The sequence below is a fragment of the Pholis gunnellus genome, assembly GCF_910591455.1.
Source record: "Pholis gunnellus genome assembly, chromosome: 1".
Classification (NCBI taxonomy): domain Eukaryota; kingdom Metazoa; phylum Chordata; class Actinopteri; order Perciformes; family Pholidae; genus Pholis; species Pholis gunnellus.
In genome coordinates, this window is record NC_136528.1 from 3,432,709 (window position 1) to 3,504,797 (window position 72,089).

The 72,089-nt window shown below is 39.8% G+C and overlaps 2 protein-coding genes across 2 annotated transcripts; both read left to right on the forward strand.

The window, feature by feature from the left end:
- Window positions 1-11,958: 11,958 nt before the first annotated feature.
- Window positions 11,959-44,613, forward strand: tmc3 (transmembrane channel like 3; the record flags this gene model as incomplete). Its single annotated transcript, XM_079166331.1, has 22 exons — window positions 11,959-12,080; window positions 13,960-14,106; window positions 16,973-17,048; window positions 18,956-19,037; window positions 19,278-19,384; window positions 21,276-21,374; window positions 23,278-23,420; window positions 24,095-24,242; window positions 24,481-24,524; window positions 25,324-25,471; window positions 26,728-26,837; window positions 26,936-27,014; window positions 29,132-29,395; window positions 31,095-31,223; window positions 34,778-34,845; window positions 35,230-35,358; window positions 39,389-39,499; window positions 40,078-40,203; window positions 40,293-40,371; window positions 41,259-41,301; window positions 41,397-41,670; window positions 43,725-44,613. The coding sequence occupies 22 exons, from the start codon at window positions 11,959-11,961 to the stop codon at window positions 44,611-44,613; spliced, it is 3,417 nt and encodes a 1,138-aa protein (XP_079022457.1).
- Window positions 44,614-45,727: 1,114 nt separating this feature from the next.
- stard5 (StAR related lipid transfer domain containing 5) lies at window positions 45,728-56,276 on the forward strand (the record flags this gene model as incomplete). Its single annotated transcript, XM_079165657.1, has 6 exons — window positions 45,728-45,817; window positions 46,679-46,728; window positions 51,163-51,295; window positions 53,035-53,152; window positions 53,997-54,090; window positions 56,126-56,276. The coding sequence occupies 6 exons, from the start codon at window positions 45,728-45,730 to the stop codon at window positions 56,274-56,276; spliced, it is 636 nt and encodes a 211-aa protein (XP_079021783.1).
- Between the last annotated feature and the right edge of the window lie 15,813 nt (window positions 56,277-72,089).

Here is a 72,089-nt window from a genome sequence, read left to right on the forward strand (position 1 = left end):
CAGCCTTAGAGAGGATTCTGGCCCTCAAAATGATGCCAAACAACACCAGGTTACTCCCACTGAATTCTTGAGACTCTGGAGCGTCGAAGGAGGGCTCATTGACTGAAATTGACCAACCATAGGCTGAGATAGCTTCATATACACACATGAAGACTGGAATTCAGACAAGAATCATCCACAGTTTACAGGCTTAGAGAGGGCTCAGGCTCTCAAAATGATGCCAAACTGCTGTATTTGGATAGATTGAACACTATTAGTGATAAAACAAGTGAAATATATAGTAAATGATGACCTCGCCTGACCTCTCTGATACTGAAACCTCTCTAACTTTTTTTTATTCTTCACTTTAGTCAAAATGTGCATAGACGCTGTTGACATGTTGTGCTATGATTTGGGAGGTTTAAACTTTCGTTAGCATCATTAAAAAAAGTTTCAGCGCATTTTTTTTCAGGCGAACCTGAAAATATTAAATTTGAGCTGTGTGCCATCTTCATTTACTATTAACCAGTAACATATACACAATATTTACACATCTGAACAAATCTCACAAGTGTTCCCTTTAAAGACGTTTAAAAGTGGTTCAAAAGTGAACGTTTTTTTAACGACTATTCGAAGACGTTGATTAAACGTTCACGTTTATACCATATTTTACCGGGATTTGCAATATCGCTTGTAAACATGGACATCTGGCTTTTTATTAAGCTTCTAAAATGACAATCTACTATTATTAGCACAATTTATAGGATGAGAAATGTTAGTATCGCGAATCCTGTTGAAATATGGTCGAAACATGAATTTTCAATCACCTTCAAATAGTAAGTGAAAAAACGTTTACTTTTGAAGCAATTTGAAACGTCTTTTCAACGGAAAAATGCTCTCTGGGTAGCATCTCAAGCAGGCTAGCGCTCCCATGGGTGCTGTCACCCATATCTCCCATTCTAAGTGGGTCAGTGGGTTCAGTACACTCACCAGTTAAGTGCCGTTGCTGCAGCAAATGTAAGAAGATAATGAGCTGCAATTAGCAGGGCTGCCTTATCAGCTCCCAGCTAATAGATCTGCACTCTAACCTACCCTGACAGAGCGGGCCCTGGAGTGCCACAGTGTTTACCTTTACAACTCCTTCTTCCCTCCAGTAGAACAGTAGAATATGAATGCTTGTGTATGCCGTCAGTGCTGCTCGGCACATTGCAGCAGCATGCGTCGCACAGACGGACAGAGTAGGAGGGTTAAACTGAGGCCACAGTGAGGACAGCGGAGTGCACTGTCAACATGGTTTGAATGTAAGATTAAAGAATAGTTTTAAACACATCTTTGTCAATATTTCCTATAAAAATGTATATTCTGCATGTCTGAACCACACCTGTCTGGCATTGCTCCTCTGATCTGGGATGTGTGCTTCATTCTTGCACTGTAGAGCTGCTGCCATAGAAATAGAATAGGAGTAGAAAGGACATTCCCATTCAAATAAACGTAAGCTGGATGGTCAGAAAAGCGCCCCTTTTTAAGTGTACGGTTGCCATTGCGACCGTTGTAGCAGGCTAACTTCTGTACAAACTAAACTGACATACGTCAAGTCACCGACTCACTGAGGTGCAGTAACACTTGAAAATCTTAAAATATTGTTACTAAGCATAAAGAGACAGAGTAAATGAGTAATACTTAACAACGTAATGCTTCATCCACACACTCTTGTCACAGCATAGAAAAGCACATTGCTATCAACAGATGAGTGAAAACTTTGTTCATGCTTTGGTGCTACACTGGTTAGAGAAAATGAGCCGCACAACATCCCTCCGCCACACTGTTTGAGAGATGGACAAGCTACCTAGCTAACAAGCCAGGCATCAATTTCTGGAGCTGTGTGCTCCCCAGGGGGCAACCTCCAGGTCTGAAAAGAGAAGCCACTGCAAAACTGTCCCAAAGCTGCGTTCTCTCTAATGTCCACTAGGGGGCGACTCCTCTGGTTGTATAGAAGTCTATGAGAAAATGACTCTACTTCTCTCTTGATTTATTACCTCAGTAAACATTGTAAACATGAGTTTATGGTCTCAATCTCTAGTTTCAAGTCTTCTTCAATACAGCATGATGTTCATTTAGTAAATGATGGTCCATTTAGAGTCAAACAGACCATAAAGCAGGGGATGCTTTAGGGCGGGGTTTACTTGTGTACTTTCTTATTCAGGGTCTGGTTGTACTTAGCTCCACCCTCTAGTGTCACTTCTGGTTGCAAAAAAACAGAATGACGATGGCTAAAATATTGAGCAACGCTCCTTCTACTCCAGTTCTATTTCTATGACTTCTCCTGTGTGTGTGTGTGTGTGTGTGTGTGTGTGTGTGTGTGTGTGTGTGTGTGTGTGTGTGTTTGTGTGTGTGTGTGTGTGTGTGTGTGTGTGTGTGTGTGTCCGTTTCATTCACGATGAGCATCAGCATCAGATGTCAGCAGAAGAGCCATCAGAAGAGCCAAACATGACATGAATAATAACACGGTTTAGAGGTAGACTCAAAAGGTTTTTTTGAATAGTTTGCACACCTGCATACTTAATGTTTTAAAGCCATTGATTGCATGTCATTCACCTGTGTGTGTGTGTGTGTGTGTATTCATATTTCATTCATGATTTACATTTGTAAACATTTTTCTTTGGAATAAGCAATCCTGACAATAAATGAAGAGAAATGAGGGAGAAAACAGACAGAAAGAGATACCCCGCCCTAGAAAAGTCGAGAGCACAGGACTGCTGCAGTAAGACAAAAAAAAAAAACACACACACACATGCGCTCTCTCACATATCCATGCACACACACACACACACATGGAGGAAACACGGAGCAGTGAGGAGAAGGTCCCCACCCCTGTCTATCTCCATTGCAGCAGTGCTGCAGTCAGACAAAGGGGAACAAAGGTTTCATAACAGGGTGGCAGCCGATGTTACAGCAGCCCCTAGTGGTCCAACACTGAACACCAGAATAGTGCTTCAGACCGCCACCAACAACAACTGGGAGGCAGCATTATGTCATCATTTCGCTATTTGATCAGAGTATTATGATGAAAAGCAAAGCTGGACATGATATTTATTATTATTAAATGCAGGGACTTTGACAAGTTTAGAGTCAAATGAATCAAGCAGATATGTCCAAAAGAATTGTAAAGATGAAAAACAAAGAGCACCATGGGTAATCATAGTGGTAGGAAGGCCACAGGGGCTTTCAAGCTCATTTAAAATAGTGGACAAACTGTGGAATTACAACTTCCGGGTCCATGCGTGATGCCAGTGGGCCAAGAAATATTTGTTTATTATTAAAATGTTTGTCTATATTAATTTTCAGCAGCAGAATTCAGTTATTTATTTTGTGTGTGTGTTTTCATATTGCATTGCATTAGGCTGTGTTAAAGAGATACCTTACAACTAATCAATGCTGACACTGCATGCTAATAGATAGAGGAGTGATGATGATACAGTAGCCTACATGCTTTGAACTCTTCACATGGTGTTCTAAACAGATGGTGAAAGAACATTCATTACAGCCACAAGAAGAGACTTGAGACTTGAACAAAATGACTAGTAAGTATCTCTGGATCTGGGTAATATTATACTCGGGAAGTCAAACTTTGATATGAACAGGGCTCTGCATCAACGCTGTCCTTTTCTTCTGTAAAGCTAACATCTTTGGGCTGACGTTCATAGGTACCTGATGGACAGTGAGAACTCTTCAGAATAATGACGTTATTGCAATTGTACCACATTGAATGCACACAGACGTTGAGGACCCGTACACACATGCATCTCTGTTTAGTGTTGCAGTCAGTAACACATGTCACATATTGTGCATGTATGCACACTTATCCATATTCAACACATTCAATAAAAAAAAGCCAGAAAAAAAGGACAATGTTCTCACATACTGCGTATCATGGTGGATTGATTTGCAGTTCATCATGGATCCAGACCTTGGCTCAGGCTTTAAGCCCCATTTAAAAACTTCCCCTATTTAACAGCTCTCCACCCAAAACCCACTGCAGGCGCTTCTCATTGTTTGTGAATGCTTTGACAACACCAAATGAAAGATAGGCATGAAAGTGCATTCCAGACCTTGGAAATAGCTGGTAGGTGGACCTTGAATTGTGAAGATATTTACTTTTTGTTTACATTTTGATAGGACTTTAGTTTGGGCTCCAAGATATTGTTTGCTTGTTGAGGGCCTGAATGGAATAGACACAGCTATCAAACCAACATTACTCACTTCACAGACGGGCCTTGAGATAATCTAAAATTAGCATTTTTCAAGGCGACTGACAGGCAAGCACAGCATGAAAGGTAAAACATCTAAAACACCAGCCACAACACCAAATCAGTCCAGGGGCGTAAAGTGGCGCCATAAAGCCCGGTAACACACTGGAGAAGTCATAAAGATGGCGAACTGTGCTCTTGTCAATCCATCTGGCAAAGGTCCGCTCTCTGGCCAACAAGATGATCTGCCAGTCAAGCCCTGTGCTTCACTGAAACCTGGCTTGGTGAGCACATCACGGACAGCACGCGCTACATCTGCCGGGCTTCCAACTCCACCGAGCGGGCCGCGTAACGGCGCTATCAGGAAAAACGAGGGGAGGCAGAATCTGCTTCTACATTAACGAAGGTTGGTGTACGGATGTCACAGTGTTCAAGGAATCATGCAGCCCTTAGAAACACTCTTCATAGACTGCAAACCATTTTATTCACCGCAGGAGTTTTCCTCATTCATTCGGGCCGGTGTCTACATCCCACCACAGGCCTGTGTGAGTGAGGCGCTCCAACACCTGCTGAGCACTGAACACCCAGACTCCCTGCTCACTGTTCTTGGGGACTTTAAGAGACAATGTAAAACAAATCAGAAAACTGCCTCAATCATAGAATTTTCATTCAGTGTCGGAACAAGTACATCCGGAGCCTTAATGATCCTTAATCCTGTGTTAAAATCTCGCAAGTTTATAAAATAATGTAGTTTGAAATGTTTCTGTAGCTCACAACAAGATGAGGGTCAAATACATTTAAAAGAGCTTTTCACCAAAAGCATGTTCTTGTCAAGAGAGTTCTGGACAGGACTCAATAGCAAGACCACGAGGCGGAATGGCAGGATCGATGGTGTGTTGTTGCACTTTTGTTCATATAACAGTACTTTTAAAATAAAAGTGCGAAATACACTGCTTTTGAATTCATTATTGAATTTTGCGCATAACAATGCGATTAATCGCAAAGAAATCATGCGATTAATCGCGATTAAAAAGGTTAATCGTTGCCCAGCACTAGTTTACAGTTAAACAGTTAAATGGTTGCAGTAAATAACAGCACCGTGGCCCCCGCACCACGGAGTTCAAATAACTGCAGTCAGCAGGGCAGAATTCGATTAAATGACAGCGGTCCCCAGTCTTTAGCCAGGTCTCAATCAGGAGAAACTCTATTTGTTATAATGGTCTTAATGGGAGAGATGGACTGGTGAAGGTGTTGGGGACAGAGAGGGACAGTAGGGGAGCTAATACCCAGGTAGATTTAGGTGGAACCATAGAAGAATAAGACGGGATCACTGCGTAACTATGAATCACTGCTCTTCTTGGCAACACCCATCCTGCACAGTTGGTTGAGGTGGAGACAATTGGTTAAGGTTAGGCATTGACCTTGAGTAGTTAAGGTCAGGAGAGCCCCTTGGTCAGGACATGGGGTGTAATGGTCAATTTCTACTTAGTATATATTTCTACTTACTTAGTATATATTTCTACTTAGTACATTTTTAAGTACTGAACTCAGTAGACCTTCACCCTTTGTGTTAGCGTGCATGCCCACAAAGAGAATAATAATAAATGTCAAATAATATGTATGAGAATGTTCCAGCGCCAAGGCCGTTTGTTTTGGTTGTTTGGTTCCCAGCAGTCTCATATCACATGTCTATAACCTGGCCATTGGCCCCCAGCCTTGCTCTCTTTCTGGATAAAGAAAGCAGTTCTCCCGGTGTAGGGCTGCTCTTCCTCACTGAGACTGTTCTGTGTTTCGATACTCTTTATCGTTTAGCACTAAAAGACTCACCAAAGTGGGGATAAGATTTTCAACCACAAGGGTTAGGGTTAGACACCAACACATCAGGTTACCATTACCTTGGCAAGCATGGACGACCTGGCCAATCCTAGCGCTTGAATGCTGTACAGGGCGGGTCTTGCAAAGTTGCAAAGAACAGCAGTGGGAATCATAACAACGCAGGATTGGATGTGCACGAGTGAGATGTGCACCATCAATAAAGTGGATGTGATCGCAGTATGTGCTCATTTTAACGACCAACCTTCAGTTGACAAACAGTGGTGTAGAACATCATTATCACCATACTACTTATTTGCTGTTTGGCATAGTTCATCAATACTGTGTGCAAGTGACAGCTCAAGTATTATAAATCTGAGAGATGAGTTACATAGCCAGTCAAGAACGATGTCATCAGTTCCTGCTCAAACTGCATACATTGTATGAAGAGAGAAAACACACAAATCTGCAGAGAATTGATAATATTCAATGTTAGCTTTGAGGTGTTTAATGAGATTAAGTGGCATTAATCACAGAGCCGGTACCTCACTCATCACCCGAATTCAGCAGGATCGTCATTTTGAAAGGACGAACCTTCTGCTCGAACAGATATATCTGGCTGCAGGGCTTTGACTTTAAGCTTGTCATGCTGGAACAGCAGCGTCTTGGCGGCTGGCACACACTCTTTCAGGGCCTTAATCCACATTAGAGTTGGCTGGTGTTGTCGTTCCTCTGCTCTTTGATCAGAGCATGACAGACAGAAACACAGAGGGGGTGAGGAGACCTTGCTTCATCCCTGCATCTAAAGTGTTGTTAATTATGTGAACAAACAAAACAGGAAGCAACTTCACCAAATTTCTATTTTTATTCCAATCTATATTCACAGTTGACGGCTGGGGTTCCGGGCAAAAACTATTATTTAGCGTTTTTGTCTTTGTTGGCTGAATGAATTGTTTTTCATTGTGTCATGAATGCCATATTAAAGCAAAAAGAAATGGCTGTAAATGAGGTAACATGTTTAAAAAGGCTCACCATAACCAGTTGACCTTTATTTTGGAACAACATGGCAAAAGGACACATTCTGAGTGAGTGCATGTGTGGTATACCAGTGAGAACAGTACAGTGAACACTTGGAGCCGTTATATGTAATGTATTCTTTTTTAGACATTTCTCTACATCATGTATCTTTGAGGTCAGAGGTTCAGTTTATCTCACTAAAGCTGAATAACACAGTTTAATCCACTGAAATATAAACTGATCCGTCCAGGAAGTGTCTTCACTGACAGTTGAACCACCAGTGAGCCACTAGAGTGTGCCATAAAACTACATTACATGTTACCATGTTAAATCCTCACTGTGGATGATGCAGTGTGGTCTAGTGTGTGCACAGAAGGACAGAGAGGACATAGTGTTATCACAAACAGGAGGCAGCACTATAATGTTCCAATGCCTCACTGATTAATATCTTCTGCAAAATAATATACACGCAGGGCTGTGTAAGACTGTTAAAATGTTTAGGTTGAAGCACTGTGGACAAAAGATAAAGTTAAACTGTTAGCTCATGCCCAGAATAGCATTACAGCAGTAAGCTAGGTTGTATTTTCATGTACATAAAGAAATCTAGTGTAGTGTGTGTATTGCTCTTTGTTTGTTTTGGTTAACTGAGCCAAAGACTGTGTTAAGTGGAAAAATGGACAACATTTTGTATTGAGTTGTGTTGAGTTTTTATGGAGATCTTTATCAAATGATGTACTATAACAATGTATAACGGACTTCAGATAGATATGTTTTGCATATGGTATGCAGCAATATTTGAGTTTTGTGCTTTTGTTTCTTAATTTCCAGCACAAGCAGCACATCACATGTATGCATGGTATGTTAAATACGTTACCGGTACATACATGTACAAATCTGTACATTTTCATTGTCAAATGTATAAAATATGATCGGTTTTCATGTATTGGTCACATTTCCTCAAACAGGAGAGAGAGTGGCAGCAGCTACAATCTCATTTCCACTGGTCAATATGATGCGGCCATACTATTTTAGACATTCAGAGTGCACTCACTGATCTCAAATCTCTCATCACTTTCACAAGCAAAATGCACTTTAAAATGATTGTTCTTCTCTCAGGGGGATGGAGGGCAGGTTGTGTTTACATACAACTGTAGGATTTACCGCAAACGTGGTTAATAATCCATTTTTAACCGTAATGGCTGATGATCACCACACTGATGGATACACAAATATCTGCAGAGTGAAAAAAACATATCACTGTTTCATATAAATCAAAATGTGGCTCTTTTACAATAATACCCAAAGTCAAAAAAATAAAAAATCAGCTGACAGGACTGTTGAGTGTGATTGGTTGAATAACCTCTACTTCTCAGCAAGGTCAAAGATGTTGGTCCCCAGAACTCTACAGAGACAGATGTGGTCATCTGTAGCTCGAGGCTTAGCTTACATGTGTGGTTTAGAACTGTAACTCTGAGACCCAATCATGCAAAACCAAACTGAATCATAAAGCCGAGGAAAATGACTGGAAACTCAGCACGGTTTAGTATTGTTGAGACTTTGAGGATATGACACAACAAGGAAAGTTGCTTTTTAAATAAATATTGTTTTAAAGTAAGATCATAGATTACAGTGAGATTCATAGATATGTTCCTCACATCTGTTATTCGTCAAAACTGTGTGGTAATTGTCTTTCCCGGAAGGTTTCTTTGACTGGAAGACTTTGTCGGACTTTTATGGATGGGGGAAATACTATGAAGCATAATTGGTGAGTTGCGTCAATATTTTAGCTGCTTGTTGGTTGACTTGTTGACTTGTTGGGTTGGTGATCTGACAGAGGCATTGATTGTACCTGCTGTTGTGATTGTATCTCGAAATGGTTTGCACAAATCGAATTACAAGAATCTTTACTTTCTAAAGAGATATCACATTAATACCTACCTTTTACATAGCAGTTGTGTACATGACACAGATGTACTGCGGGCCGTCGGAGTGGTAACAGGTTTTAATGTTGAGGTTTGTACACAGAACCATCTGAGAAGTCGTCATAGAAAAGTGTTTGGAAAAGGGAAGGCACTTTCAAAAAAGGTCAAAAATCTGTCAAACTCTTACCAAAGCCAGTCGGTAGAGGAGGAAACACATCTTTTTCATGTAGAAAGGTCTTCAGTGTTGCTCTTTGCTTATCTTTCAATTAAAAAATATGCAGCCTCTACGCTAACCTCTTCAGGAGCCGCTATTGTTTAGATCAAATAGTTGAATGTCTGTATCGTGACACACACCTAAATCCAGTGGCGGGCCGTGCATGTTATACCTGGGTCTTCACTGCTGTCCTGCAGCTGAAACACAGCTACGGTTATTATTTGTTTCGTGTAAAAATGAAGCTCAACACCTATTGATACACCATCTGCAGAGAATACGCCGAGAGTGCGTCTCCTCTCTGCTCTGACTGCAGCTGCTGCGCGAGGCTTCTGTGAGAGTACCGGCCTGTGACTGAGTGCTTTGGGGCGGCGGAGCGGCTCACGGCAGCACCCGCTGCTCGTTCACACAGTGCAGAACGTACGAGCTTTCACGTCAGAGTCAAAACACCAGAAACGTCTCCAACAACACCAGAACAAGTCGCTAGATTTGTCGCTAGTAGCTTTTGACAAAAAAAGTCACCACGAGGGTTTGGAAAAGTCACCAGATTTAGCGAGAAAGTCGGAAAGTTGCCAACACTGGCACCGGCTAAATATGTCCCCAGAGCAACATTGGACGTAACAATGGTTCCTATCACATATTAAACCAAACAAAAATCCATCTTCATAAAAACAAGTTGTACAAATATTAATATATAGACAAGCATATTAAAGGTACTTTTACTATGTAAAAAAGAAACCCGCATTTAGAGCGAGCCCCATTTGGGGTTCAGAGCGAGACATTTTTTTGTTGAAAAAGTCTCAGCAACTTAATCATGTAAACCACTTTACACACTGCAAACACCATTATAAACTATTATACTAACTAACTAAGAAGATCTAAGCCACAATATCATGTATTTTACGCCGCGACCGGCAATCTAAGTAATCAGAAAATGCTTCCGAAATGCGGCCATTGCATCCCCCCCCCGGTCGTATCACACACCAAGAAGCATCAGAATTCCCCACAGATTCTAGCCATAACATCCAAATTCCTCTCCACTCCTGCTACCCTTTACAGCAGGGGTGTCAAACTCATTTTCACTCTGGGCCACATCAGCATTAAAGGGACGGTTGTAAATGTAAGACTGTATAAATGTAACTACTCCCTAACATATTGTTAAATAGCTGTCTCTGCATTGGATTATCGTTTATTCAAGTATAAAAAGATTGTACATGCATTTATATAAATGTCAAAATACATGTAAGCACATTTCTCTGTTATTATAACATAAATCCTTTTAATTTAGGGTTAAGAAACAAAGACAAATATCATCAAACAAGTTATTACATTAACTTTGTTCAAAGCTTTTTTTTCACCTCCCTGCATCACTATAATGTCCCGCCCCATCGTCGTCTCGTGCATGGCAGCTACATCCAAGAGCTCCTCACTGACAGTCAGGTCTGCCTTCAGCCTCTCATAAACACTGATAGATGCGCTGTGTCTGTGTTGTCTGTGCTTTCATCAACAGCTAATGAAGAAGACAAGTAACTGCTCGTCTCTTCGGCTGGCTGTGTTCCTGAACTCGGTCTGCGGTTGTGTTTCTTGACAAACTGACATTTTTAAAAGTCTGTATCTGGTCGGAGCTCACCTGCTCACATTCCTTTAGCATGCACTGCTTAAAAAATGCACCCTCTGAAAAACACTTGGAAGCTCGGGCGATTTCTTCAGCCACACTAACGCTAGCTTTCACAGCATTTTGGGCTGCAGCTTTTGTAAATAAATTCTGCTGCGATTGCAGTCTGCCTTTTTAATTCTTGGACAAATTTTATGTTTTTCTTGGAGGCTAAATTTAGCATACTTGGCTCCGTGTTTGGTGTCAAAATGCCGACGTAAATTGTATTCCTTCATTACCGACACTTCCTATGACATACAATGACGTGGTGGACCGGATTCGGCCCGCGGGCCTTGTGTTTGACACATGTGCTTTACAGGATAAAGGCGTTGTAAAAATGTTTTTCAGAGCTAAAGATCCTAACAACGATGTGGAGACAACACTGGCAGTAAAAGGCAATACCCCACATCAGTTGTTAATGTCAATTCCTCAGGCTTTGAGCTCCAACAAGCTTTATGCCTAAATTCTCTGCAGGTTCACTCAAGGGCCTGACTGAGTTGAACATCCAGGTTTTTCATCTGAAGTTACAGGTTGTGACTGGTCCCCGTGGACAAAGACACGTTGGTCAGAAGTACTCCTCTGAGTAGAGTCACGCAGCCACCAATTACAAGAGACATCTGTCAGTCCTTCACTCAGCTCTATGATAGCCCTGCTCCTCAGAGCAGGAGCCAAGTGAACATAAGGTACATTAAGTTATTATTGTTGCCAAAAAAGGCCTCATGCTGACTTAAATTCGTTGAATAAAAGCGTGTGACACTTTCCCAGTATCGATTTTCATTTTTACATTGGACTAATATATATGTATATGTTTTTTTTTGTTGAATCGTATTGTAAGAGCTCCTTGTAATACACACCCATACCTTGTGAGTTAAACTGAAGTAGTAGTTAGAGAATGATGCCTGGGCTCTTTGGTGCTGTCCCTTTAAGCAGTCAGTATTGCTGTGATTGGCCTGATGAGTGAGTGTGTTTCAGCCTGGACTGCCGTAGTATGTGATGCTCCAGTGGGGTTCCAGAGCAGCAGGTAGCTCCACTACAGTCACCCCCGTCCAGCCAGCTGAGCAGCATGCAGTGTCTGCTCCCACACTGACCTGTACACACACTCTGAGCAGAGACAGCATGAGTACAGTGTCTGAGCCTCTGGTGGGCAGCAGCAGGTCTCTGTCTGCAGCCAAGAGGCACAAAAGTATCAGAAAGAACTCCAGAAGGATTTATTCAGCCTACCAGGACCAACAGCAGGGGTGAGTTTGCTCTGCTTCACTCTTCTTTTTTTATTTGATTGATCTTATTTCTATCAGGATTTCTCCCAGCGTTATGACTGTCATCCCTTTGAGCCTTAAATGACTTCCTGTAGCTTATACAATTAGTCTTGTTCTAAATCTAATCATCAGAGAAAATACAAAGAGTTTCCTGTGTGCTGTGTTACCATCGACTGCCATCCAGGCACATTCTGACCTGTTGGTTGTCTAACGTTATGCGTATTTAGTTTATTAATCACACGAGATTATCAAAGAGTTTGATTCTGTGAATTATTCATATGATAGATGTATTGATCAGTTATGAATTAATTAATGTAACATCAACCATTTGGTTTAATTCTGATAATAACTTGGTGATGGTGGAGCTCATGTGTTATTCAGGTTCTTCCAGTGATTGTAAACCTTGTTTGGATGTGGAGATACTCACAACCAGCCAAAATCCTGTTTCTCTATTTGTATTTAAATGATGGCTCGCTACGGAGGTTATTGTTACATCTCGTTTATTTGGAGATTGCAATCTTTTATTATTTGCTTAGATATTTTCATCAGATTACCTCAATACTCAGCGGACACTAAAACAGCTGTCTTCATCTCCAGAGACTGTTTCCAAAATCTACACAACGTGTATTACAAAAGGAGGGACAATGCAGAATAAACACAAATTAATATACAATTTAATTATTGTGAGATGCTGCACAGGATGTATTATACCTTTTGAAGAAGATGATACACAAGATGAGAGGTGGTGAAATGTTATTTCCCATAAAATAAAAATATACAGACTGATACAAAAATTCTTCTGACCCACTGAGTGTGTGTGGGGGTGTCTGTATCTGCAGGAACCCTGCCCTCAGCCTGTTTCTTCTGATTTACTTTGTTATTTTGTTATTATTATTATTCGGGAAATTTCAGCACGCACAAGCACGCATTCAAGAGGAAGCTACGAAAATGGCGGCCACAGGACCGAGGTGAAGCTGGGGTTTGGTGGTACACTGGGCTCTCCTCTGGCCACCGCGGTCAGGGGACGCTCGCTGTTTTCAGACAGCTAGAGACGGATGCATCTGCAGTCCAGAGGCTAAATGACACAGCCACTACTTTCCTATGAGACCCCCCCCATCTTTGTTCACTAGCCACTAGACAAGGACAAGGGGACACAGTATTGATCAGCACTGATGGTAGTTATCCCATTCACCAGAGATCTAGGAACTTGCCAGCAATTGGAGCATGGATCAGGATTTTTGACAGAATAGAAATCAGGGATGTGGTTATGATTAATGAAACAGTATTTGATGAATGTGCATCAATTAGGCTGAAAGCAGACCTACAGTAATATTAAAGTTATCTAATTAACTAATTGGCCAAATGATATGAAACACATTGAAAAGTCACGTTTTTTTTTCTGAAATGTTTCTAATATGATCCCTTGAAGCACACACACACGTTCTTCAGTCCACGAGCGGTGTGAGGACACTTTGACTTTTCTGTTTCCACCGTAAACTAAGACACTCGTGACTTTGTCACAAACCAAATCAGTGGTGCATAAAAGAAGTTTACCGGCAGCCTAGAGTTTAACAGACAGAACTGTTTACTGTTTACTGCACTGTTTGGGATAGCTGTCTGAAGGAAACTGTCCCCAGACGATTCAGGCTACAACATCATCCTTCTAATTCTGATTTATTTTTCTTTGTTGGAAGAGGTGGACAAACTGTCAGTAATAATAGTAACTTAATCCTCTTTTATTTGGTGAAACATGAGGGTCAGCCCACAGCAGTCGCTGAGATGACATTCTTTATTGGTTTTTCTTTCAAATATTGGCAGACCGGCCCCTTTTTCATCGCGCCCCTGTGTCTTTTTTTTGCAGCTCCTCCGATGATGAAGATAAAGAGGATGAGCGGGTGGACAGCAACGACCCAGAGGAGATGTTCCAGAACATTCAGTACCAGAAGGAGATCATCGCCAACATCCGGACCAGACCCTGGCCAATGAGACGCAAGCTCAAAGTCTTAAAGTACCTCCAAGTGTGATTGTTCCCTCTGTACCTGTGATAGTTCACTCTGTCCCTCCTCTTCTGCTCTTAACACACATAAACACACTCACAAGGCTACTTTTCTCAATGAAAGTGCTGTATATATGTTAATGTCACTGAATTTAAAGCAAGTATGACTCAGCAGCTCACTCACCAAAACCTCTGGAGGAATGAAGACTGTGTCTCCTGCTGTGTTACTGGAATACATCCAAAGATCAACAGCTAACTGATACTAAGCTCAAACTGGTCTCTTCCTTATTAGTTTGCCTCTTGTGCTGCACGAGTGTGACAAGACAACAGCATCAATTACCCTGACAGCAACCCTGTCTCCTACAAATATATACTTTAACACTAAATGCTTTGCCAAATGCGTTTTGGACAGAAAGCAATTGCCGTGTGTATTATGTTCCCTGGCAGCAGTTCTTCCACTGCACAAAGTGCTGTGTGGGCTGAATGGGGGGGGGGGTGTACCAAGAGCTGGATTGTAACACCACAGAACAAGGTTTACATCCACAGGAGCGTGTGATTAAGTTTAGGCTACTGAGGCACTTTGGTTCGGGACATATGGTCATTTGGATTAAATCGATTGTTTATTGGATTAAATCCAGGGGCTAGCTGGTTAGCATGCTAGATATCTCTGCAACACAATACACAGATGTCTTTGACACAACGTCAACACTGTAAACACTTCACATTCTGTCCGTAATATTTGTACATTTTTTTTGTTTTAAACTAAAATTATGACCAGATCTAACACGTTGCACCCACAAGTCATTGTTGACTTTCTAAGGACTAAGACACGTCTGGGATTTGAACGGAACACTTTACTTCTCTCTGCAGTACAACAACTGTTCAAGTGAACAGAAACTCCACATATACATTTTTCCACACTATCATTCTCGTCATTAGCGTCGAGAAGCCACGTATCATTCAACTTCCTGGCTTCAAAGTAAAAGCACTTCCTGTTTTTATACAATCACAGTCAAAGTAAATCACATCAATTAAACAATTTACAACACCTTGAGTTGCCTCAACGTAACTATAATGATGTTCATCATGCCTTAGTTGCTACATGCGTATATTGAAGGAAAGCACAATTAATTATGCTGTTAGTAAATATGTTGCAGATATATTCATTAACACAGAGTCCTCATTATGTTAATAAAAAAACTATTATTTGCTGTTGCAGATTAATAGTACATGGATGTCATTCTGAGGAGACAGGGTTGGTTCTAGAGGCTCAACTGTTTACATCTCAGAGGCCCACTGAAGAATGGTTTTTGGACATATTGACTGGCTCATTGTTCCTCCTTTAACTGCTCAGTCCGACTGGCAGTCACAGACCTTAATTAGATATTAGGCTGAAGACAAATACGCATGTTCCTGAATGGTCATTTGTAGAAGACATCTGTATGAAATGATTTTTGTAAATGTTGTACAGCAGCATTTGAACTGAACATCCTTTTTAAATATATATAAAAACACTGTACTTACCACCTTGTTAACATTGGCAGCAGACATCTCCAAATGGTTCAACATGTGTGAACATTCTGCCAGGTGTCCAAATGCTATATGAACCTTGTGAACGTCCACATGTCTAGAGAAGCTCCTCCAGCAGCGCTGTGTGATCAGACACCAAACTGTGAAGGCTGGTCGAACAGTTGACTGAATGTAATTAGACCAGCAGATAGAGAACAGGCTGAGCCGGAGAAAACCAGAGAAGATAGAGAGCTCAAGATGTGCTGAGTATGTGCCATGGATAACAGCTTTTATATGGGCAGTTTGTTATTACTGCAGAGGTTTTATTACCATCATCAGGGATGGGATGCAAGTCTGCGCTTTTACACCCTCTTTAATCTCAGGCTGAATGTCTGCGATTACTCCCACTGCAATGACTGCTCATATATATCACATCTTATTTTTTTTAACTTAGATTTTCTGACAACCCTCACCGTAACAATAAAATATAAAAATACAATATGACAAAATAAAACCCATATATGCCACAATTGTAAAAACTGCAGTTGCTTTCCCGAGGAGAGTGTGCAGGGCAACAACAAGGTAATTCAAAGTGCTTCACATAAAACCATTGAAAGCATCAAAACATGACTCGAAAGAAAAGGAGATTCAAAAACAATTAAGAACATTCGTTGAAACATTAAAAACAGTCATTAAAACACTAAAAAGCAGTGTAAGAAATAAAGTACAGTAGTAAAACGCAGAAATGCAGGAAATTGATTAATATCCTTGAATGTGCTTCAATTAAAGGCAGCAAACAGAAACGTCTCGTTGAGTGTCCTTTGATTGGTGCATGGCTCATAGCCCTCCTAGATGTCCCCAGTGCTGGATAAGCTGTTTCTTTGTCTAATGGACTGTAAAGCGACACAATCATTTTAGACAGTTTATTTCAAAGGAACCAGTCTGCTGCTCTACTGCTTTTAGAAGGATCTTGGTTTTAGTACTGGTGGCAGACAAGTGCAACACATTTCCACTGGGACAAGTTTGCATCGTTTCTGTATTTGCTGCATGTCCCCGATGCGTTTTTGAAATGGCAAACATTCACTTTCACTTTGAGGTTGTCCTGAACTCTCACTCATCCACTATCATCTTTATCGGGACATGTGCAATCACCGCTGATCATTCATTTTAAAAAACCTCTTTCTAACAGTTCATAATCCCTCAGATGGAGGTTTTGGATCAGAAAGTACAATATTTCCCTCACAAAATCTAGTGGAGTAGTACTAGAAGTGTAAATGTACACACAATGGAAGTATTTGAGTAAAGAATACAACAAGTCCATTCAGTTTGTGAGTACTTGCACTACCACCTGTGTGTCTTTGTGTCCCAGGCAGGCCAGAGAGATCGTTCTGAAATACGAGGGCCGACTCACCAGAACCAGAGGTTACCAGACTGCAGGAGCTGATGTATGTATGTCATTCATACTCGCCGTGTGTTTTTGATCCCATAGCATTAAATGCAGTTTGTAGAGAATTAAAAACAGTTTGTAGTTCTTCACCACTAATTGGTTAAATTATTATACTAGCAAGTCTGAGGATGACTCCAAATTGTTCTTTCAATGCTTCTGGTTTAGAATATTGTATTCTCAAGGATCCTTTTGGTCAGGTTGTTCTCATACATGTATGTAACCCATTAATCCATCTGATGTGGTCCATGTAATGTAAAGAAATGGAGGAGGTCGGGGTGGACGGATGGGTCTCATGACCCTGGAGAGCGATCCGTGTGTCCCATGTGAAACCAGAAGTCCACTTTGACATGTGTCACCTAACTAAACCTAAACAAGTCGTTTTGTTTCCTAGACTCTTGGGGCTTGTGCAGGTGCAATGATCGCTCATGCTGCTGGACATTTGCAGGCGAACGCACAGAAAATAACAAAATAACTTTTCTTAAGATGTCCTGTGAAGCGTTGTATGAGGATACATTGTTTTTGTAGATCCATGGTTATAATCGTCAAGGGGTTGACCGAGGCCTCCACATCTCAAGCAGCCACAGAGACAGATTGTTAGAAGGACTTGTTTGTTTATTCACGATGTTGTGAAGGTGGATGAGCATCGGTCAGATCTGGTCCTTAACACACACAAAACACAAAAGACATCGTAACAACAGGTCTGCAGGAATATGAAATACAAAGGTGGCTCTGCTTTGGCTGACCTAACGTCCTCTTATATCCAGTTTGTCACTCAGTAAAATATGTGCTCGACACACAACTGCATTTATTTTGTCTGACTGTCTGCTGAGAGGAGCTTCTTTCTGTTATTTTACTGCACTGCAGTAACTAGATGATTATAAAACATGCTGGATTTCCATTGTGCAGGCTGCCTCCCGTGAGCTGAACACACACACACATACTGTGGATAACTGTATATACTGTGTCTGTCTCTGTATTTCATGCACTCATATCAAGAGAGCTTTGCAGCTGTAGCACAGCAGCATGAGTGAATTTATAGCCCGTTGTAAAAGCTCTGTTTAATTAAAATGTTCAGGCCCCATTAAAATAAATTGAGTTTTAGTGAGCAGTCTGATGATGACTTATTTATTTTACAGTTTGGCTTCCAGATAATGAAAATGAGAATTATTGGTCCAGCTAATAATTATCATCTCAGTTCTGATTTGACTTTTCATCACATGAGGTGAAGAGCTTCACAGAGTCTTATGTGGACAACATGGATACATACGTGCAACAAGATGACATCCTATAATATCCTAACTATGTGAGAATGTGTGAACACTTGTCATCGATCTGAGACAGCTGTTACACTAAAGACTGTCCTCTCCAGGAACAGAAAACAGCTGGTTTCAATGCTCAAACACCTGAAACACATATGACTCACATTCACTTGCCAAATGTTGTGCTGCAGAAGCAAAGGCAGAAGTAGTTCATTAGTACCTCTTCAAAACCTTTTTCCATCCAGGGTCTTTTGCTTCACCCCAACCACAGCGGTGTGAGATCACAAAACACTTTGATCGATACACGTCTGAAAACAAATGCCAGATTAAGAGAGCCGGCTACAATGATCCATAACAACAGATCTGACGATTTGTCATGAAAAACACAACAATTAGAAGACCAAAAAAAATGTTTTTTTAGGATAGTCTCCTGCAGGGACACACCTGCAGGAGATCTGCACCTGTCTAGTTTTTCATGTCGAGGAACCTCTCTATAAATACAAAGTATAATCATATTAATATAAAGCAAAAGAGTTTATCTCCAATCCTTGCTGGATGGTCAAATCATTTTGCAGTCACCACTGCCCACTGTGTTACTCAGAGGTGTCTCTAAAATGCTCCTCACAGCTGGTTTCTCCTCCCGCAGCTGCTGAAGAAACTTTCACGTGTACTTTACAACATTGTGGTTCTGTTCATTCCCTGGGAAGTGAGGATCAAGAAAATTGAAAGTGAGTCATCTGTTCTTTCTTCAGAATGAATAACAGTAATGATCTCTTTTCCTTTGTTCTATTTCAAAGGATGTAATGACCGCTGACAGAACATTTTAGTCCTTGACTCACCTAGACCGAAATTCCTTTTTTTCAGGACAGTCTTCTGTCAGTATGGTCATACTTTCTGGTGTTAGTAGAGTGTGTGACTGTGCAACAAGTCAACATGTCTCAGTCAGATGTTTCCTGTGTCTTGTTGAGGTCACTTTGGGTCGGGCGTGGCCTCCTACTTTATCTTCCTCCGCTGGTTGTTTGGGATCAACATCGTCCTCACCATCATGACCGGAGCCTTCATCGTCTTACCAGAGGTCAGCAAGGCTCTTTCACTCTACAAGTTTCATACATTGCACGATACTCCGTATCATATATGAGTCATAGGCTTCAAGCTATACTGTGCCGAAATTTCCTAAAAACGCAATTTATGAACAAAAACAGCCTCTGATGACTCATTAGAAGTGTGTGTTGCTCTGCTGATGGATACTCCACCCACCGATTCTAAATAAGAAGAATCGATATAAATTACATGGGTTGATACTTCAAATGTATCGGTAACACTTTATAATAACTACACGCTATGAAGCATTAGTTAAGTATGAATAAACACTTAATTCATCCTTTATAAAGCATTGTTCCTACATTAACACTCATTAGTATGCAATTCATAACAACAGTTATAAATGTTTTATTCTTGATTAATAAGCTCGTCTATTATGTGTTTCATGATTGTTTTCATACTTAATAAATGATGGATTCCCCATTTGTAAATTAAGTATTATATATATTACGAACCAATTATTAAGGAGTTGTAGATGATTAATAAGATCATTTATAAAGTGTAAGTAAATGATTAAGAACCTATTTAGATGTACATTATTCATGCATTTATACACCACCTAATTATTATATATATATATATATATATATATATATAATAATTAGGTGGTTAGGGACTATGTTAATATGCTTTATAAACGCATATTAATACTGAAATTCATGATTAATTCCGATAGTTAGTCGTTGGTAAAGTATTTTGTGTGACCTCATCTAAAGTCAGGCTGGTGATTCTCCAGCAGCTACAGCTCAACCAGTTAAAGTACCAAACTGTGGACGAGATCTAATGACAGAGGAACAAAATGCTGCTGATTTATGTTTGTCGCTGACATCCAGACACAAGCAATTTCCCCCACACATTACTCATCCTATCATTCCCAATGCCCGTTTATTTCATCTGCCTCTCCTTGTTGGAGCTAAGCTACCACTGTCTGCTCAGACACATCCGTCCTTTGTCTCACCTCTGCTTAGTGAGTCATATCGTCCAACGTCACACATCATGGATGATCTGTCACATTGATGTGTGTGCTATATGATGTGTCCACGGACGGAATGGAGAGTCGCCGCAGTTATTACTCACTTTTTATTTCTGAAGTTTGCCTCTAAAGTGTAACACTAAAGACACATGACGCTCTTTGATTTTGCTGAAGCACACAGGACATAGAAGTCAGAGGTTCTATGTCACTAAGTTCTTTTCAGGATGCATTATGTGTCTATATGCAAGTTCTCGCTCCAAAAATGGACAGACCCAGATCCGGCTTCTCTCCAAGACTGAGATGAGAACATTAATATCAATGTCATGTCGGTGTGTTAAATACAGAGCTGGAGTAGCTGCACTACACATTGTTGGTTTAATCAGAAATGTAAAAACAACAGGTCGTGGTCTTTGGATGAGTTACGTGCTTCGGCTGTTATTAATAAATGACAGTTTATCCTTCAGCAGCTCTGTGTAGCATACCATTGGTTGCCAGATACAGTCAGTTAGGTTTTTAGAAGTGTTGGTAGAACAGAGCCAAGCTAGCTGTTTCCCCCTGCCTCCAGTTTTTATGCTAAGCTAAGCTAACCACGTCCTGACTCCAGCTCTGTACTTAAAGCATAGACATGACATTGATATCAATCCTCTCATCTCAGTCTCAGAAAAAAGGAAGGTGTGGAATGATTCCTTTCAACTACTGACCTAACTATCAGTCATCACAATGAACTGCAAATATATTTTGCCCCACTCTTGCCAGCTTATAACCAAATGTTTTACAAGGTGAAACATTTAACTAACTACAATAAGACATGAGCGTGTTATCACTGTATATACAGTATTTCAAACGTCTGTATTAATATCATATTGTATTGGTCTGTGTTTGTTTGTACTAGCTGCTGGCTGGAGCTCCTTTTGGAACAACGAGGAGTAAAACTATACCCAAGGAGCATCTGGCTTCAGCCCAGGACCTGGACACCATCTGGTCTCTTGGGGTGAGCCTCTCTTTCCTTTTACTGTTCTGTCGATAGCACATTACAGATACAATAGACCATTGTTCAAACATTACTTTACTGCCTCCCTGACCTCTACTCCAAGGCCACCCCGCCTTTTATGTTAGTAGACTGAGCTGGTAAAGACCTGTTAGCATTATTATATACATTTCATTTGAAGGCAACAATGACTCAAGGCTCCCCGTGCATTAAGCTGTTGTGATCAGTCACCTTTTTTGAAAGAGTTTCCTACCGGGGCAACTATGTCTCAGTGGTAGTATCACTCCATCCAGGAAATACTCGACACCTTCATCTCAGTCAACACCACCGTCATCAATCCACCGTCGAACTGTTCAAATACATTTCAACATACAAAATAAGCTGGCGTTAACATTGCACAAAAAAACTGTTTGCACGCAAATATGCACGACGAACAGTTAACATAACTAACAAACCTCGCTGGCTGCACACAACCGAGAGGGAAATGAGTCCACTTGAAAAATGTGAATCATCAAAAACAAACACTTTAACACTTAAACTTAAATCTTTGAGCGGAGTATATCAACGTCTGCCGCTTCACATGTTGCAACAACTAAATGTGTCCCAGCGCAACATAGGACGGAAAAATAGTTCCTATCAAGTATAAAACCAAACAAAAATCCATATTCATGAAAAGAAGTTGTACAAATAATAATATGTAAACAAACATATTAGATAATTGTTATGGCAGTTAAAGGTAGAGCAGGGTCGATCCCCGGCTCCACTAGTCCATGTGTCCTTGTGTCCATGTGTCCTTGTGTCCTTGTGTCCTTGTGTCCTTGGGCAAGACACTTAACCCCAAGTTGCTCCAGTAGCTGTTCCTACGGTGTGTGAACGGTACGCTCTGCCATCAGTGTATGAACTGGTGTTAATGGGTGAATGAGAACATGTAGTGTTAAAGCACTTTGAGTGGTCGAGAGACTAGAAAAGAAGTAAACAACTCCAGTCCATTTACCATTTAACCCTAAAAGCTTTATTTGTTTTCTCCTGTTTGTCTAGACCTAAATAAGGATCTCCCTAAAATTAGAAATCATATGAAGTTGCTTCACAATTGTCCCTCGTGCTTTTAAAACTCACAACTGCTGAACGGGGAAAAACAATAAATGTATAAATGTCAAACGACGAATTTAATTGATAGACATCAATTAATAATATGAGTCACTGAGTCTACCTGGTCACATGCAAACCTTTTCATTTATATTTGGATCATCGTAATTCATTGTACTCTTCATCATATTCTTTATTCATTCCATGTATTTTGTTTATTTCATTGTTTATTAATTCATTTTCTGTTTAGTTGTTTAATTATGTAGTTAGTTCAATAAATATTTCATTTATAAAGAACTTGATCATTTGATTCTTGTGTATATGAAATAATAGGTCCTCGTAAACCATGACAAGAACTCCTTATCAACCCTGAGTTTGAGATTTAATTTATTCATATCAAATGTTTCAAAGTTTTCTCTATTTTTCCAAAATTGAATCTAATGTTGAATTATATTACTTACACTATTGGTGTCTCATGGCAAAAGCTGAGTATAATCATTCTTTTTTTATATAAATGAATTGGTTTATGATTCATAATTGAGTTATTGTTAACCTTTACATATTTGATATTAATTCATTATTATTTATAAATAGGTTTTAAGCAATAAAACTATATATATATCTGACGAGATTCATCAGATTTAGCATTCATGATGATCTCTAATGCTGTTAATAATTAATAATTAATAACTGTTAATGTTGTTAGACTGCATACTTCATACTCTAGATGTACTTGTACACTGTAGATGTAGATGTGCTGTACTGTCTTGTTGTTTTCTTGTCAACATGTGTTGTGTGTGTGTGTGTTTGATCTCCACAGGGCTACCTGCAGTACTCTGTGTTATTCTATGGTTACTATGGCAGGCTGAGGAAGATTGGCAGTGCAGGGTACCGGTTGCCCCTCGCCTACTTCCTGGTTGGGATGGCTGTCTTTGCCTACAGTTTCATCATCCTTTTAAGAAAGTAATCATTAAGCTCTTTACGACTCACACTGACATGATAATGATTTGATCACAGAAATGGTCGGGTCACACCAGCATTTAAAACTGCAAAGTTAAGGAGCTAATGGCCGCTCTTTATACCTCGTGACTTCCTTAGAAGCCACCCTGCGCGCCCTGGCTCAAGATAACGGGTTATATATGGACTGTAGTGCATTCCTTTTTGTAGGTGTAAGTACTAAGACTGAATGAGAAGGGCAATGTTCATTACACCCCACACTAAAAATGTAGTGGACAAGACTGACCAACCTATCTAAGAATGATACATTCATAATATTATCATTTTTAGAGCTTTAACAATTGTGGAAATAGGGTCCAGGTTGAAAAATAGCAAAGTAACCCTTTAAGAGTAGTTGGTTAGACCTGACCCCATAAGAACGGGCATTAGAATTCTGGGTGGTATGACACATTTTGGGAAGGTCACAAATGTAAATATATCCTGAGGGTGGCGCCAGAGGAAAGGTTCACAAAATCATTTATTCTCTAGGAATCAAAAAATATCCAAATATTTATGTAAATCTGGACAGAGTTTGTCGAGAATCTCACTGTGAACCAAAGTGTTGGACCGGACGACTGACCGATCGATCACCCGACTAGCATTGTATGGTTTGATAACATGCTTTGGATAAACTCCTGCAGAATGGCCAAGAACTCTCGTCTGAGCCTGGCCAGTGCCTCCGATGAGAACTTCACGTTCTGCTGGAGAGTTTTCTGTGCCTGGGATTACCTGATCGGAAACCCAGAGGCCGCAGAGAGCAAAGGGGCTGCCATCGTCAACAACATCAGGGTCAGAGGCACACTTGAACACACTGCACACTCAGATTGTACATATCCAGTAACACGTACATATACGCCCAAGCAACAACAACCCTGTCCCCTTCTTGTGTTTCTGTGTTGATGCATCTCACAACACTTTTCCTGCACAGAACACTTAGAATCAGAAAATTGTGACTCACGGTGATTTACCGTTAAACTGATAACAGCAAGGGTCATCACAACATGTTATCAGATGTTTCTCTGCACAGGAAGCCATCGTTGAGGAGCAGGAAAAGAAGAAGGACATCAGTCTGTAGGTGTCTGTTATTTGTTTCTTGTTTTTGCATGTTGTCTGTCATGTTGATTACTCAATGAAATACACTTAGCGGAGGTGATTTCCAAATAGGCTTTGGTCTCTTACTTTATTACGCTCAAATATTACTGTAATAAATTAGTATTAACTCTTACAGCGAGGAAATACATTCACAGTGGAAGAACACACCCAGGTCAAGGTCACAGCAGTGAAATACACTCTTGGTCGATTCTGCTTTCAGTTGGCTTTCTACTCAATTTGACTTGAGAGAAGTGAAGAAGAGTCTGGTTGTAAAGTGAACTTACGTCAATAAGCTGCTGGACTCAGTCTGCAGCGCCATGAAGCCCCTACTGCTGCATAAAGTGCTGTGTGTGTGTGTGTGCGTGTGTTTATCAAAGGTTATTCATATTTAACGTCTTGCTTGTCCAAATTGAACCAAATTCTAGAAAAGCACTCCATGAATTCAACACACCCACCAAGTTTGAAGCAGATCGGATGAGCAATTCTTGAGCTATGTGAAGGACACACACACAGATAGACAGACAGAGAGACAGAGAAACAGACAGACAGACAGACAGACAGACAGAGAAACAGACGACAGACAGAGAAACAGACAGACAGGCAGACAGACGACAGACAGACAGACAGACAGAGAGACAGACAGACAGACAGACAGACAGACAGACAGACAGACAGACAGACAGACAGACAGACAGACAGAAAGATGGCCAGAGAGAGAATTTGAGCTTGAGCTCTTCCACCGATCCATGTATTTCTCTGTATTTGTGTATTTCTTCAGGGCAGTTCTGATCAGTCTGCGTATCTTAGCCAACATCCTGGTGCTGCTGTCTCTGGCTGGCAGCATCTACATCATCTACTTTGTGGTGGACCGTTCTCAGAAGCTGGAGCAGGAGAAGCCGGAGCTGACGCTTTGGGAGAAGAACGAGGTACAGACATCATTAGTTTGATTAGATTATTCAACATACAATACTGTTCCAAGGAATCAATGGCAGTGGAGAACCGAGACTGATTGAGTACAGCTCATCATCTCATTCCCTTCAGAGAGCTGCTGTTCGACCAGCAGCCAAATAATGATATGATCAGTTCGTCAGATCAGCACGGAAGCTCTGAGAGGCATGCGAGGAGAAGATTCTGGTGATCCAATTTCTACGTCTTGTGTTTTCTTTCCTGTGTTCATGACTTAAGAACAGTTTAAACGAAAGGATCATTTTTGTAAGCGTTTGTTGTTGTGATAATTCCTCCGATCACTTTAAACACAAGAGTATGTAAATTAAAGGTCACCTTGAAGAAAACATGAAGGCTTTGCATCCTATTGAGAGTGTAGTGCTCTTCAGCCTCTTCGGGCTGAAATGAAGAACAAACGCTTACTGTCTGTTTGTACATTTTTTTAAACTTAGAAAGATTAAACTTGGATGGATCACCACAGGTTTTTGTTTCTCTCACTTGCCTCACAGGACTTCTCCAGATCAGTGTTCAGCTCTGCATGGAGATGTAGTCTACAAGTATTGTTACCATGATGGCAAAAAATCCACTTCTGATCTAATTTAACCTTCAAATACCAAACACGTGATCTTTTGAAATATACTTATTATGGCCACATAAGTTCACATTTAGAGAACCGTTGCAACTAACAAATATTGTTATTTGTGATTTATCAACTATTTATATTCTGTTTCATCATTGCATATTTTATCTCAACTAAGGTCAAAACCCCAAAGATATGCAATTGCCGATGATACTGCAATGACTTAGTTTGTGGTAGAGTATGAAACCGTAGAAAAGCAACACATTCTCACACTTGTAGAGCTTAATGTGTCCAGCACATGAGGATGTGTATGGTTGATTTGTGATTTTGGCTATACAAAATAAATTGAATTCCACCAAATAAAAATATTAGAAATATTTTATTCTGTCTCCCAAATTTAGCCTCACATATTTGTAACTCCACTTAAAATAATGGGAGTTCCTGTTAAGTTCACTGTAACTTAGTTGTGTGCTTGGATCAAACATTTGTCAATGTTTTTGTCGTACTGGACGAAGCCTAATTCTACATCTCTGCTGTTAAAGTCAGAGGCAGAGTAGAGTGTCTATCTGCATATATATGTATAATCAGTTTTAAGGTGAAATCTTAATTCTCAAAAGGAGCAATACAACATAGTCTCCGTGTTCTTCCTCTCTCCAGGTGAGTGTGGTGGTTTCTCTCATCACCATGATTGCTCCGTCTGCCTTTGAGCTGGTGTCTCAGCTGGAGATGTACCACCCACGAACCTCGCTGCGTTTCCAGCTGGCCAGGTAACTCCGTCACTACATTACTGCTTCCGAATGCAGCACTAATTACATCCCAGGTCTTACAGCACACTAACATTGGTCATGTGTCTATGTGTTTACAGAGTGCTTGTTTTGTACCTGGGGAATCTCTACAGCCTAATTATTGCCCTCCTTGATAAGGTCAACATTATGAGCTCTGCTGTGAGTATAGAAAATATAGAACTTTTTATTTTCATAGCCATCATTCCCAATGTTACACCTGACCACATACGTTGCATTTCACCTCTACTGGGTACATACAAGTTACAGAAAGCCAACTACTAACTAACAGCAGAGCAAGAATACGCAAGATTCAACCAAACTGCTGAAAACTCTGAGAGACGGTCAAATTAGCACGCTGCCTTAGAATCTGCAGGTGAGGCGTCGGCCCATCTGTGTGTTTACAGTCTGTGTTCACTTTGATAGTTAGTTAATTGGATCCAATCCAAAGAAATTAGAAAACGACCCACACCTTCAGGAGAAATCGTACTCACCGCTGCCAGGAGACCACCCTGCTGGGGGTTCCGGGATCGGACATCCCAGTCAACAGCCGCAGCAGCTCAAATACAGCCAGCTGGGTCTAACCTGTGTAACGGAGGCAACAGAAAGTTTGGTGATCTGGCGGGGAGTCGGGCAGTCCCTCAGGATCAGTCCCCTCCTGCTTCAAACGCTCCACGATCATCCCGGTCCCCAAGAAATCCTCCATCACAGGATTAAATGACTACAGGCCCGTCGCCCTGACGTCTGTGGTCATGAAATCCTTTGAGAGACTGGTGTTGATCCATCTGAAGAACATCACAGGGCCCCTGCTGGACCCCCTGCAGTTTGCCTACCGTGCAAACAGGTCGGTGGATGATGCAGTCAACATGGGAATGCACTACATGCTGCAACACCTCGACTCCCCAGGGAGATATGCAAGGGTTGTGTTTGTGGACTTCAGCTCAGCGTTCAACACCATCATCCCAGAGATACTTCAACCCAAACTCTCCCAGCTTACTGGGAAAAACCACATCCAGCACCCGGACTATCAGTACTGGCGCCCTCGAGGGATGTGTGCTCTCCCCACTGCTCTCCTCCCTCTACACCAACGACTGCACCTCAGAGGACCCAACTGTTAAACTCCTGAAGTTCACAGACGACACAGCGGTCATCGGCCTCATCAGGGACGGTGATGAGTCTGCGTACAGACGGGAGGTTGAACAGCTGGTCCTCTGGTGTGGTCAGAACAACCTGGAGCTGAACAGGCTCAAAACTGTGGAGATGACAGTGGACTTCAGGAGGAGCCCCCCAACACTGCCCCCCCTCACCATACTCAACATCACTGTGTCTGCTGTGGAGACCTTCAGGTTTCTGGGATCCACAATCTCCCAGGACCTGAAGTGGGCCCCCAACATCGACACCATCAGAAAAAGGCCCAGCAGAGGTTGAACTTCCTGCGCCAGCTCAGGAAGTTCAACCTGCCTCAGGAGCTGCTGATTCTTTTTTACTCCACCATCATCCAGTCTGTTCTCTGCTCCTCCATCACTGTGTGGCCACTAAACAAGACAGAAACAGACTACAACGGATTGTCAGGTCTGCAGAGAGGATCATTGGTTCCAGCCTGCCCTCCATCCTGGACTTGTTCACCTCCAGAGTCAGGAAACGGGCTGGAAAGATCACTGCAGACCTTCACACCCTGGACACAAGCTGTTCAACTCCTCCCCTCTGGTAGGAGCTACAGAGCTCTGTACACCAAAACCATCAGACACAAAAACAGCTTCTTTCCACTGACCGTCACTCTGATGAACACTGATAATCAGACATACTGCACTAATACCTGTCTGCACTATTACCACTACTTGCACTATCACCTCAATTCCATTGCCATTGTTGTTTATAGGTTTATGTTCATATATATGTACTGTATATATATACTTTTTTGGATGTATGTTTGTACTTATACTGTACAAATTGTTAAATGTTTATACCTATATCTGTTGTTGTTTTTTGCTGCCCTTTTTTATTTTTTATATATTTTTATTTTTATTGTTTATTGTAAATGTGTGTATGTACATCGAGAGCGAAGTGGAAACCGGAGTCAAATACATACATGGCCAATAAAGCTGATTCTGATTCTGATTTGTGTTTGGATTTTTCGCTTTGTGCAGTCTTTATGCTAAGTATTAACTATTATGAACTATTACTTTCACACCATTAAGCAGCTATCTCATAATTACTTGCCCATATGAGCGTGAAATAGCATGTAGCTGGTAATGGATCCTACTTTTTTTGTCTTCCAGGTCCCGGTGAGTCCAGTTAACTGGTCTGACTCCAGCTCCTTCCTGGCCACCATCTCTCAGCCTGAGGTAGACAGCTTCTCCACCCTGGTTTCTGAGATCTCTGTCTCTGAGCATCGCAACAGCACCATAGCGACCATTGCCACACTGCTGGACGTTAGGAACACCAGCACAAGCAGCTCAGTGACCATCTTCAACCAGACGGCTCTGTTTGAGAAGAACACCCGCTCCCAGCAGGAGCAATGCTGGGAGACCTATGTTGGACAGGTACTCTCTTCTGATTACCATACGCTACACTCATCTTCATGTGGCATCTTTCTTCTTTTCTACAGTTGAAAGTAGGTCCAGAGAAAACTGTGAGGGAAGTCACACTTTTCTAATGACTGTCTAAAACTAGATTGTGGTCACTTTTACTAGTTATCTGAAGACGTTCCCTTACACTAAAAATGGTTTTAAAACATTGAATAAGGTTTTTATTTATTTAAGGGGAACACTTTTGTTAGAATTAGAGATATAGAAAACTGGCACAAAATATACTGTATAAACATTTGCTAATTTGCAATAAACCCAAATTAGAGCGGAGGCTGAAGGGAATGACGTTAGCATAGCAGGTATTGTAGTAGTCATAAAACCACGTTTGGACAAAGTGACATTTTTATGATTCTTTTGAGGATGGCAGTGGAGGAAATGTCAGGAAGTCACTACAATTCTTCCGAATTCATGCATTTTTAACAATTCCATGGCAATCCATCCATACATTTCTTAAGCATTTCAGTCTGGACCAAAGTAGCCAACATACGAAAAATAAATACAGTTCATGAAGGCTTTCTCAGCTTTCTGTTGATGTACACATCATTAAGCAGTATTACTCTATATGTCATTCTCTTTGTACAGTACCTACGAGATAAGCCCTCATCTTAATGCTCATCTTAATGCAATCTCTAAAAACAGATGTCTACCTTTGAATGCGGAGTCAACGAAACAAGATTTCAGTATCGGAAGTGTTCTTGTTTTTTCTTCCGTTTGTAGTCCACATAGTATTGACCAATCACATTTGAGCAGGTTTTGATGTAATGCTGGTAAACAACCCGTGTGGAGGGCCAAATGTAATCTGGGATCCCACCGGCCATGATTTAGCTTTTTATTAGATGGCTAATTGGCTCCTTGTTACACAATCCGGTCGTAAATGTCGTCTTTAAACTCCAACTCCAGTCGCTCGTTTCAAGTCTCAGACTGTAAACAATGACCTGCGTTTTATGTGATTATTTATTCATTTATTTTACTTCTACTTTAATCGTTTTTATTACTCTTTTATAAATTGACACTTTGTTTTCTTTTTTTTCTCTTCCCTCCTCTTGTCTTGCTCCTTTTATCTTACTTGTATTTTTGTTCACGTGTATATATTTATATATTTATGGAGATATGTGTGTATATGTACAGTATTCGTGTATTTTTTGTTGATATATTTTCATCCTATATTACCACTTACACACAGCGTCATTCAACACCCCTCACTCACCATTAATCGGATCACACAAACGATGAACACACATGCATCCATCTCTATACATTTTGTCGGACCTCTTATACCATCAGTCTAGTTTGCATTCGTCCCCTCTGCTTTTGTTTTTGTCTTTGTCTTACTTTGTGTCATTTCTTTAGTCGTTTATGTGTTCATGTACTTATTTTGTAACCCCAGAAATATAGCCGTTGTCCCCAGAGGCTAAATCGGCGTCAGACTGATAGGCGATTGGCTCCGATTGAGATGCATTATACTGACAAGAAGAATTAAAATGTATTCTCCTCATGCAAGTCCTGACTGTGCAGATGTTCGAGTGCTTAAACTAACAGCAAAAAACAATACTGAGCAGTTTTTGTCTGTTGAGTGGTGGAAAATGTATCGAACTGCACATGTTTGTATATTGGCATAATGTACACACAGTGTGTGTGTGTGGTGTGTCTGCAGGAGATGCTGAAGCTGTCCATCATTGACATGATCTTCACGGTGGCCAGCATCCTGCTCATTGACTTCATCAGAGGTTTGGTGGTTCGCTACCTGAGTGACTGCTGCTGCTGGGATTTAGAGAGCAAGTTTGTAAGTTGTACACAATTTGAGTTTTTGTTATAAAACTTTAAAATGATTTACTTTGACCAATTGCTGGCAACCAGTGAAGACTTCAGGGAGTTACTACTTGTAGCCAACAAATAGTCCAGCACACAAATCCAGAATTGTCATTTTTATACTTTTTGTATGGACGAAGCCAGGGGTCGGCAACCCGCGGCTCTTCGGCTCCTCTGTTGCGGCTCCGAGTCCTCCGTCCACACGGCGTTTAAGCATCGTTTTTGAGAAGATCTCCGTCCAGACTTAAACGCCTGAAAACGAATATCACGTGACTATTCACGTACACTGGGCATGCAGTGGGTGCCGGTGTTACGTCCTACTGGTTTTCAAACCTACTGGTTTCTTTCCGTGCGTGTGTTGTGTTCGCGTAACAGCAGCAGCTGTTTTCTGTCTCTGTTGCCAGATTCGTCAAACATTCACAAACATATTGCTGGAGATCTAAAAGCCACGTCTCATATATATTGCGGGGATTACGATTGTATAAGTGAGCACTACATCACAGCCACGTATGAAGAAATACATTGAAGAAAATATATTTATGGGAAGACCGCATCAACCTGGATTCAAACCCTGTCGAGCAAAATAGTAATATCTTCAAAAACGGGCGCGCTACGCGATCCACCACTTACATCTTACGTAGTTGTCTAGTGATCATGATCTGCAGAGCCCCGCCCTTAGTAAACTATCGATGGATAAATCCAAAAACAGAAAAGTCACGGAGGAAAATAGAGTTTAATTCTGCGTGAACGTATTAATTTGCTTTCATTGCCAACGATGCTGGCTTACCTGTATGCTTGATATGTGGCGAGAAATTTGCAAACAACGAAAAAATGTAATGCTTATTGTTAATAATAATTGCTTATAATGTAGCACAATTTCTTCCAGAGTTCTCTGGTCAAACGCTTCAAATCCAGCCAATTTAATATCTATTTCGGACACGCTGAGGACAGATTGTGGCTGATGAGGAATGGCGATTCAAATTTGATAAATATAGGGGCATCATTCTCACTCTACGAGTCAAAACGGTGATTCGGACAGGATGTGCAGTTGTTAAGCCTGCTCTTTGGCGGTGATGGGGTCTACCATAGGATGCAGTGGGTCCATGCCCAATGGAGGAAAGTAGAGGGACGTTGGGGAGAATAGAGACGGGGCTGGGATCTGGCAGTTATTTGAAATGTGGCAGTGCTGATTAATGGGGGTTGACTGATGAGGAAAACTTTTGGTGACTTTGTTCATCAAGCCCGTCAGCTCGGGCAGGAGAGAGACGTTTTCTCTTTTTGTCATCTTTGTTATCAGCTAGGTTGGTGTCAGAATGTGCTTGGTTGGGGTGGAGGCTGACGATGTGGTGGTGACTGCAGGGTGAATGTAATGACAGCGTTAGCCAGCTTTTCTATTTTATCAGTGAATCCCTAAAGCACTGAGGCAGGTACATGGGGGAGTGAAGGGCGGAGGAATTAGGAGACCGATCCATGAGCTGGTTGTCAGCATGTTGTCAGGCTGTAGTGTTTTGTCTTTGTGTTGCAGAGGCTGCTGTTTATGCTCATCTTTGTCTGTCTGTCAGATGTCCTTGGCTGGAGTTGGCTGAGTTTATGCCGTAAATGTTGCCCCGTGGGAGTACATTCCTGCAATTATCTTTAGGTTTGGCAGCCAGATCCCAGCAGGTAAAAGATACTCGTCACAGCACATCTCTTCACTGCTTTAGCTTCAGTGAAGCTGGGGAGATTTATGGAGTCATTTAAGAGTCAGCTGTCCATTGAAATCACTAACTCACCAGCAGGAGACACCGGCAGAGTGTCATGGAGTTCAGAGTCTTCTCCGGTGCAATTATCCTTTCTCAGAGGCATGTTGTCTAAGGTAGGTCTGTCAGAAGACCAGTAAGTTGCTGTTTGGGAACTAAAGGCAGTCGAATGATTGTGACCCAGAGTTTCCATCATTAAGGAACCTCCCAAAAATCCTTTAGACTAAAACAATTATTAAGTTGATTTTGGCAGAGAGCCACCTTATAAACAGTGTAATTAAAAACAGTAGTAATGCACAAAAAATAATATCGAAATGAAAAGAGAGCAGAGAGCAAGAGCAAAAAGAGCCGCTGCACTGTAGCAAAGCAGGAAGTAAACTTAGATTAGCTTTCGTACAGTTTATTCTGTTCAGCTCGTTCCAATATTTTGTCGAAGCGAAGCCACATGATGTGTTGTTTACTCTGAGTGAAATATGGAAACGTTAAGACTCTTGAGTAGGTGCACGGTTGTATGGTTTCAATGTCATCATCATTAACATAATCGATGCGCCTAAAACTACCAATTGACAAAGTTACCTGTTCAAGTGCTGAAATCAGCAGACAAAAAGATAAGTGAAGCAGTTTCAGTAGTGGTACTAGAGGACACAAAACTATTAGAAATATGAATAACACAGTTGCAAATGATGTGTCATCAGAGCAGAAATAAAGAGGCATTCCATACAAAGTAAAAGAGGTGGTCGAGAGAGATATAACATTGCCTACAGCAGGGGATGGTGCTCCACAAAGGATACTGGACATCTACCTGCACAAAGACCATGAGGCCGCTATAGACCCTTTTACAGCCGACGTCGTCAGAAATACGCGTGCATATGTTCTGCCCCAGCTGTCCAGACGAGTTTCAAGTTTTAAACATTGAATTAAAACTGTTACCATATGGTGAACAGGAAATGAATTTTCTTAGTCATCTAATTATAGTTATATTAATATCATTTTTTTAAAATCCAAATTCATTCAGATCATAGCATTATGATTTCAGTGCGGGCAACCACAATCCTTTCCTAGGCCTACTCTGGTACTTAACCCTTACTAGGTTAACCTAAAGCTAAGTAAACCTTTGTTGGAAGTTTATTTTGACACACCATGCATGTAATGACACGCTGTCTCTAACGCATCAAAAGCTGACACTAGAGCGGTGCCTAGAGCATCATAGTTTAAAGCGTAGCCACTGACCAAGCGTTGGTATTTGAGGAGTTGGGAGTGAGAACATGTTGAGATATTAGGTGAGCACAGAGCAGATGAATGTGAAAACTTAACGTGTTACTTAACAATGAGTAACACATTTTTGAGTGGAGGGAGACTTTAAATACATTTATTGGTGGCACAAATTATTGACATTAAACATGGTGACAGTGTAAAAATATTAGCAAAAACTAAATAAACAGCCTGTTAAAAAAAAAAGTTGAACCTGAAAATTTTCAATTTGAGCTGTGTGTAACATTCGTCCAGCATTTACCAGTAACATATACAATGATATGTACACATCTTAACAAAGCTCACATTTATTTGTGTTATTATGCCATTTAAATTATTCAAATAGACCTTGTAGTTAGCGAGATAAGCCCCTTTGCGTAAGGGTAGGACATTTTCGAGCACAGGGCTAAAAATAGGCCTAGGGTTCAAGAGGTTAAACCTTGAGTTAATGTTGAATGCATCATTTAAGGACTCTATGGTTAAATAATTGAAAGGAAAAAAACACAACACATTAATGATTTTTTCTGTCTTTTTTCAGCCTGAATATGGAGAATTCAAAATAGCAGAGAATGTTTTGCATCTGATTTATAACCAAGGGATGATCTGGTAAGTCCGAAAATGTCTCTAAAATCATCAACAGTAAATGAAATATAGAGGATATCTTTCTTTCATATACCTTGACCCTCACTGTGTGTGTGTAATAGAAGGTGTAATTGAGAGTTAGTAGTCTGGCCGGTGCTGACCAGTCTCCATGACCCTGTTTAAAGGAATGTGGCCCTCTATGATCTCTCCATTACACCTCTGTGTCTGGCTCCACTGTATTTCCTCAACTCATTTCAGAAATGTCGCCTTGCAGCAATAAACATAATGAAGCAAAACCATGAGCCACAGGATGTAATGTGTGCTATATGAGGTGTGACCCCAGTGGTTGTGTGTGTGTGTGTGTGTGTGTGTGTGTGTTATTGACTTTTCTCTTTCTCTCTCCTCCAGGATGGGAGCATTTTTCTCTCCCTGTCTTCCTGCCTTCAACGTGTTGAAGCTGATTGGTCTAATGTATCTGAGGAGCTGGGCCGTCCTCACCTGTAATGTTCCCCATCAGCAGGTGTTCCGAGCCTCCAGGTTTGACATTCACGTATACACACACACACACGTTTGTGCTTGTATGTGGGTGCTGTTAACATGCTGTATATAACTGGGCGTGTCATTTATCTTTGCTGATATCAAGAATAACATTTTGAATAATCAAATGTGTTGATGTCACCACACTGACATCCAATTATTACTAACATCAAACTGCATCTGCAATGATAAGCTTTGCTGATGAATAAGGCATACACACCGAACATAGTATTAGTCTCAACTGATCAGGGACGTGCGGTCAGGGCTGAAGCAGCCTCACCTGTCATCATGAAAAGTAAAAAACAAATAATGATCAAAAAATATATATAATATTTCTCTACTGATCTGTGCTATAAATGTAATTTCTGTATGATTTCAATCATTTTAAGCATTTTTATAGTCAAATTTGCTCATGTCCTGTTCAAACAGAGGGGAGGCAGCGACGAGCTGTGCCTCATCTCAGATTGTGCAATCCCTAACAAACTGGATTGAGCGCGTGCCTTTTGCTTTCTCATTGTTTGTCACCACATAATATTTGTTGACACTTGTATTATAAGTCCTTTCTTTCCATAGAATAGGTCATGTATTTCACATGTGTGTAGAACATATTCAGTCTTGCCGATCTGACATTAAACCGCAGTGAAGAAGCACAGAGGGGAGGCAAACCTAAACAGGTCTGTTTGTGGACTTAAACAGACCCCCTTTGGACAAATTTGATCCAGTGCCTTTCGTGAGAATCTGAATTAAAGCAGATTATCAACAGCAACAAAAAGGAGCAGAGCCAAGGTGTGTGTGTGTGTGTGTGTTGGGTTCGTGTCTGTGCTTGTGTGTCCGGGCCGTCCCTCTTAATCATGGCCCCAGTTCAGAGAAAACCCACAAAATAGAACCTGTAGCCACACTGGTCATAAAAGAGTCCACGCTTCTTACTGATGTTCACGTTTATTATTGTCCTCTCATGGAACACCGGGAAAACTAGAAGACACAGAACAGCTTCATGTACAAACAACAAAGAAACAAATACTCTGTCTCTCATCACCTACAAGTACAACAGTACTTTAATGAGTTAACTGAATAAACTTTATCGCGTTCGTATGGAAGCCCATTCCCGGTAGCGAAATTTAAAAAAAAATCCACCCTGAAAAAAATATAATAAAAAAAAAAATTATATATATATACACCCAGAAAAAAAAAAAGATAGCTTATTTTTTTTGTCGCCGGAAAAAAGTAAAAAAAAAAAAAAAAAAAAAGATTATGATGTTTTTTTTTTTTTGCTAGCAAAAGAGATTGGAAGTGCGCATGCGCTTCAGCGACGATCTCCTCACAGGTCCCATCATCCCCTCGCCAGTCTTTCCATGAAAACGACATGGAATTCTACATATTAATACTTATGATAAATAACATCTAACATTTACAAAAGTCACCAGTAATAGTTACCTTGTGTAGAATTGCATTTCGTTTTTCTTCCGGCAAAAAAAATATAAAACAAAAAATCATAATCTTTTTTTTACTTTTTTCCGGAACAAATACAACATGCAAAAAAAAAAAAAAAAAAAGCTTTTTGGGGTGGATATATATATAATTTTTTTGGGGTGGATTTTATTTTTTCGGGTGGATTTTTTATTTTATTTTGCTGGTGGGAATGGGCTTCCATACATTCGCCTGGTAGACCAGCAGTAGAATAACAGACGGGGAAGAAAAAGTTCGCTGTTTTCACCCGACATTTCTCGTCTTTCTGAGCTCCGCTTAACTTCCGGTTTAATGGTCACGTTACAAAAACAAAAGCTCGTCTATCAAGTAAATATAAGTAAAACAATGGCAACACGGTTACGAGTTTAACACAAGGTACCCAAAATGGCAGTAAATGTAATGTATTATAATTGCAGAAATAATCTAAAAATAATACAAATCGCGTAAATCAACTTCCGGTGTTGTCATGGCAACGTTTATACGCTGGTCAGCGTCAGCTACAAAACCGGAGTTCCATTATTCCTAGCTGCGATATTCAGGCGACCGGGCCTGCTTTGAACACTCAAACATCTCCGCGACTTATTGAGTGGCGTAATAATCGCGCGACACAACAAATCGATAATGAAATTCGTTGCCAACTCTTTTAATAATCGATTTTTATTGCAGCCCTACTGCCACATAACTAATTTGTTTGTTTGTTGGCAGGGAGAACACAAAGGAGCATCTCTTTGTCCCAGCTATGCACGTGGCTCCCAGCATCCACAGTCCTACAATGAATCTATCCAATAACATTGTGTGTGGGCGTTTTCCTTTGTCATCACATCAAATTTCAAATACATTTCAAATACTGTCCACAGCATAGGTAACAGTGGTACGTCGTTACGCATCTATACACATACACACACACACACACACACACACAAACACACACACACACAGGCCTGAGGCGATCAGCCTACTCTGGATTTATGTAACAAGGCTGTCATGGCCTCTTTAAATCCTTATCAGTCACTCCCAGACGTGGTGGAAAATCCAAGTAGACACACACACACACACACACACACACACACAGTCCACCATACAGCTGAGTGAACATCTAATGTAAGCCATTGGATGCAGTTGTGCTGGATGAGAGTGACTGGTAGTGAAACGTTGCTGATAGTAAATGAGGCATTGTACTAACCCTGCTCTTGATTGTGGAGTGCTGGGAACACTGTGTAACACTGACAACATGTCTGTTGGTGATATGGATTTAGTTCTAGCATCCTTGAAGTGGTCTTGTGTTTCTGGCCTCACACAAGAAATGCAGGAACTACAATGGCAATGTGTTTGTCAGTTGGCCTTCACAGGTGCTAATGTATAATCAAATGCTGTCGAAAGTTTATAACACTCAAAGAAGCACCACACCTTGCAGTATATTACTGTGCAAACAATGAATTGTGTTTCCATATCAGTGAAAACATACAGCAACAGGTCTTTATTCACAGAGATAGTTTTGTGAGTGTTTAGAGAACTGGCTTTAAAGAAATGGAAGCGTAATAAAGAAAATGTTTAACGTGCACAGCTAAAATATGCATTTCCCGAAGGTTTTGTGGGTTAAAAATGGAGCTGGAGTGAGGGCGTAATTAGCCTAGCTTAGCATAAAGATTAGAGCCATTGGGAAACGGCTAATCTGGCTCCATCCAGTTCAAAAATCAACGTGATCTACGTGAAATGACTGCGACCTCTTAACAGTGCAATATCATGTATAAGTATGTTTGCTACGTAACTTTAACTAAAGTAAACTCTGACTTTTGGTTACACTGGGACACAAACACAGGTCTCCTCGGTGAAAGTCCTGTGTTGAACCCATCTGTCAACTTGGACCCCCCCCACCTCATAGACTTTGATTAAGACCTTATTCTGTTGGACCTAAACATGTGTGTCTACCTCGACAAAGGATCCTAAATGACTTTCCATTGGTATTGTTTAAGTGGGGCTGGCACATCATTTTAACATATGGTCTGTGTATTTATATCTGTTTAAATTTGTAGCCCCCGACATCAAGTCGACCACAGATGGCAGTGTAGGTTATTGTGGCAGGTGAAATGCTGGTCAGGACAGTTGCTGAAACAATAGAGTCCCATATCATCCTTCAGCTGCTGACAGTGCAGTCAGGAGACATTGTGATCACACTCACTGGCTGTTAAAGGAAGTGGACTCATTTCTATTGTCTTTCAAAGTGTGGACCAGAATGAAGAGCTGAACAGTTATAGTGAGCACAGCTGCTTTGGGTTTAAAATCTGTTCATTTATTTCTGTTCCAAGAGGCAATTGTCAGCTACATGGACCACACTTCTAAAGATTTGCTGTCATTTTGAACCTACATTTGAGTTTCATTATTTGATGCAAGTTAATTCATTATGTTCTGCTCATGCAAACCCAACATGTTTTATATAACTCAAGTCCATGCTACACAAGTACAAAGTATTACCGGTCTTGTAAGAACAATGGTGACCCAGCATGCAGTAGCCTATACTAATTAAAACACTAATGTTGTCTTTGCTTTGCTTTTTTTTGTTCAGATCAAACAATTTCTACTTGGCTATGCTGCTCTTTATGCTGTTTCTGTGTATGCTGCCCACCGTCTTTGCCATAGTGAGATACAGACCGTCACAGCACTGTGGACCATTCAGGTAAAAACATAGTTTATAGCATCAAAAGATGTTTGTTGTTGAAAGGAACTGCTGTGATTTGTATTCCCTATCAATGGAAGGATGGACGTCATGTAAAGGCTGTCTGACTCATCCTATTCTTGAAAAAAATCCACCTAGAAACATATATGTGTATATATTTATTTATTTTTATTTATTTTTTTTGCAGCTAAAGTAATATGTAAGGTCCTTAATGACATTCCACTTTCCTCTGTGTTTTCCAAAGAGTAGCTTCATTACACACAGTAATGTGTAACTGATCTATATAGTCACGAAATGTACAAATCAATGTTATTTGTAGCAAAGTCTGATCAACATAATGTTGCAGGTTGTTTGTTTGTATTCGGCACTCTGGGTTATGTCCACAAGTTGGTGGTAAGGGTGCAGCGGATGACCGGGATGCCAAGCGGGAACAGAAGCTAAAGTACTTGCTAGAGTCTGCTGTGTTTGTGCAATATGAGGAGGTCAATACATCTGCTACCTGAACCCTGAGGTGTGGTATTGTGTTTATATTGTTTCTAAATGTTAACTACATAAAAGTACTTAAATGTGTGTTTCAGTGGTCAAGAGAAGATATATGACATCATCTCTGAGACAGTGGCCAGTGACTTCCCCCTGTGGTTCAGTAAAGTGATGAGTTACGTCACTAGCCCTGTCGTAGTGCTGCCAGCACTGCTGCTGCTGTTGTAAGACTAAACACACACACACGCACGCACGCACACACACACACACATACACACACACACATCTTATCATTTGTCCTTGTGTGTTTCAGCATGCTGATATACTATCTCCAGGCCATTGCCAGATCCCTCAAATTCACCAACAACCAGCTGAGGATGCAGCTCCAGACTGTAAGTTTCTGACGAATCAATTGCTGAGTGGTTTTATGGTAAATGGACTGTACTTGTCGCTTTTCTAGTCTTCCGACCACTCAAAGCGCTTTCACGCTACATGTCAACATTCACCCATTCACACCCATTCATACACTGAATGCAGGGGCTACCATGCTGTATTTATTTTCAACATGTATGCTTTGTAAAACACAATATAATGTCTACATCCCTCTCAATCATAGCACATTTGCATTTAGCAGATTTGGTTGCCCCATATGAAAGGAAGAATACGGCAGAAATATGACCAATCATATTGACGGGTGATAATTCAGCTGTCTTCAAGGAGCTTCTTAAAATTTAGTTTTGTGGGTACAAAACAATAAAGGCAGAACGATACTGGATTTTTGATGGCGGTAGGATATCAATATTTTAGAGAAATCAGACGAAATCAAGCAGATTCACCAGAAACTCTTTCAGCTCAGACTCCGGCAGGGCCTCCAGCAGAGACCAGCCCACTGCCAATCGACCCAAATCCGCCAATGCTGCCGGTAGAGCAGGTCGTCTTTCAATCAGAAGATCGGCTCGACCCCCAGCACTTACAGTCCATGTCGACGTTTCCTTGGGCAAAACACTTAACCCCAAACTGCTCCCGAAGGCCGTGTGGATGCTTAGTTATGGATAGTAATAGATAGTGGCACCTTGCAGAGCCCGTGCCATCAGTGTATGAATAGAAAGACGCTATGAAATGTTTTCTAAAGGGACTCTGGTGCTCGTATAAACACTACCGCTTTTGTCCAAAGGGACCGCCAAAATGAAAAAATGAAAGTGGCTTGTAGTAGCTTTAAGTAATTTTAAGCTAAAATGTAGAAAATATTGAAGGTGAAATTTTCCTTTAATCTCTTTAGGAGCGGACCGAGGACAAGAAGAAAGTCTTCCAGATTGCTGCAGGTATCTCTGGAGTTTTTTTCACGTGTCCTGTGTGTGTTCCGTTATTTCTTGTCGTGACTCGTGACCCTCACCCTGTAACATTTACCCCATCTTAGCGAGATTACAGGCTCCAGAGGCTGCGGCTGACCAAAAGCCGGATCAGCAGGAGAGTGACATCACGAGCCAGGAGGCCTCCATTCACACTCCATCTCCCCGACGGAACGGCAGCGTTACAAATTTTAGTTCTCCCGTTCGTCGTGGAAACAGCATCCGCACGATCACCCAATCAGCTTCTAGGGCGGACCTGAACAGAGGGAGTGTGGCTGGATCAGTCAGAAGTCCAACAGTGACCATACTGCCTAAACACAGGCCGGAGCACATACCCAACAGGTCTGACACACACTGATATTTTGGTTTAGCCAATCAGATTGTCTAAAGACAGCAGGATTATATGATGGATCTATACACTTTCATTGATTAGGTATTTATTGTAGAATTGATAAATGATGAAGATATAGCCAATGGGGATGTCTTAAACTAGATTGTAGTTTTTGGATTCTTTCACAACCTAACCTGTTTGGTTTGGTTGAAACTAACTCTGTTTGCCCGGGTAGTGCGGTTCCTTTGGACTGGTTTGAAAGCTGTTAATTGAACCCTAAGTGGGGCTTGGTCTGTTTTCTTTCCTGCAAATAATTAGCCTGTTAATGTATATTTTATTTTAGTGAGTACTTTCATACAGAATGCAGAAGAAGAAGGAAAAAGCGACGCAATTTCTTTTCCGGAACAAGGCTGATTTTTCTGAGCTTACGTACCTCAAATAAAGGCGTCAATCAATCATGTTGTGCGAAACGTACATATTAAAAATATGCACTATAGCGTGCAACAACACAGAGGCTCCGTACCAAGACAACAACAAACTTTATTAATCCTTTCAACCAAAGGCAGAGCAGACCAGATCCATTCCTTCAGGTCATGCCTTTTACAATAAAAGCTAGACATTTACACTGCGTAACCATTTGTTTTCTATAAGGAGATTCTGCATTCACATGTATAATCTCTAGGCAACGGGACAAGAATTGGCAACGGAAGCATTCTGGCGTCCGATTGTAGTCTGTTTAGTATTGACTAATCACTTTCAGCAGGCTTTGGTTGAATGCAGGTAAATAGACTGTGTGGGGGGAAAAGAGGCAGAACGCTTTGGCAGAAATGTAATCTGTGAACCGGCTACACCAGAACCCAGAAATATAGATCCCCGCCCCCAAGCTTAATGTCGTCACACCGATAACTGATGGGTTCGAAGATTGGTGTTTACCAGAAGGAACTCAAATTCACTCAGCAGGAAGCTCGATACATTAACTTACAGGAGCTTAAACTATACAACGATTCTCCTCAGACTGCTGGAAGCTGCCCTGGGTCAATAGGATCCCGGTTGGTGGTCCTCTGCCTGCCCAAATGTACTAAAAGCTTTTATTGAAACAGTGTCTTATCGCTGCTGTGGTATGAATAGTTTTAATGTTATTTTGCAATTTACTTTTAGCATTACTCGTCAAATCCCGTTTTGTCATCTTGGCCTTATGATGCTTTTGGGAAACAAGGCCCTGGCCAACAGCTGAATATCCAGCTACTGGTCATTGACACTGTAGCTCAAGCTATAGCAGCTTGCTACATCTCTGTAGTTATGTAACATAATGTGGTATTTACTGAAAGACCTACCTCTCGGTTGATCATTTTGAACAGCTTACAGCTTTTCAAACATCAACATGTTAGTGCTTCTTAATTGAGGTTTGTCCAAGTGTTAGTAGTGACAGTCTTAACTATATTAAAATATTACTTTCAAGGCGTGTTAGGATTGTTACAGAACAGGTTTAGGGCAACGAGAAAAATGTATTTGAGTTATACATATTTTATATAAAAACGATTCATTGTTCAGTCCTACCTTCGTAGCAAACCTGGGTTTTCTAAATGCTGCCTCGGCTCCTTCTTTCATTCTGAAGAATAATGTTCTGTGGGAAACGCTGAATACTTGTAAGTTACGGGAATGTCTTTTGGCATGAAAAAGGTCCAATTTAAACCTGCTAAATATTAGCTTTAAAGGAACATTCCAGTGTTTCGTTTAAAAACATTTTGACCAAATAGCATATACATTACATCACTGCTGACCAATATACAAATCATACCAAAGTTGTTTGTTTCAGTGTTTTTGAACCATGTTTAATTATCCATTACAGTGAACAATATGTCCCCTTATATTTTGCCAACATACCAACAATAATATTACATCATAGTTATCTAAGTTCATTCTTATGTGTTGTCCTCTCTTGTAACAGGCCTCCACCCTTTCTTGGTGGCCCTAGTGGCACCTGCAGGTCCAAATCCTACCACCAAGTGGCGCATAATCTACCAGCTCGCTATTCTGACAACATCCACTCTGACCCCCTGTACAGGAAGGCCGTACGCTCCATACATCCAGTCGAGGCTGCCGGGATCATCACTGCACAGAGTTATGGAGGACGGCGCGGTCACACCACCCGCTATGTGATTGTCAATGAGCACGAGCCCAGGAAGAAACTGCTGCGCTCATCCACACGGATCCCACGCCATTACCTCATGGAGGAGCCTGCAGAGATCCTCGAGTTGTACCCACGCAACATCAAACGCTACACACCCCGCAACGCTCACCACCAACCACATCCTCACCGGTCCCACCCATCGCATCAGCATCTGAGTGAAGAGGAAGAGGAGGAGGAAGAGGGAAAAAGCAGGAGAAGGATGGCGTTGGGAAAGGCTCATCGGCCCCGGTCCCTCTCTGACCTTCACCAGCCGCCACACTTCTACATCGGGGACCGCGTAGAGAGCCACGTGGCTGTGGTTAAAGGCGGTCACACTCGAGCTCGGGGCAGATATGGAGTGCAAGGAGAGGATGAAGGGCAGGATGGTGAAGGAGAAATGGACTGGGGAGATTTAGAGTCAAACTCCCGGGCCCAGGCCAATGTGAGAGGAGCAGACTCGCTCCTTGTACGAACCAGGCGTCGCATCCATTCCCCAGGAAGACATTGTCAGTCCCCGGCCAGGACCAGGCACATGGAGTCTTTTGTGAAGCCCAAGACAAGACCAAAGCTAGAGACCCCTCTGACCGAGTCAGACTCGGCTTCCCTGGCCTCCAGCAGCGACCAGCAAAACAGCAGCACTGACCAGTACATTCAGGTGATCCACAACAAGGAGCACCATCTCAAGACCGATGCCGGGCAAGGGAAGCTGGCCAAAAAGAAGTCCAAAACCAGCTTTGATCAAAATGTCATTGAATCAAATGACCTTGTCTGCTCAAATGTATGACATCTTTGCTAAAATTATGTATTCTGTTAAAATGTGTCTCAAAAAATCAAAGATATATACACTACTAGTGGTTGAAAGGGTACAATGATTTGAAAGCACAACAAGAATATTATCATAAATGTGATTTTTTTTCTTTCTTCTCCGATGTGTGTACATGTACATCAGATAATTAAATGGGTTATTGTAGCATTGTGTATAACAATCAAACCATGCTGCACTGAAGGTATAACAACTAGGGAACACACAGTTTACATAACACCTGCTTCCCATCCGATCACAATAGAATCGATAGTGATTTTTCATTGATCCGTCCGGCACATTGAATAAGCAGCATTTCGGATGGAATGACGTGAACACTACAATTCCCAGCTTGCTCTGCTGCAACATACGAGGACTCCAGCTGCAGGTGCGTGATGCAATCAAGATTACGAGAAAGAGTCGGGCACGTTTGCCTTCAAAATAAGATGCTTGGTACCTTTCGCTTACGTAAATGTTTTGCTGTGTTAAAAAACAATACCAACATTCTTGAATAAATCACTGAACACATTGAAAATGTAATGAAAGCTTTGTAATAGCGCATGGTACATTTTCATAAACGCTTAAATATGTGAGATGGCGTTTTATTTTGAAAGCTATACCGGAAGAATTTTTTCTCTGAATGATTTGACACCGCTGCTAACAATTCTTGTATTTCAGGGAATTCATTCAAATAGTTTCGAATTGAAACGTTCTGGCCGAGACAGGTGTGTGCTGTCGCGCGGCCGTAAAGGGTTTACAGTGACCAGCAGCTGGCAGAGTTGTCATATCCATTAGACACGTGAGCGAGTTGCTTGTCAGTGAACGATGCGGGCATTGCATAGCACATTTCATTCATTTTGGCTAACGCTAGCTCTGTAGCAGCGGTTCTATTTGCTCATGTTGAGTAACTTCAATTGTCGCTACTGCATTTGAGTCGCACAGCTCAGCTACAGTGTCTCTTCGAGGTTTCTGTTGAATTAAAAGATAACAGGACATCGTGTATCCACCATTAGCCGCTGTGCCGTCAGCTAACGTCAAGTCTGCAATTTGAATTAACGCTAGGTTAGCAAGGTGACGTTAATTTACACCAACCACTATGGATTATGAACATAAAGCGAAGGAAGTGGGTGACTGCATGATGGGTTACAAGACGGATGAGTCTGGCTGGAAAGTCTGCAAGAAATCGGTAAATGTTTTCTGTTATTAATTAATGTGTGACATGTAACGTTAATATGCACTGTGCACTGACGCATGCTGTTCTCTGGTATGGTCACAGAGCACCAGCGGGTAACTCCATTGTTCGGTTTTAACGTTTCTTGATTCATTGCTCACCGACTCGGTTAGCTTACGTCACGTGACTGAACTTTAGAATCAGCTCTTCACTTCATTCTGCACGTGTCACGTTAAAGGAACTCTTGGTTTGATGTTGGATTTTTGCCTAGCTCTCGGAAATTCCCCACTTTAGTTTCAGTTTTCAGTTTCTCTAAACCGAGGGACAGACTTGAGAGAAGTCATTGGTGTTGGTTCCTACAGATCTGCCAGTGAGTGCTGGTGGCTCAGGGTCTGCTTGAGACAGACTCTTCACCCCCCTTTTCCCAAGTCCCAGTACATGAGATGGTGGAGTAGTGTCAGGTTATCCATACTCAGCATATGCACTGTCAGTTTAACAGAGCTAAAGTAAAGGAGTGATGCTCTCTCTACAGGAGATGACGACACCGTCCTCGACAACAAACAGACATCACGCGTCGTCTGTCCCACCTCTGACTGTTCCAACACTATTTAAAACATCACTACTGCAACATATCATTTAATTCATTCCGGGGTGCACGCTTTGCTGTTTGCTGTCCATGTTCTTTTTACAGTGCCAGCGCCGCTTCACATGGTGCATCACCTCATACCGGCCTGTGTCACACTCGCGCTCCTCAAGACTGCGGAGAGACACGACCTATGACCCTCTTTTGCCTTTTTGAAATATGTTGTGTGTTTACCAGGGCTGTTCATTACACTAAAGCAAATGTAGCTCACTGTAAATTGCTTTCTTTGGCAGAATGACGTGGTTGTGTCTTGGCGTCCCTCGTCGGAGTTCCCAGGGAATGTGTGAGAAACCTCAACTTCTTTTTTTCTTTCTCATGGCGTTTAGATTTCATCAACAGTTGAACACATTTCATCATATCTGTAGATGGAACATTTCAGGTCGTGTGACGGTAAACTCAGGACATCAGTCAGGGCTTGTGTTTACAAAGCTACCGTACCTTCATAGTGTGACGACTAACTGCAGACAGTTTAAAATCACCATGCTACTAATCTTTTACATATTCAAAGTTATTATTAGATGCTACCAGCAGATACTTTAATACCACTTTTCAAGATACTTAAGATTGTCAAATGTGGTTTGAACAAAGTTTTTGTATGAAAGTCAGAAATGTCAAGTTCCAATTGTCGCAGAGTTGTGAGAGAACGTATGAGGGGTGAAAAACATAAATTAATTGGTAGAAATAGAGGTGATACAAATGCAACCATAAATAATGGAGTGATATGAACACAAAGCCATGTTTCATAGTTTCCCCTGTCTTACATTCATCATTCACAACACACATTTGTAATTTATTGGCCTCAAGGGTGGGAGTGATGAAGTGATTAAAATGTTTACCAATTAATAATGGAAGTGATTACAGAAAGTACCAACATTCAAAGCGAAGTTTAACCTTTGATGGAAGGAGTCATTGCCCGGGTATAGATCTCGTTCATCATTCTGAAATTAACTTCTTTTGCCATAAGTGGACTTCTGAAATACAGGGAACTAGTTCTATTCTATTCTATTCGACTCAGTTTGTTTTTGTGTAGCCCAAAATCCCAAATTTGTTTCAGAGGGCTTTACAGTCTACATACGACACCCTCTGTCCCGGGACCCTCACATCGGAACAGGAAGTCCTGTGGGAGAGCAACAGAGTAGCGATCCCTCTATCAGGATGGACAGAAGTGTGATAGATGTCGTGTGTACAGAATGAACACATTCTATGCATCATTTATTTATTAGAATCCCTTCAATAGAATCCCTCATCAGGTGTCGTCTCATGCAAACCTGATGCAACTAATCAAGGGCCTCATTATTTGCATCAGGTGTGCTTGAGATGGAACACATCGAATACCTGGACTGGCAGTGACGTTTGAGTGCATATTAGAAATGTGGGTGAGTCAAGAGAATTGTCCAAAAAGAGATCATTGCTACAAAAAGATAGCAAAGGCACTGAATGTCGCTAGAGACACCGGTGGAAGCTGGCTACTCTACCTCTACCTGGACGTGGCAGAAAGAGGAAGTCATCAACGGCTGCGACCAGATGTCTGAGGAGGCAGGCGGCCAAAAAAAAAACCCTCGAGTGACTGCAAAAGCTTTGGTGGCAGCAGGCACTGAGGTTTCAGTTTCCACAGTAAGGCGCATACTAAACGCTGAAGGTCTCCATGCCCCGACTCCAAGACGTACACCACTACTGACCCAAAAGCACAAGAAAAGTCGGGTCCAATATGCTCATAACCATATTAATAAGCCACAGAAGTATGTCTGGGGGAGGACGAACGAAGCATACGCTGAGAAGAACATCCTGCCTTCAGTGAAGCATGGCGGTGGCTCGGTGATGCTCCGGGGCTGCTTTGCTTCTTCTGGAAACCTGCAGTGTGTGTGTGGAGGGCAAGATGGATTCAATCAAGTATCAGGAAATCCTGGGGGGGAAAAAAGGCTTGGGCGTCATCAAGCATACCTCCAAAGTCCACCAAGGCTTGGTTCCAGAAAAAGTCCTGGAAGATTCTAGAGCGTCGCCTGACTTGAAGCTCACAGAAAATCTCTGGTGGGATTTGGAGAAGAATCTTGGAGCGCTGGAGGCCGTTGCCCATGAGCAATGGGCGAAGATTCCTCAGGAACGCTGACAGAACCTGGAGTCAGGCTTTGCATCAGGTCATAACAGCAAAAGGGTGCTCTACGTACTGAAGACGCTCGTCATGAAGAAGTTGAACCGTTTTGAGACTACGGTGTCATTTTTGTTTTAAATTAGGAGAAACCACTTGTAGTATTGCTTGTGTTGAGCTATTTAAATTGTTCTTGTTTTGAGTTTTTCATTGAAAACAGCTGAGATTTTGTTAATTTTACCGATAAGCCTAATTTGCAATGGGGGCTGAATAACTGAGTGCAACTGTATGGTTCCTCTTCAAGGGTGGAAACAAACTGATGAATAGTCCTTAATCTGTTGTTGCATTATTTAATCTTAAAAGCTACATCCATCTCTAACTGATGGTGTTTTTGTAATAACCTCATGATAACCTGGTTTTCCTTTGATTCAGAAGTATCAGTGCTTGCAGCATTGCCTTAATTACTTTATATTACCTTTTAGTACACACAACATTGTATTTCTCAGTTAAAGTATTATATGTCAAAACCATTATAACTATATAATAAACCAGATACCCTTTTCCCTCCATTCTTTGTCTTTATTAACATGCTTGTATTATTCCATATTGGGAATGCTTTGTGGGGTAAAGTTCTGCTTCTATATGTTCCCATAACCCCCTGACTGACTGCTCTGCTGTGAGCTCCATCATCAGCTCCTGAAAAGTCTTTTTCATTCAGAATGTTATCGATTCTGACTTTTATAAGAAACCTATGAACATATCTCTGGTAAATACTAAATGTAAAGACGGGATTTTGTGATTCTTTACGGAGAAAACCATTTTTACAGATCTGTCTATCAAATCAACTAATCAGTCAGTTGAGTACAGGCTGTAGATCCACTGATCATAAACATTCAAACAGCAGTGTTTGTGCTAAATGAACCATAACTATTCCATAAGCACCTTTTAATCCCAAAAGAGATAAGCCAACTCAAATTCTAACTCCGCCATTAGAAATCCAAGAAAACATCAAATAGCATTAAAGAATGGCACAAAAGAACGAAGGCAGTTTCTATAATATCTTCTGTTGCTGTGCATTTATCAACGAGTAGGATTTCAGTCTTCACAGCGTTCTAGTGTGTAAAAGGGCTGCAGTGAACCCGACTGAACCTCTCCGCTCATCTCGCCACCACAGAGTGCTGTCTTATTGATGGCTGTCACTTCAGTCAGATGCAGACGCTGGGCTTTTTAGTTTTCATCACTTCCCTTGAATTCTTCCCTGTTACTCCCACCCTTGAGGCCACTTTCCTTCAATGATAAATGGCAGTTTTGTGTTCTGAATGATGAATGTGCGACGGGGAAAATTATGAAACATGGCTCTGTTTTTAATATCAAAACTCATCAATTACATTATCAATGGATTTTTCAAAACTTTTCCCCCTCATAAGATCCAACTTGCTCCGGTCCGATAGCGATAGCTGGGCTTTGGGTCTCAGCTGGTGCCGGTCCAGCAGCAGCAGAGCTCGATGCCTCGCTGTGTGGACGTGACCGGGATCATTCTTCTGTGTGTGAAGCAGCATCAGGCTTGACTTAAACGTTGCTTTCGTAACTCCATAAAACAATATAACAAATACCTAAATATAAATGTGCTGAATTGTTATTTACCAAAATAATAGTATCCGATCCCAGGTTGACCCGTCGTCCCCGATACCTGATCCTTTAGAGGCCGCATCGGACCGATCTCCGATAGCAGCAGCAGTGCATCTCTAAAGAGAACAGAGCGGTAGTTCGATGACAGACCCACGCACTTGTATTCATGGCGTCTCATGAAGTCATGATTTATTACGTAGCTATTATATTCTAGTAATATTTTATAATCACATCATTGTAACTGGGAAATTGATAGTTAAGTAAGCTACACTTAGTTAATTTATTGTCAACAAACAGTGAAATTATAATGAATGTTTACTAATGTTTTTTTAAACAGTCTATTTCTGCACACATAACATTGTTTATACTGTATTAAGTATTTTTTTATGATTACTAAATGATTTGTAACCCTTTTAAGAAATCAACTGTAACATCTAGCACCACGGGACAGACATGTTACTGCTAATGAATGGTCTGTGAGTCGTTTATAAACTGGATGGCTAACATAAAATAGCAACTGATGATTCAAATGCCTTGTAAAATGGTGAATACATGCTTTGTAAAGCATCTATAAACATTATTTAGATAGTTAATACCCTGGCAGTAGGTAATAATTGGTTTCTGCTCCATCTACGTTTAGACGTTTCAGAAAGCATTTCTTTAATGTTTACACCTGATTTTGTAATCATTAACAGTAAATTGGTAAATTATAATGGAATCAAGTGTAATCTTTTATCAGCTTAGATAAAATACATCAGTTATAAAGTCATCATTTCATATTTCACAAACTAATTTATAGCATTTCTAATCATTTCATTCGTTAGAATGTCATTGTTTAAGTTGAATTAGCTCAGTTGACCAGGTTATGTTTAAGGAAGGTTTGGTCCAAACCAATATCTGTGTGCAGGGGTTAAATCATGTGCCTGTCCAATAACGTATCCATCTCATTTGCAGCACATAGACTGCTCTCCTGACCGTGTCCTCGTCTGTCTTCCTCTGCAGTTATAAGGGGGAGGGGGTTGTCAGTGGCAGCCCAGAGAGAGTGTGGGAGTGTCTCAAACCAGTACCCAATGGGATCCGAGTCAAGTGGGACAATAATGTCAAAAGGTTTGAGCTTTTGGAACAAATCACAGAGGTGTGTTACTAATCTCTCTCTTCTGATTACAGGATGTTTTGTCATATGTTAACCCGGGTTTCAGTCCATACAGCAGTCACGTTTCTTTTGATTTTAATCAAAGATGTATGATTATATTAATAGATTATTATTATTGATGCAGCATGTAAGATACTGTTGGCTGGTGTAATATACGGTGAAACAAAGCATTGTTTTTCATTTACTCACTATAATAAATGTATTAAAGTAAAACATATTTCCCTCTGAAATGCAATGGAGTAGAAAGTAGCATCTGAAAATGTAGGAAAGTACGGTACTTGAGTAAATGTACTTAGTTACATTCCATCACTGATTACCACCATGCTGTACCAAAAAAAGAGTGCAGTGGAAGTCCTACTACACTGCAAACACAGTGTCCAGCCATAAACTGGCAGAAGAGGTCATTGATTTGCCCCCGGTGTGGATACGAGTTTGGTCGCCATGAGAGCAAAGCTGTCTCCAGCCTCAGACCTGGCACACTGTGGTTTTCCCTCGGGACAGTGACGTCACACGTATCGGTGTGCGCAGACGGGTCCCTCTCTGGATGGACGGGATATGTCTCATGGAATCCTCCATCCCTCCATGTGAACTGTCTGGAGCTATCCGCAGTGCTAAAAGTACAGAACTGCTTTGTTTCAAACAGACATGGTGAGGACAGGAAATATGACAGCGGCAGCACATATCAACAAACGGTGCGGGTGTTCAGCATGGCTGCTGGAAATAGCCAGGAGCCTGCTGCTTTGGTGGCTCACACAGACAGCTACCACCATGTATAATGTATACCACTCTGCAGACCTAACGTCTCACGGAGGTTCATCCCACAACCAGTGTAAATTGAGTCATTTAGATATTGTGGATCCCATGTTGTGTCCCATGCCTATCATGTTAACATACCTTCAAACAGCTGAAGTGTATGCTGCAGCCACGGGAGGGTACGAAGGGAGGATGGTTTCTGTTGGCGCTTTTTGAAGGGAGTGAGATGACGGTTTCTGACTTCTGTAGCTCCACGTTATTTTGAAGAATGGGGGGCAAAACGCCGCTCGCCAAGTGCTTTGCCAAAGTTCATCCCGCCCTTCAGTTGGAGATGACGTGGCGGTGGCTCAGTCCAAACAACGTCTGTCTCACTGGCTGCGTGGCACCATCACGTAAGCAAACAGTGCAAACGGGAGTGGAGCCTTTGCAGAGCGTTTTATCCTCTTACATGGCCCACCTCGTTCTGGGTTTCTGCGCGTCCTTCATCCGTTTCTATTCACCCTCATTCTGGGTTAAATATGCTGAGACAGCAGATGATATGTTGCCCGGTGTGGCAATTTTACGCCCATGTTGAACAGTGCGCTCATCGTGGATTAGTGGGCTGCATGGAGTCCATTATAAGACACAGTCTTTGTCTTACTCTCCTGCAGCGGCAGTGCTGTGTATAGAGAGTGTAACATGTTGTTTCACCACACAAGCTGACGTGGTGTTAACGGTGGCACAGTCAGTGAAATGCTGTATGTTGTCTTCTTGTGGACCTTGGTGTCACAGTGACTACATCAGCTTTGCCCTTAACCCAATAGCTACAGCTCCAAACAGATCCACATACTTAATAACAAGAAAAGACAGAACATGTAGCCCGGTCCAGCTTTTATTGCATCCATGTGATACGAGAGTTGTTATTCATTTGCTTTTGCTTTGTTCGACCCAGTCTTTGAGACCGTTCCCTTGTCTCCCTCTCTCTCCAGGACATCTCTATCTGCCGAACAGTCACGCCCTCAGCAGCTATGGGTATCATAGCTCCACGAGACTTTGTAGATGTTATTTTAGTGAAGCAGTACGAAGATGGCACCATTTCATCAAATGGTGCGTAGCGACTCATTCCCGTCTCCTCTACTTCCTGTTTGTTTTCTTTGTACTTCCTGAGATTCCTTGTGCCATGCAGCAGAGGCTGGACCGTTTTACCTGTGGAAGTGACAAGGCTGTATGAGATTTAACTATGTTGCAGATACACTACAAACATGAACAGAATAAATACATTCAATGTCACACATTAAGGATGGACAGATTAATAGGAACTCAAGAAGTGAACCTGCATTCACACTGTAGGAGCCTAGTTCAAGTCTTAAGTTAGTACTTATTGATAAGTCAAATAAATAAACCTTCAAAAACATTTGGAACAACTAACTTAATCAGACACTGATCGTGTTGTAGTTCATTCCCATCAAGCTGCTCAGAGTAATCAGACTAAAGCTCTGCTACAGTGTTAGTTCATATGGTGTTGCTCCAAAATGATTTTGGTGAAAGCGTGGCTATAAGTAGCCACGTACAGACAAAAGGCAACCTATTACTTGAATATGATAAACATGTTAGCGAATACATATCACCATGAAACCTCCCCAGTTGATTACTTGCATTAAGACAATTTTTTTTTGCATTACAACTTTTCTGAAATGTTATGTTTGAATACTCACGTAAACGTGTATTTTGGATGTTTTCTTTCCACTAGTCTGAAAGCAGCCAAATAGCCTAAAGTCTCAACATTTGATCTGCGCATAAAGTTTCTTTGTGTCTGGAGTATCTCATTTGAATGGAAAGGAAGTTTTACAGGCGCTCTGTGTAGTTTTGGTTGAGAGCCACAGATCTCACAATACCAGCATAATGTAGACCAATGTGTGTGTGTGTGTGTGTTTTGTGTCCTCTCAAACAGCCACCAACGTGACTCACCCGGGCTGTCCGCCCCAGTCTGGCTACGTGAGAGGATTTAACCATCCATGTGGTTGCATCTGTGTCCCCATCTCAGGGTGAGTACACTGACGCCAAGCAAGTCCATTGTGTGGTTTGTTCCTCTCCACTGTAGGACACGTTTTCTCTTGTTCCCTCATAATAGAAAGCGGAAAGCTGAGCGCAGGTGGCAAAAAAACAAATCTCCAGGTTCACTGTGACATCTGTAAAGAGAGACATCGCAATTATAATTTGGAAATTTGGAACACGCGCCTTATTTGCTCCCGTCGACAGGCTAACAAACCCTCCAGAGTCAGTAGCTGCTGAGCTCCAGTCCACCTGGGCATCAATCAATTTATTAGACAAGCAGTCAGTGCCTCCACACCAACCACAGGACATGTGTTGTCCTCATCTCTGAATAACAGCCATTCAAATATGACACCATTTCATTCAATCGACCTTAGAAGCCTTAAAGACATTATACAACCTCTGAAGTCATCCTCCTGCTGCTTGGATATTCCACAAAAAACACACTTTTTGAAAAATATTTCAAACTGCATGACCACTGATCTCTCAGGTGTCTTACCACGAGCCCTAAAAACTGCAGTTATTAATCCACTGCTAAAGAAGGCTAGTTTAGACTCCGCAACAATGACAAATGATAGGCCAATATCAAACCTCAAGTAAAATAATTGAAAAAGCGTTTTTTCAACAGCTGAACAACTTCTAGGCCGTAAATAAGGCTTTGGACAGCACCACAGTACTGAAACTGCTCTTGTTAAGGTTTTCAACGATATCCACTTAAACACAGACAATGGCAGACTTTCAGTTTTAGTATTACTGGATCTCAGTGCTGCATTCCACACGGTCGACCATGACATACTACTAGAAAGACTAAACATCTGGGTGGGACTCTCTGGCACAGCACTCAACTGGTTTGAATCCTACTTGAAGGACCGAGAATACTTTGTGTCTGTAGCTAATTACACATCAGAGCTGACTACAAGGACATGTGGTGTTCCCCAAGGTTCAATACTGGGGCCTCTTCTGTTCAACATCTACATGCTTCCACTCGCTCAGATTATGGAAAACAACAAAGTGTGTTATCATAACTATGCAGACGACACACACATCTACACAACTATATCACCAGGGGACTATAATCCCATACAAGGGCTGGGTAAATGCATTGAACACATAAACAACTGGATGTGCCAGAACTTTCTTCAATTAAACAAAGAAGTCATTGTTTTTGGTACCAAGGACGAACGATTGAAAGTCAGCGCTCGGCTTCAATCACTGATGTTAAAAACCACAAACCAAGCCAGAAACCTAGGTGTAGTTATGGATTATGGGATGCCTCCAATCACCTGAAGAATACGTCAAGGATTAGAGGACTTGTGTCTCAACAGGATTTGGAAAAACGTGTCCATGCATTTATCTTCAGTAGACTGGACGACTGTAACGGAGTGTTTACAGGTCTCTGTAAAAAGTCAATCAGAACGCTGCAGCTGGAGTCCTCACTAAGACCAAGAAAGTGGACCACATCACTCCAGTTCTGAGGTCTTTGCACTGGCTTCCTGTCCAACAAAGAATTGACTTTAAAGTCCTGCTGCTGGTTTATAAAGCACTGAATGGTTTAGGGCCAAAATACATCTCTGATCTGCTGCTACCTTATGAACCATCCCGACCCCCTTAGGTGGTCTGGGACCGGTCTACTTTCTGTTCCCAGAGTCAGAACTAAACATGGAGAAGCAGCGTTCAGTGTTTCTGCTCCACATATCTGGAACAAAGTCCCAGAAAGCTGCAGGTCTGCTGAGACCCTCAGCTCCTTTACATCAAGACTTTTCTGTTTGCTGCTGCCTTTAATTGAACCACATTCAATGATATTAATCAATTTCTGCATTTTACTACTGTATTTCATTTCTTACACTGCTTTTTAGTGTTTTAATGACTGTTTTTAATATTTCAATGAATGTTCTTAATTGTTTTTAAATCTCCTTTTCTTTTGCCTCATGTTTTGATGCTTTTAATGGTTTTATGTGAAGAACTTTGAATTACCTTGTTGTTGAAATGTGCTGTACAAATCAACTTGCCTTGCCTTGTTTCTTCTAGAGAGCCCAACAAAACCCAGGTGTTCAGCTTCTTCCAGACGGACCTGGGTGGCCTCCTCCCTCGCTCCGTGGTCGACTCCTTCTTCCCCTCCAGCATGGCTGAGTTCTACAGCAACCTGGCCAAAGCTGTCAAATCCCTCAAGGACTTTTGACACTAAGAGTTGAGACATGTCTCTTCAAACCTGAGCCCTACTACTGGTCAGGTTTGTTGTCCGTTAAACAGTCCAAACTCAACAGCAATCAGCACACTGAGATCGCTGACTTCAAATAGAACCAACCCACGATTTTTGTTTGTACATTGCTATAGTCCCGTGTTGCTGCAGGAGGAATCCAGTGACTCTTCAACAGTCAACCCTCTTATTGAAAGCAGTCCCAAAATCAGAATGAGGGCTTGCATTTGACCTCTTTACATCCCCATGAGTGGGATGAATTAATTTCCTTCAGTCTGAAGAATGAATATAGAAGTACTAATCTATATTTGTACATGTGTTTAATGATAGAACATGTGTGCTTTTTGCCACGCTGATGAGACACTAGACATTTCCTCTTCTTATTATCGCATACTTCAGTGTGTACAGTAAGCATGCATGTTGCATGGACCTTATTTACCCTCTGCTGGTATCAGGTTGTTGGTTTGGAGTTTTGGCTCATACCTCATATTTAGTTGTTTCTGTTGTACTTGAACTGCCATTTGCTCATCTCCAACTCACCTGTTGACCCGTGATTCTCTGCCTCTTTGATCCGTCACACTGAAGCACAGGTGGGGGAATGGGGCATGTTTTATGCTGCTCTATTGAGCAGAAAAGTGTCTTCTCCTTTTTTTTTCATGGCATCAGTTTCCAAGTGCATTTCCCTTTTTACTTTTTCTTCGTATACAGTCCCTGAAACGCCTCATGCAGGTTCAAGATTAGAACCCTACCAGCCGACTAAGTGGGCTCACGAGAAGATTCACAACAAAGGGCATGTGGTGTGGTCACATGTTTTAAGATACAATAAGATAAAACTTATGTAAAATAAATATAAGCTGATTTTAGTTTGAGACATCTGGCTGCTTTCAGTGGCTTGTACTGTAAAAGTGAGTACTATCACTAAGATGAAACTATTCCAAGGCATAATTATGAGCAATGCAAGGACTCAAGATCAGACAGACATACACTACCGTTCAAAAGTTTGGGGTCACCCAGACAATTTCGTGTCAATTTTCAGTTTCTTCGCAATTTCTCGCATGGAATAGCTTCATTTCTAAGAACAAGAATAGACGGCGAGTTTCACATGAAAGTTCTCTTTTTCTGGCCATGTTGAGAGTATAATCGAACCCACAAATGTGATGCTCCAGATACTCAACTAGCTCAAAGGAAGGCCAGTTTTATAGCTTCTCTCACCAGCATAACTGTTTTCAAGGGTTTTCTAATCATCAATTAGTCTTCTAAGGCGATTAGAACACTGGAGTGATAGTTGCTGGAAATGGGCCTCTATACACCGATGTAGATATTTCATTAAAAACCAGACGTTTCCACCTAGAATAGTCATTAACCACATTAACAATGTATAGAGTGTATTTCTGATTAATTTAATGTTATCTTCATTGAAAGAAACAGTGCTTTTCTTTGAGAAATAAGGACATTTCTAAGTGACCCCAAACTTTTGAACGGTAGTGTAAGTCAAAAGTAACCTGGCAGAAATGTATTGGAAGTGGTGTAAAGGAGACTTGTTTATTGTATAGAGATGTCTCAATAACATCAGAACCCTTTAGATTTGCATTGAACAAACAGACTTATTCTATTTTCAAGTGTGTTTGTGGGTAGTTTAGCGTACGTGATGTAGAGACAAGTATCTTTATTGCTGTTGGTGAGTGAAGAGAGGTTAACTCAAACTTGAGGTAAGCTTTTATTTTGGTAGCGTGCGTTCATCTTGTTGCTCTTGTCACGTTTGGACCAAGTCCCCAGGAAGAGCGCCAGTCTTTGTGGCAAATTTGACGTAGTGGCCAACGGTGGAGTTCCAACTTCTGGGTCGGTCACGTGACGCCATGGGGCCCAAAAAGACTTTTCCTCAGACTTAGGCTGCAGTTGAAAAGTCCTTTTTGCTTAGGAAGGTTCCTAACTGAGTGAAATGACCCGGAAGTATCTTAAGTGGCCGCCACGATAAGAGCTGTTTGAATTCTTTAAATGCTAAGGAAAGCCTTTATTAGCTCCTTCAGCACAGGAAACACTGAACCTTCCTTTACGAAAGGAAAGAAGATGATTCCGACCCACAATTCCTTGCGGCGGCAACATTTAAAGTGACGCACCATTCGGCAGCCCATGAAAACAAACGATGTGTTTATGCTACACAGATTTAACAATTATACTCATCCAGTCATAAAGTAATGGGATTCATGATGATGAATATGAACAGACAGCGACAATCCTTTAGTTTCAGTTCATATGTATTTATTTACTTTGAACATGTAACAAGTAAGTTTAAAAACAGAATACGAAATAAAATGAACAGTAAATATAGAGTCAATGAACAAATTCTCGTTCTCAATAACAAGAAGCATCGGTCAATTCCATAGAGGTCGAGGTGAAGTGGTTAGCATGGACGTTGGGTCATTTTGGGACTTTTCATTGGAAAAGAGACACCTGTAACTCGGTGGATACTTGTCTTTGAGGTGAATCAACGTCCCAGTATGAACATTGAATGGCCCTTGTTTCAATGATTAGGTTCTAACAGTTGAATGCAGAGTGATTTCCCTTCCTCTGTCCATGTGAATGAGCCTGAGGGAGGCGGGTTAAAGGAAACGCTGGCGCGCTTGTTCTACGGGCCCAGTGACGGAGAAGATCTCTGATAAATGTAATGTTCACTAAACTAACATTTATGAACTTTATGAGGTTTCTCAGCTCGGATCCCAGCGGTGGAAAGTAGAACTACACTGACAGGTATCATGAAGTACAAATGAATGCTACTTCAGTGTTTTTACATGTCGATTGTCAAAGACCAGGACCAGGACGGTGTTCATCAGTCCAGCTTCTCTTCAGGCCAACTCACTGTCTACACATTGAAGTTCATGATAGTTGTGTATTGGGGAGGAAAAGGAAATGGGAGAAGTACTTGTGGAACCATGAAGTGGGATTGTATATAATGACAGTACTTCCACTAAGACACATGATGTACCTGGACGGGAGCCCATCCACACTGACCGTCAGCTTGATTTAATCATGTTGTCCTGTTATTTAACGCGGCAGGTTTGACAGACGGGGTGAACTACTGCACACTAAAATCAAAGCTTACTGCTCAAATCATGTCTGTATTTAATAACTTAAACAATATATAAGTTGCTATTGTATTTATAATCATACATATTATGTACAAAATATACACATGTACGTTTTTCCACAACTGCCAGTAAGTTCTTCAGGTATTCAGAATAAAATAGACCATACATGTGCTGTATTCATTTGAATCTAGGCTAAGACACCATGTAAGCCTTCCCTTGAGCCCCTCTTTATTAAGGTTCCTTAACTTTATGAAATGTATGAATAAAGACGTGTATCTGAGGCTGGAGGGTGGATTAGTTTTGTGTAGTGATCTGTTGTATGTCTCCAGAGCCTTCATGTGTATGAGAAGCCACACAGAGTGACATGTTGAAGTCTTTCTTTAGCAGTACCACGCTTCCTTTGAACGGGTTTTGGCTCTTTTACCTGTAACATCTTTTTACCTCACAGTGGAGACAGTAATGTTAATGAAAGACCTCTTAACTGCGTTCAACCTTTTCTCCAGGTCATGTGTGCTAGAGTTGGCTCGTGGGTCCAAAGCCTTTTTTCGTGTCTTGTGTTTATGAAATGGAACAAGCGTGTTGTTTTGTGTGAAATGATCTCGATGTACATACAGGTAGCTGCTGAAGTAGAATCAACACAAATGGAGCCGTTGGGATCACCTGCTGGACGTCTAAGTTTGAACTGCCACCAAAACGTTCTCACCAGTAGCTCTGTCATGAGATGTTTTACCTCCAGTAGTTTCTAGTTAAGGAAACACAATGTTTTATCATTTTGGAAAATATCTTTTGCTTAAAATTCCAAGTAAATTCGGCTCTATATTTGTTTGTTAAAATGCAAGCAGCGAACATGAAAGGTGCATCAGATCCTGAACTCAGACAGAGCCGTGCTGCAGCATGTGACTCAGCATTGCTTCATCTGACCTCTGTGAACTTTGACCAACCAACATTTCACTGCATCTACATTCACAAAGTGGTCAAAGAGCAACTATGGCAGAAGTAGTCCCAGTTAAACCCTCTAAATCGTGACTGTGATGACCCCCAATGAGTCCACGTACCCAGAGTAGATTCACTCTGTGGTTGAGATTCAGATGCGTGTCCCAAGTGTCCCAAGTTGTGCATTTGTGGTCCAACAGTCACTTTAGTCATTTTTTTTCTCCCGTGTTACACAACATCCTGGGCAATTTGAGGCCTGGCGTAACAGAATATATGTAAAATGACACATGTCGGATGTTTCTAATCGACTCCTCTCACTGAAAGCAACAGCGGCTACTCTTTACTTTTGTACATGTCTCGTCAGAACACATGGAAGTGTTTATCTTGTACTGTTCTGCACCCTGTTGGTTTTGTATTTCACCAGCATTAAAATAATTAAGAAGATCTTGTTGTCCACCACTGCTCTTATTCTTTATAGAACAGCATCATTTTCACACTTCAAAGTATTTATACATCACCTACAAACCAGCAGAATGACACTTCACACAGACTTCAGGCTCAGTTTAACCGTTTTATAGAAGTTATTTACGATTCTTAAGGCAGATATTAGTGACTCTATAAACATTGTTTTTTTAACTGATCTATTTTTAAGTGTACCATAATTAATATTTGTACAAAAGCGAGGATACAAAGACATCCTGGCAATATAAATGAATGTCTTAATGCTGAGTGTGCAATGGGACAAGCGTGAGTTTTATTTTTTGCCGTCTACTGAGCCTTGTTTTGGCTAATTTGAAAGAACTTGTTTTTAGGAACATAATGTTTCTCTTTCTACATCCAAGATGGCAATGTGTAATTAAAGCTGCAAGCAGCGATGTACGGGCCCTCGCATCCTCCCGCACGTCGGGGGTACTGGCGGGATGCCGGCAGAAGCGGCCATAAATATCTGCGACCATCAGACAGCGAGCCCACAAGGTAGACGTATTTTTAATGCTTGGACTGTGTGACACTGGAAATTATGTAGTGCAAATATTTCACCAGTTCCTGTATCCACTATGTGGCGCTAGAGAACACGCGCAAACATGCATTATGTTGCTCTATATCAAGTATAGACCACATCGTGTAAATCCAATTCAGTGTGTCACATAACGCTGTCTTCCTGTTGTCAGTAGGTGGCACTATGATTTTAAGTGGAAATTGGTCTTAACTTTAAAAGTAAAGTAACTTAAAAAGTAAAGTAACTAAAAAAGTAACTTTAAAAGTAAAGTAACTTTAAAAGTAACTAAAAAAGTAAAGTAACTTTAAAAGTAAAGTAACTAAAAAAGTAAAGTAACTAAAAAAGTAACTTTAAAAGTAAAGTAACTTTAAAAGTAACTAAAAAAGTAACTTTAAAAGTAAAGTAACTTTAAAAGTAACTAAAAAGTAAAGTAACTAAAAAAGTAACTTTAAAAGTAAAGTAACTAATAAAGTAACTTTAAAAGTAAAGTAACTTTAAAAGTAACTAATAAAGTAAAGTAACTAAAAAAGTAACTTTAAAAGTAAAGTAACTAAAAAAGTAACTTTAAAAGTAACTAAAAAAGTAACTTTAAAAGTAAAGTAACTAAAAAAGTAACTTTAAAAGTAAAGTAACTAAAAAAGCAACTTTAAAAATAAAGTAACTTAAGTAAAGTTATGACTTTTCGACATGGTACACTGACTTTTTCATGACTTTTTTCGACATCCTATACTATGCTGTTTATAACTCCGCAGCAACTCCCTTCATCAACATCGATTGTCTTCCTTCAGGATGGAGTCCAATCGCCAAAGACGTTGCACTATTCACATTTGTACAATGTGTAATAAATTATTGTGAAATTCTAATGAAGTCTCTCCTGATTGAATGACTTTTTTGACTGTTTTTCGACTTTAACCCCAGTAGAACAAACTGAAAAAACACAATTGGGTTTCATCATTAAATTCTTTTCTTTACTGCATTTGCACATAATTCACTGAACACACGGAAGTCCAGAAGCATCCAATACATAAACTGACCGATGAAAACAAGGTAAAAACAATACGTCTGTAATAAAATACACTTTCATGTTCTTATATGCATAATATAAAAACAATAAAGGAAAATATTTAAATTGCAGTAATTACTATTTACAAAAGGCATTTTCTTTTAAAAGGAACTTTTACAACTTCAGTACCTAAAATAAATCAAACTATATGCAGGTCAGGTGCAGTAGTACAAAAAGGCTTTGATATCAGGAGAGTAAGGTGACAGTTTTACAGCAGGACAGAAAGGCGGGATAAGGCCTGATGAACATTAGGTAGCCTGGAGGAGTTCACCAATGAGGAGCGAGTGCTTTTCCTCCGTTTCGTCTCTGGCCGGTCCAGGTTGCCTTCCAACCCAGCTGATATCACGCAGAAGTTCCAAATCATCAAGGTTGATAGGGTGAGGTCATCGCTAACGGAAATAACGAGCCTGTTGACGAGGGCATCTCCCATGCCATGCACATTATGCACTGAACACAGACTTCTATTCGCCAAACCTGTAAGGCAGTGTACTGTACTGTTTATATGTTGGTTGAAATTAAAGATATGTGTAGTTTTGGTTTTCCAAATGTGCAAGGTGTTGTAATTAATGCAGTGCTTACTCTGAATCAACACTACAGGGATACGGAATAAAAGTTTTTCAAATAAAAATAAAGTAACTAAAAAAGTAACTTTAAAAGTAAAGTAACTAAAAAAGTAAAGTAACTTTAAAAGTAACTAAAAAAGTAAAGTAACTAAAAAAGTAACTTTAAAAGTAAAGTAACTAAAAAAGTAACTTTAAAAGTAAAGTAACTAAAAAAGTAACTTTAAAAGTAAAGTAACTAAAAAAGTAACTTTAAAAGTAAAGTAACTAAAAAAGTAACTAAAAAAGTAAAGTAACTTTAAAAGTAACTTTAAAAGTAAAGTAACTAAAAAAGTAAAGTAACTAAAAAAGTAACTTTGAAAGTAAAGTAACTAAAAAAGTAACTTTAAAAGTAAAGTAACTAAAAAAGTAAAGTAACTAAAAAAGCAACTTTAAAAATAAAGTAACTTAAGTAAAGTTATGACTTTTCGACATGGTACACTGACTTTTTCATGACTTTTTTCGACATCCTATACTATGCTGTTTATAACTCCGCAGCAACTCCCTTCATCAACATCGATTGTCTTCCTTCAGGATGGAGTCCAATCGCCAAAGACATTGCACTATTCACATTTGTACAATGTGTAATAAATTATTGTGAAATTCTAATGAAGTCTCTCCTGATTGAATGACTTTTTTGACTGTTTTTCGACTTTAACCCCAGTAGAACAAACTGAAAAAACACAATTGGGTTTCATCATTAAATTCTTTTCTTTACTGCATTTGCACATAATTCACTGAACACACGGAAGTCCAGAAGCATCCAATACATAAACTGACCGATGAAAACAAGGTAAAAACAATACGTCTGTATTAAAATACACTTTCATGTTCTTATATGCATAATATAAAAACAATAAAGGAAAATATTTAAATTGCAGTAATTACTATTTACAAAAGGCATTTTCTTTTAAAAGGAACTTTTACAACTTCAGTACCTAAAATAAATCAAACTATATGCAGGTCAGGTGCAGTAGTACAAAAAGGCTTTGATATCAGGAGAGTAAGGTGACAGTTTTACAGCAGGACAGAAAGGCGAGATAAGGCCTGATGAACATTAGGTAGCCTGGAGGAGTTCACCAATGAGGAGCGAGTGCTTTTCCTCCGTTTCGTCTCTGGCCGGTCCAGGTTGCCTTCCAACCCAGCTGATATCACGCAGAAGTTCCAAATCATCAAGGTTGATAGGGTGAGGTCATCGCTAACGGAAATAACGAGCCTGTTGACGAGGGCATCTCCCATGCCATGCACATTATGCACTGAACACAGACTTCTATTCGCCAAACCTGTAAGGCAGTGTACTGTACTGTTTATATGTTGGTTGAAATTAAAGATATGTGTAGTTTTGGTTTTCCAAATGTGCAAGGTGTTGTAATTAATGCAGTGCTTACTCTGAATAAACACTACAGGGATACGGAATAAAAGTTTTTCAAATAAAAATAAAGTAACTAAAAAAGTAACTTTAAAAGTAAAGTAACTAAAAAAGTAAAGTAACTTTAAAAGTAACTAAAAAAGTAAAGTAACTAAAAAAGTAACTTTAAAAGTAAAGTAACTAAAAAAGTAACTTTAAAAGTAAAGTAACTAAAAAAGTAACTTTAAAAGTAAAGTAACTAAAAAAGTAACTAAAAAAGTAAAGTAACTTTAAAAGTAACTTTAAAAGTAAAGTAACTAAAAAAGTAACTTTAAAAGTAAAGTAACTAAAAAAGTAACTTTAAAAGTAAAGTAACTAAAAAAGTAAAGTAACTAAAAAAGCAACTTTAAAAATAAAGTAACTTAAGTAAAGTTATGACTTTTCGACATGGTACACTGACTTTTTCATGACTTTTTTCGACATCCTATACTATGCTGTTTATAACTCCGCAGCAACTCCCTTCATCAACATCGATTGTCTTCCTTCAGGATGGAGTCCAATCGCCAAAGACATTGCACTATTCACATTTGTACAATGTGTAATAAATTATTGTGAAATTCTAATGAAGTCTCTCCTGATTGAATGACTTTTTTGACTTTTTTTCGACTTTAACCCCAGTAGAACAAACTGAAAAAACACAATTGGGTTTCATCATTAAATTCTTTTCTTTACTGCATTTGCACATAATTCACTGAACACACGGAAGTCCAGAAGCATCCAATACATAAACTGACCGATGAAAACAAGGTAAAAACAATACGTCTGTAATAAAATACACTTTCATGTTCTTATATGCATAATATAAAAACAATAAAGGAAAATATTTAAATTGCAGTAATTACTATTTACAAAAGGCATTTTCTTTTAAATGGAACTTTTACAACTTCAGTACCTAAAATAAATCAAACTATATGCAGGTCAGGTGCAGTAGTACAAAAAGGCTTTGATATCAGGAGAGTAAGGTGACAGTTTTACAGCAGGACAGAAAGGCGAGATAAGGCCTGATGAACATTAGGTAGCCTGGAGGAGTTCACCAATGAGGAGCGAGTGCTTTTCCTCCGTTTCGTCTCTGGCCGGTCCAGGTTGCCTTCCAACCCAGCTGATATCACGCAGAAGTTCCAAATCATCAAGGTTGATAGGGTGAGGTCATCGCTAACGGAAATAACGAGCCTGTTGACGAGGGCATCTCCCATGCCATGCACATTATGCACTGAACACAGACTTCTATTCGCCAAACCTGTAAGGCAGTGTACTGTACTGTTTATATGTTGGTTGAAATTAAAGATATGTGTAGTTTTGGTTTTCCAAATGTGCAAGGTGTTGTAATTAATGCAGTGCTTACTCTGAATAAACACTACAGGGATACGGAATAAAAGTTTTTCAAATAAAAATAAAGTAACTAAAAAAGTAACTTTAAAAGTAAAGTAACTAAAAAAGTAAAGTAACTTTAAAAGTAACTAAAAAAGTAAAGTAACTAAAAAAGTAACTTTAAAAGTAAAGTAACTAAAAAAGTAACTTTAAAAGTAAAGTAACTAAAAAAGTAACTTTAAAAGTAAAGTAACTAATAAAGTAACTTTAAAAGTAAAGTAACTTTAAAAGTAACTAATAAAGTAAAGTAACTAAAAAAGTAACTTTAAAAGTAAAGTAACTAAAAAAGTAACTTTAAAAGTAAAGTAACTAAAAAAGTAACTAAAAAAGTAAAGTAACTTTAAAAGTAACTTTAAAAGTAAAGTAACTAAAAAAGTAACTTTAAAAGTAAAGTAACTAAAAAAGTAACTTTAAAAGTAAAGTAACTAAAAAAGTAAAGTAACTAAAAAAGCAACTTTAAAAATAAAGTAACTTAAGTAAAGTTATGACTTTTCGACATGGTACACTGACTTTTTCATGACTTTTTTCGACATCCTATACTATGCTGTTTATAACTCCGCAGCAACTCCCTTCATCAACATCGATTGTCTTCCTTCAGGATGGAGTCCAATCGCCAAAGACATTGCACTATTCACATTTGTACAATGTGTAATAAATTATTGTGAAATTCTAATGAAGTCTCTCCTGATTGAATGACTTTTTTGACTGTTTTTCGACTTTAACCCCAGTAGAACAAACTGAAAAAACACAATTGGGTTTCATCATTAAATTCTTTTCTTTACTGCATTTGCACATAATTCACTGAACACACGGAAGTCCAGAAGCATCCAATACATAAACTGACCGATGAAAACAAGGTAAAAACAATACGTCTGTAATAAAATACACTTTCATGTTCTTATATGCATAATATAAAAACAATAAAGGAAAATATTTAAATTGCAGTAATTACTATTTACAAAAGGCATTTTCTTTTAAAAGGAACTTTTACAACTTCAGTACCTAAAATAAATCAAACTATATGCAGGTCAGGTGCAGTAGTACAAAAAGGCTTTGATATCAGGAGAGTAAGGTGACAGTTTTACAGCAGGACAGAAAGGCGGGATAAGGCCTGATGAACATTAGGTAGCCTGGAGGAGTTCACCAATGAGGAGCGAGTGCTTTTCCTCCGTTTCATCTCTGGCCGGTCCAGGTTGCCTTCCAACCCAGCTGATATCACGCAGAAGTTCCAAATCATCAAGGTTGATAGGGTGAGGTCATCGCTAACGGAAATAACGAGCCTGTTGACGAGGGCATCTCCCATGCCATGCACATTATGCACTGAACACAGACTTCTATTCGCCAAACCTGTAAGGCAGTGTACTGTACTGTTTATATGTTGGTTGAAATTAAAGATATGTGTAGTTTTGGTTTTCCAAATGTGCAAGGTGTTGTAATTAATGCAGTGCTTACTCTGAATCAACACTACAGGGATACGGAATAAAAGTTTTTCAAATAAAAATAAAGTAACTAAAAAAGTAACTTTAAAAGTAAAGTAACTAAAAAAGTAAAGTAACTTTAAAAGTAACTAAAAAAGTAAAGTAACTAAAAAAGTAACTTTAAAAGTAAAGTAACTAAAAAAGTAACTTTAAAAGTAAAGCAACTAAAAAAGTAACTTTAAAAGTAAAGTAACTAAAAAAGTAACTTTAAAAGTAAAGTAACTAAAAAAGTAACTTTAAAAGTAACTTTAAAAGTAAAGTAACTAAAAAAGTAACTAAAAAAGTAAAGTAACTAAAAAAAGTAACTTTAAAAGTAAAGTAACTAAAAAAGTAACTTTAAAAGTAAAGTAACTAAAAAAGTAAAGTAACTAAAAAAGCAACTTTAAAAATAAAGTAACTTAAGTAAAGTTATGACTTTTCGACATGGTACACTGACTTTTTCATGACTTTTTTCGACATCCTATACTATGCTGTTTATAACTCCGCAGCAACTCCCTTCATCAACATCGATTGTCTTCCTTCAGGATGGAGTCCAATCGCCAAAGACATTGCACTATTCACATTTGTACAATGTGTAATAAATTATTGTGAAATTCTAATGAAGTCTCTCCTGATTGAATGACTTTTTTGACTGTTTTTCGACTTTAACCCCAGTCGAACAAACTGAAAAAACACAATTGGGTTTCATCATTAAATTCTTTTCTTTACTGCATTTGCACATAATTCACTGAACACACGGAAGTCCAGAAGCATCCAATACATAAACTGACCGATGAAAACAAGGTAAAAACAATACGTCTGTAATAAAATACACTTTCATGTTCTTATATGCATAATATAAAAACAATAAAGGAAAATATTTAAATTGCAGTAATTACTATTTACAAAAGGCATTTTCTTTTAAAAGGAACTTTTACAACTTCAGTACCTAAAATAAATCAAACTATATGCAGGTCAGGTGCAGTAGTACAAAAAGGCTTTGATATCAGGAGAGTAAGGTGACAGTTTTACAGCAGGACAGAAAGGCGGGATAAGGCCTGATGAACATTAGGTAGCCTGGAGGAGTTCACCAATGAGGAGCGAGTGCTTTTCCTCCGTTTCATCTCTGGCCGGTCCAGGTTGCCTTCCAACCCAGCTGATATCACGCAGAAGTTCCAAATCATCAAGGTTGATAGGGTGAGGTCATCGCTAACGGAAATAACGAGCCTGTTGACGAGGGCATCTCCCATGCCATGCACATTATGCACTGAACACAGACTTCTATTCGCCAAACCTGTAAGGCAGTGTACTGTACTGTTTATATGTTGGTTGAAATTAAAGATATGTGTAGTTTTGGTTTTCCAAATGTGCAAGGTGTTGTAATTAATGCAGTGCTTACTCTGAATCAACACTACAGGGATACGGAATAAAAGTTTTTCAAATAAAAATAAAGTAACTAAAAAAGTAACTTTAAAAGTAAAGTAACTAAAAAAGTAAAGTAACTTTAAAAGTAACTAAAAAAGTAAAGTAACTAAAAAAGTAACTTTAAAAGTAAAGTAACTAAAAAAGTAACTTTAAAAGTAAAGCAACTAAAAAAGTAACTTTAAAAGTAAAGTAACTAAAAAAGTAACTTTAAAAGTAAAGTAACTAAAAAAGTAACTTTAAAAGTAACTTTAAAAGTAAAGTAACTAAAAAAGTAACTAAAAAAGTAAAGTAACTAAAAAAAGTAACTTTAAAAGTAAAGTAACTAAAAAAGTAACTTTAAAAGTAAAGTAACTAAAAAAGTAAAGTAACTAAAAAAGCAACTTTAAAAATAAAGTAACTTAAGTAAAGTTATGACTTTTCGACATGGTACACTGACTTTTTCATGACTTTTTTCGACATCCTATACTATGCTGTTTATAACTCCGCAGCAACTCCCTTCATCAACATCGATTGTCTTCCTTCAGGATGGAGTCCAATCGCCAAAGACGTTGCACTATTCACATTTGTACAATGTGTAATAAATTATTGTGAAATTCTAATGAAGTCTCTCCTGATTGAATGACTTTTTTGACTGTTTTTCGACTTTAACCCCAGTAGAACAAACTGAAAAAACACAATTGGGTTTCATCATTAAATTCTTTTCTTTACTGCATTTGCACATATTTCACTGAACACACGGAAGTCCAGAAGCATCCAATACATAAACTGACCGATGAAAACAAGGTAAAAACAATACGTCTGTAATAAAATACACTTTCATGTTCTTATATGCATAATATAAAAACAATAAAGGAAAATATTTAAATTGCAGTAATTACTATTTACAAAAGGCATTTTCTTTTAAAAGGAACTTTTACAACTTCAGTACCTAAAATAAATCAAACTATATGCAGGTCAGGTGCAGTAGTACAAAAAGGCTTTGATATCAGGAGAGTAAGGTGACAGTTTTACAGCAGGACAGAAAGGCGGGATAAGGCCTGATGAACATTAGGTAGCCTGGAGGAGTTCACCAATGAGGAGCGAGTGCTTTTCCTCCGTTTCGTCTCTGGCCGGTCCAGGTTGCCTTCCAACCCAGCTGATATCACGCAGAAGTTCCAAATCATCAAGGTTGATAGGGTGAGGTCATCGCTAACGGAAATAACGAGCCTGTTGACGAGGGCATCTCCCATGCCATGCACATTATGCACTGAACACAGACTTCTATTCGCCAAACCTGTAAGGCAGTGTACTGTACTGTTTATATGTTGGTTGAAATTAAAGATATGTGTAGTTTTGGTTTTCCAAATGTGCAAGGTGTTGTAATTAATGCAGTGCTTACTCTGAATAAACACTACAGGGATACGGAATAAAAGTTTTTCAAATAAAAATAAAGTAACTAAAAAAGTAACTTTAAAAGTAAAGTAACTAAAAAAGTAGAGTAACTTTAAAAGTAACTAAAAAAGTAAAGTAACTAAAAAAGTAACTTTAAAAGCAAAGTAACTAAAAAAGTAACTTTAAAAGTAAAGTAACTAAAAAAGTAACTTTAAAAGTAAAGTAACTAAAAAAGTAACTAAAAAAGTAAAGTAACTTTAAAAGTAACTTTAAAAGTAAAGTAACTAAAAAAGTAACTTTAAAAGTAAAGTAACTAAAAAAGTAACTTTAAAAGTAAAGTAACTAAAAAGTAACTTTAAAAGTAAAGTAACTAAAAAAGTAACTTTAAAAGTAAAGTAACTAAAAAAGTAACTTTAAAAGTAAAGTAACTAAAAAAGTAAAGTAACTTTAAAGTAACTAAAAAAGTAAAGTAACTAAAAAAGTACCTTTAAAAGTAAAGTAACTAAAAAAGTAACTTTAAAAGTAAAGTAACTAAAAAAGTAACTTTAAAAGTAAAGTAACTAAAAAAGTAACTTTAAAAGTAAAGTAACTAAAAAAGTAAAGTAACTAAAAAAGCAACTTTAAAAATAAAGTAACTTAAGTAAAGTTATGACTTTTCGACATGGTACACTGACTTTTTCATGACTTTTTTCGACATCCTATACTATGCTGTTTATAACTCCGCAGCAACTCCCTTCATCAACATCGATTGTCTTCCTTCAGGATGGAGTCCAATCGCCAAAGACATTGCACTATTCACATTTGTACAATGTGTAATAAATTATTGTGAAATTCTAATGAAGTCTCTCCTGATTGAATGACTTTTTTGACTGTTTTTCGACTTTAACCCCAGTAGAACAAACTGAAAAAACACAATTGGGTTTCATCATTAAATTCTTTTCTTTACTGCATTTGCACATAACTCACTGAACACATGGAAGTCCAGAAGCATCCAATACATAAACTGACCGATGAAAACAAGGTAAAAACAATACGTCTGTAATAAAATACACTTTCATGTTCTTATATGCATAATATAAAAACAATAAAGGAAAATATTTAAATTGCAGTAATTACTATTTACAAAAGGCATTTTCTTTTAAAAGGAACTTTTACAACTTCAGTACCTAAAATAAATCAAACTATATGCAGGTCAGGTGCAGTAGTACAAAAAGGCTTTGATATCAGGAGAGTAAGGTGACAGTTTTACAGCAGGACAGAAAGGCGGGATAAGGCCTGATGAACATTAGGTAGCCTGGAGGAGTTCACCAATGAGGAGCGAGTGCTTTTCCTCCGTTTCATCTCTGGCCGGTCCAGGTTGCCTTCCAACCCAGCTGATATCACGCAGAAGTTCCAAATCATCAAGGTTGATAGGGTGAGGTCATCGCTAACGGAAATAACGAGCCTGTTGACGAGGGCATCTCCCATGCCATGCACATTATGCACTGAACACAGACTTCTATTCGCCAAACCTGTAAGGCAGTGTACTGTACTGTTTATATGTTGGTTGAAATTAAAGATATGTGTAGTTTTGGTTTTCCAAATGTGCAAGGTGTTGTAATTAATGCAGTGCTTACTCTGAATCAACACTACAGGGATACGGAATAAAAGTTTTTCAAATAAAAATAAAGTAACTAAAAAAGTAACTTTAAAAGTAAAGTAACTAAAAAAGTAAAGTAACTTTAAAAGTAACTAAAAAAGTAAAGTAACTAAAAAAGTAACTTTAAAAGTAAAGTAACTAAAAAAGTAACTTTAAAAGTAAAGTAACTAAAAAAGTAACTTTAAAAGTAAAGTAACTAAAAAAGTAACTTTAAAAGTAAAGTAACTAAAAAAGTAACTTTAAAAGTAACTTTAAAAGTAAAGTAACTAAAAAAGTAACTAAAAAAGTAAAGTAACTAAAAAAAGTAACTTTAAAAGTAAAGTAACTAAAAAAGTAACTTTAAAAGTAAAGTAACTAAAAAAGTAAAGTAACTAAAAAAGCAACTTTAAAAATAAAGTAACTTAAGTAAAGTTATGACTTTTCGACATGGTACACTGACTTTTTCATGA